This window comes from Myripristis murdjan, chromosome 8 (genome assembly GCF_902150065.1).
Source record: "Myripristis murdjan chromosome 8, fMyrMur1.1, whole genome shotgun sequence".
NCBI lineage: Eukaryota > Metazoa > Chordata > Actinopteri > Holocentriformes > Holocentridae > Myripristis > Myripristis murdjan.
In genome coordinates, this window is record NC_043987.1 from 23,656,402 (window position 1) to 23,717,349 (window position 60,948).

The window sequence follows — 60,948 nt, forward strand, 5'->3', positions numbered from 1 at the left end:
CCTTTTTAACACACACTGTGTTTGACCTCGAAAGGTAACTTAAAACAAAAAAACGTACTTAAAACGTACTCCTAGTGGTATGATGGAGAAAAAATGTTAATTTAAAAAAATGAATCGTGTATGATTCCTAAACCAATTAGCCTATGCTATAGTACGTTCAGTAAAAATGTAAATGTTAAGTTTCATAAACCACATTTTATATTTAATATACCATCCGGGTTTCCTGAAGGTGTCAAATGTGTGTGTTTGTGCTTTAAATCTGCTGCCGTGTTAATAAAGTTCGTACGTTTGTTCACTATGACCATGAAGCCAGAGAAAAATCAAGAAAATGGATATGTGGTTGAAATGTTGCAGCAGTACAGCTGAGAACAAGGAAAAAGAAGGGAAAAAGAGGCAAAAACAGACCCGACAAAATATTTTCAGTATCAGGTTGTTGCTTCAGACACTGTTTTGCACCTCTTTTTTTCTTTATATATATATTTTTTTGCACTGGTCAGGGGGAACGTGGCTGAAAAGAATATTTCAAAGGGGCTACATTATTGAAAACAATATGAGAACCACTGTCTTTCCTGTCAGTTACACACGCTGGCATGCAGACTGATATTATGAAGCAGGAAATGTCTCTTTTCTCTGAATATGTGGGCAGATCTGCTGTCCAGGAGCATGCAGCTATATGGACAATGGACTCTGCATTCAATCTGCATTCAGCTCTTGTGAGGCAAGTGTGGCTGTGTGAGTGGGTTGTCTGACTGACTGCCTATTTTGATTGATCGTTTTTATTCCTTTTTCATTTTGTTGGAGGTGATTTTTTTTTTTTTTTTTTGAACTCCTGCTTAATTAAAAAAAGTTCTGGCAGCCAGCATTCCAATTAAACTGCCAAGGTAATTACTGTCAAAGAGGATAATTGCTACTGTTATTCTCCTGATTAGAGAGAAATCAGCGCTTCTGCAACTGTCCTTGTCCTCCCACTACAGGTATACGGAGAGGAGAGACTCATCTTGTGAGCCCAACTTCTACTCCGAGGGAAGGAAATCTGCCCTGTAGCAGAGCGAAGAAAAACCGTGGTAAAACAGAGGTGTAAAGTTAATGTTTTGCCTCCAAACGCCGGGGCTTTTTCCGCGGCTTTCTACTCGTCATCCTTGCAGAATTTTTTCCGCCAAACTATCATCCCGATTTGTTCTCTCCAATTTAACCTTCACCGCTCTCCCCGAGGTCCTCATCCCTCACCTCGCTCCTATGGCCTCAGCTGGTGTTGCGTAGTTTGAAGTGCTAATCACCATGTGCCCCCGTGTACCTCGGCAGCCTGGCCTTCCTGTCACACCTGTCACCATTGGACAGCTCTCTGCCTTGCACCTGCTTCCCTGAAAGCCTCTTTTATATGCCTGTCAGTGCGTTCCAATACAGTATTGCCCTACAGAGGCACTTATTAGTAAGCACTCAGGGGTATTTTTGAAGGTCAAAGGTCATGAAATGGTGCTTAGATTTAGAATCAAGTTAAATTGCACCCAGAAATGCTGTAAATGCCGAGAGTACTTTGGTCACAGCAGGAGATAAACTTTGAAGTGGTTTCCCCCCTAGTTTCGCTACACATGCATTTGCCGCTGTTTGAGTGGGGGAGCAGATTTCTCTCTCGGTTCTGTTTAACATTCCCCTTGTCTTTCGGCGCCTCTCCATCACTCTCTCCTGCATCTGTTCTGATAAATCATTTAATGAGCTGATGTAAGGGATGAATTTTGCTATGTAATGTTATTCATCATTTTGACTGATAACTCATTGGCTGGAGCCTGGCTAATCTGGCAACAGATGTGATCCAGTGGGACAGTGCTTGTTAAGTTAGCCTGCTGGCTCTGTCTGGAATGAGAATGGCATCGCGCTAATGCTACAGGAGGCTTGGCAGCAGGTCAGCAGGGAGTGGAGTCAACCAACGGTATGTCAGAGCCAGCTCAGTAATCCTGCCCTGTAAGAGAAGTAGCCTAAGCATTGCTTCTCGCCCAGCAACTGAGATCCCGTTTGTTTAACAAGCAGTGATGACAAGATTTACCGGCCATTACACATCATTACATGATCATTAGGAAAAGCTCAGGCTCCCAGTCTTAACAGTGCGAATCAGGTCTCCGATTTCACTCCAGTCTTAGACTATTAGAAAAATAATGAGCTCATTAAAGGCATTTTTTTGCTGCTTAAGTGTTTAATAATTACATTAAAAAATATAAAGTGTACGCCATTTTCAGTTAGCTTCCACTCGAGTGCCGTGTTTGTGACTGTAGCAGTGCAACCTGCCTAGCTCACAGTGGCTGGTGAGTTGAATTCACAGGGGGTACAGTAGCCTGATTTTCGCAATGTCTGATGATAAAAAAACACAAGCCTTAATTGGGTCAGTTCTTCCATGTTGGCAGTCAGCTTCTAAACTTAAAGGGGTACATACAGCATCCATTTGTCTGACCTGGCAGACCTGACAAGCTTAGAGTTCACACTTGTCATTAGAGGAGGAGGAGGAGGAGGATGGAGAAAGCATTTCATCTTACGCACCTATTTACTTAAATCAATGTTTTGCTTTTTGTCTGTGACACCTTGGAACATTAATAGCATTTGCTTTTTTTTTACTGTTTAATATTTCAGTAACTGAATTTATTAGAAACCATGCCCTGTCACTGCAAGAAAATAGGATGATTTTTCTCTTTTGATATCTTTGAATGTACCTAAGTGATTTCTGCACCACACAGACAAAACTTTACACTTCCATTCTCTGTAGTCTTGACTTTTCAAGTTACAGTACATTCCCCTTTGTTTCACAACTCCTCTCATTATTTACCTGGTGGAGGATTTTGCCCCAGGCAGCATTTAAAGAGATTTAGGAGTGGGAAATTGTTCCTGCAATGTCATTAAAAACCCATTGTGGCTCTCACTGTCCTACATATATACCTAGAAGGCTTGACACCTCCAGTTTTCTATTGACAGACTCCGGCCTTGGCCGCATGCCTGCAGAAAGCCGTTGTGTAATCAGCCTGATGATGTCAGAACACTGGCCTCTGGGGCGACGGAGGAGAGAAACAGAACTTAAAGAGACCCTGGCCTGTCCAGAGTGAACTCAGCTTTAATGAACCCACAGTATGTATTTCAGGCCAGACGCACTTAGACACACACAGCAGGAGCGCATTTGAGAAGATTTATAGCCTATGCCTTCATCCTCTGGCTTTGCCACCTCCTTGATAATAACCCTGCTCATCTCATGAATATGCAGACACTCTTTGTATCAGCCTAGATATGGAAGGCTCCTTAAATCCTCCGTTTATGGAGTCTAGCTTAAGCTACTAGAGCAAAATTCAGCCCCTTTAGTCACATTTCAACTTACTGGGTGCTTTGTAAAGTTATGCACACCAACACACATCCAGATGTGTGTATCTGTGTGTGTGTGTGTGTGTGTGCACGTGAGTGACTGCTTCAGTGCCTGTGGGACAGGTAATGACCTATTACACCTGAGTGATTTAGTGTGGAGTCCTTGACAGCCGTCACGGGAGCATCTCTATTAACGGTGACCTCCACCTTTGTAGTTTTCTTCCTGCATTTAATTTCTCAGCAGCAATGGCAGTGACATTTCCTACTAACTGTGGCTCCCCCTGTCTGTCAGGCAAAGGGTAGTGCAGCTTGTTGGTCAGGATGCCTGCTGACACCTAATAGTACCATCACCTCTTTCCAGCAGAGGTGCTTTCTGAGGTGTAGCGGTGTTACGCTGTGATCTGAGGGAGACGTGCATCGATGTAGGAGCGAGATAACAACATCATAATCTTTGATTGTGAGAGTGTACAGCTGGCAGGTTGTGATTGGGCGGGTGTTTTCATCCACCTGCCTCAACCAGAGTTGGCCTGTTTGCATGATAAACAGTTGTGTTCAACCCCTCAGGAAATCCTGACTAGTCTATCCTTACTTTGCTTCTCACTCCCCCCTGCTTCTCTCGCTCTGCAACCAAATTAACTTGTTTGCTCATCCACGGTAATTATTTCATTATAATTAACAGCTGCTTGTCGGGTGTTTTTTCTGTTTTGTTTGGTCCGAATAAATTAATATTTTTATACTTGGTAAAGAGACTTTTAAGCTTTAAAGCCCCAATCTAGCACATTATTGAGAATATTATTTATTGATGCTGTGCATACAGAGTGGTTCTTATTTTAAGTGGAAGGACTTAATGGAAAACACATTCTTTCAATTTTCAATTGTGTTGCAATACAAAATAAATTCCAATAATGCTTACTTAAGATGTTGCAGCAAAACAGTATTTTTCACACACTGCCAGTCAATGGTGTCAAGAGTTCAGTGGATCCATTTGAGCGGGGAGACATGAGAAAAGCCACTTGGGATGCCTGTGGCGCCACAGGTTACACTATTCTCCAATTTGGAATAGGGCCTTCGATGCTTCATTTTGTTGCTGCTTTCATCGCTTGGCTCACTGGCTCGGCAGCGCACTGCGCCGTACTGCTCCGCTGAACCCATTGAAATTACCTTGAAAACACACAGTGTGCTCTTTCTGCTCCCCCACTGTCTGTATTTCTCTCTCTCTTGCTTGCACACGTGCTGAAACGCACACAACAAACCTGTCTGACAGGAGCAGCATTAATTTGATCTGTACAGATAAATATTATTAAGGCTGCTATCTTGCTTTCTTTGGGTGTGGATATTGTTGTTGTTGTGTGTTCAAATGTAAATACGTGCACAGATAGGAAGAAATCACCGGTCCAGAGTTCTGGGTTTATAGGGGCACTTGCAGCGTCTAGGAAACACAGTGTGAAATGAGGCAGAGATAAATGAATGCAGCTTCTCATCCATCCAACCAGGTAGACTCTACACAATTACCCTTCTGTCAACCCCTTTCAGACATGCTGTTTCTGTGTGCATAGAGGGGGCTTGGGTTGGTCAATACTGCAGACACCAGGAGGGTGGTGTGTAGGGAATAGTGAAACAGCCCTTTGTTGGCAAGGACCCATGCTGCTGACGTCTCCTTGAGCAAGATACTCAATCCCTACCATGGATGGGGTTTTGTTCTTGAACCCCTGTGGAAGAGAGACAGTTTCCCCACAGGGCTCAAAAAGCATAAGAACGTGACAAATAACATGGAATGGCCTTTCGGCACATAATTCTGTAGGTAGTTCAAAGAAAAATGGTCGAGGGATATTGCTAATTTCTACACTGTACCCCAGTTTGCCCCTCCTCTGTCTGTTTCAAGCTCTATATGTGAGTGAATTGTGAGACTGTGCGTAAGTGTGTGTCTGGGCTTTAGGTACACATGGCAATGGGCCAAGCATACTATTACAATGCCCTATACACGGTTTGTACTGTCAGCAACAGCAGTCATCTCACGGTTTTGTGATGACTCAGCCCTGGAGAGTCCAGCATCTTCGTGGGGTCATAGTCACAGCACTTAGCGCCCTGTGCTGTAATTCATGTTCACATTATGTTCAAAGCAAATGTTAGAGCCACGCACGGCGATGCAGCACTGACTGAGAGGGTAGTTAAACCCTGAGCTGCAACATAAAGATTCATATCGGCTTAAATAGGTGGGTAAACTGAGTTGAAGTTGATGTTTACACCTTGCTCAGTCCCTCGCCAAGCAGGCACTCAACTGAGTCATCTTCCATCTGTGACTGCCACTCAGTGACGCCGCCTGGGGAGATCAGAGGTCCAGGTCCTGCTGTCAACGGAGGTGGGGCTCTTTTGAAGTAGCGCCTCGGCTCCACGGTGCAGCTCTCTCTGTATTCAGATTGGCATGGAGCCCCATCGCTTACCAAACATCCTGTTTCCCCTGTACCCTCTCTTTAACTCTTATTACCGCAGTCTGTCTCCATCTAGCATCTTACTGGAGGTAGCATCCGCTTCCCCCTGTGTGGCAAACTGAGCAGCGCTGATGTAATGAGGTGTGGCTGGAGTGTCTAGCTCACACCCACCGGCAGCGTTGGGCTGACCGACCTACATCAGCAACAGGCTGTAATTAAGATGCTCTCCCGCCCGCTGTCGGACTGCTGTTATAGAAGAGAAAGACAGCCGGCTGTTACCAGGATGACAAGTGCAACAAGGAGATGCATTATGCTCACTGCCACCCTCCCCCTCTCTCTTTCTCTCTCTCCTCTTTCTCTTGTCTTCTTCTGTGTACATACAATTATACAGCATCTCTTACATTCATCCTCCAGTTGGGTACACACACATTTGTTGTTCTCAGCTACAGCAGGCCTCAGAGAGGGCGCTGAGGGAGTGTAGCTCGCTCTAATTGTCTGAGCGCAGGCCGATGAGTATTAACAGGTGCTTCAATGGATCCGCACTACTGCCACAATCTCAGTGTAGCTGCCTCCACTGATTTCCCCAGCGTTGCCTGGGGAGACAAAGTTTTGGATGTGGGAAGGCTGGCGGGTGAGGGAGATGGAGATGATGGATAAACTGCGTTAAGAGGAAAGGGTGAAAAGAGAGGGGCACCATTTCAGATTGTTCTTCTTTAATGAAAGAGGAGGCGTTCCCGTCTCCTTGTGCAACAGATTGCAGTTGTCGTTGTCAGTTTTAGGCGCGGTAGCCAGGAGCGTCCTGATTCTCTCAGCCTATTATCAAGTCCAGCAGCTCAGACACACGCAGTCTGACCTTCTGCTGATGGCCAGCTCTCCCTGCCCAGCCGTCAATTTCACCCCTTTTAACTCTCCTCTCCTAGCGCAGCAGTGCCTCGCAGCACTAAAAGATTACCTTAATGGAGAGAGAAAAGTAGAGTGCACATGCCTGCTGGGTTATGTCTTTTTACCCAGTGTCTCATCGTTGTAAGTACAGAGATATTACAAGTAGCACGCCAAGTGAGTGGACTGAAAGAGCGAGGGAAAAGAGATGGAAATAAACACATTTTTTTTTTCCACGCTGAAAGCACCGTCTATCAATAACACAAATTTGCTAGAATGCAAATGCCTGCTTAATACGTCTACAGCACTAAATTTCCAGGTCTGTGTGTCAGCTCTAATGGTGTGTAGAATGAGAGTCGTTGGCCAGGCACTTGTTCCTGTTGGAGGATTAGTAATTATGCAGCAGAGAAGCTCTTTGTGTCAGCGGTAACATAGAGAGTCAACAGTCAGCACACGAGCTGGGTTCAGCTTGTTAACCTAACAGGCTTTGTAACTATCCCCATATGCCTGCGGGAAATATGGCCCCTAGTTGTCAGCTTAAGGTTTAATACTGTATATGTGAAGCTGTGGGCCCCCTAGTTGATTTTTGTGTTATGACCCGCGCTGTTTTTGGAAGCTTGATTGCTGGATTTAGGATATATGTTGTTTTGCTGTGCCCCGTCTCTCCTTCTGGTTATTTGTTTCAACCTGTTCCCACAGGAGTGCAGAATAACAGTCGCCAGCAGCTGCACGCCAGGCCGATTGGCTTGTTTCCTGTTACCTGTAGACTTAATAGATGTGCCGGATTTGCAATTTGCCGTTTTCACTTACCTCTGCTTGCCTGCACCTCTTCCCTGCTTCCTCTCTGGTTAGTATTCAGCTAGTCTGCCCACACTGTGCTGTCACAGCCGACATACCACAAGGAGCCCTGCCAAGCCGGCAGTAAATTAGCCTGTGTGCTGGGAGAAGGTATCAGAGGAGAGAGCATCCCTGGCCTTCTCCACCCCATTTGCATAAAGACAGGCCTTCTGGGGAGGACACGACACCATCAGAGCAGCTTGGCAACAGGGGTAGTCCATGTCAAATCACAGAAGCCCCGACACCCACGGTCTCACATCTTTTTGACCTTGAATCAGAAGTTACCGACCGAGGGAGGGTTCCTGGCAAGTTTTTTGAAAGAGTATCGCTAGGTTCATGAAATAGTTAATTAATCTGGGCTGAGGTTGAGCATTTTGACTTCTGATGGTTCTTTTAAATGTCAAGAGCTAAAGCGGCCTATTACTTTGATGTAGACAAGCTTTGGCGAGGGAGTCCAGTGCAACAATGAGAAACCCCTTTTCATACCCTTGGACCCCACAGCTTACACGTTCAACAAAACCGTAAAAATCGATAAAAATTTCATTATGTCTGAAAAGATTTATCGACTTGAATTTCTCAAATTAAACTTTATACATTTATGGTTGAACATGTTTTTTTTTCCTCAGACCATATTAATTAATCTCTATTTAACCAAAACACACTATTCCAACATCTGTTTTCCATTTGCACTGTTTAATATGATGTAAAACTGAAAGAAGAAGAAAGAAGTTTCAAGAATAATGCACAATTCATCGCGACAAAACAAAGGATTTGACAACACAGAAAGATGATCAGAGAGGGATAGATGTTTGAATGCATATTGGTTCAATTACATATGCAATAACCAGTGAGATTTTATTGCCTACTACATGGTAATCTAATACAAATGAGCCATGGGAACAATGAAAAATACAAATGAATATAAATGTAGTGGAATAAACAACCGCAGCCATAAAACTACGCAGAGGTGCGGATCGAGTCAGCAGGCTTTGCAGTGGCATCCGAGACCATATGCCAGAAACATATGCCTGCTTTCCCTAAATATTCCCACAGTATTTGAAGTTTGTGACAGAGCAGAAGCTTTCCTTTCACTCACTGCGAGAGCAGACTTCAAGCCTCTCTGACACCCTCCACCCCCTCTGACCCACTTGTGTAATATCCCTAAAATGTAAAGCTGTACTTCCTGCCTCTGCCAAATCCTTCTGCAGTGTACGGCACACTCCATCCACTCTTCCCTGTCACTTCTCACTTCCCCATGTCTTCTGTCCATCTGCATGATGAGCATGACCTTCTCTTCCAGGTTGAAATCACAGCTCCAAAACTAGCTGGAGAGACGAGACCCCTCTCCGCTCTGGGATTCAGCAATGATGCTGCAGAATAAGAGGATTGTGTGCGTTGATAGTTCTCGTGGGTGGATTGGCAAATGCCTTGAGTCACTGACTGAATCTCATTTAACATAAATAACATACTGAAGCCAGGGGAGGGTGGTGACTCAAAAAGCAAGAAGTTGAGCAGAACAGTGTTTGGTAAAATGCAGGGCAGGGGTTACTGCGGTTAAATGGCACAATTAAAAACCATATGGCCGGGACGTCTATCATACATAGCATTAGACAGATCCATTGGTTTACTGATACATCAATTTCTGCCTTTTTTATATATATATATTGGATATGTGTGGATATATGTCTTTCCTTTCTGATATCAAAGATGCTATTGTTTATTCTAGTAATAGTTTCCTTACTTTGTTTTTTTTTGCACAGGAATTTTCAAATTGAAAGATATTGAATGTCACTCAAAATATTGGTTCAAGAAAAAAATACTGCATCGATTTGATTAGTATCGGTCTAAGAAAAAAAACAAAAAAAAAACAACGTATCGGTCAAACCTTACTGTACACCATACCAAAAACATCAAATTCAAAATGGTGTTGAGGAATATCTCCCTTATCTTCTCTCTGTGCACCAGCCTCCTCGCACTGAAGGGGCGTTAACTTTATGTAGTTATGTTCGGCAGTGGTTCAGTTCACTTATAGATGAAGACCAAATGGTCACACGGCGAGAGTTGAACTATTTTTTTCAGGCATGGATGCTAGAGGTTGTTGTTCTGTTTGTGTGTGTGTGTGTGTGTGTGTGTGTGTGTGTGTGTGTGCAGTAGCTATTGTTCTGAGCAGGTTATTTCTCTGCCTCCTGTATTTGTCTTGTCTTATCTCTCACTGCCTACCACAGCGGACCCTTTTTATTTAGGCACGTTAATGCTCTTGAATGTGCCCTCTATCTCGGTGGTGCAGCCCGGGCCGCATTGGCTGGGCTCAGAGATCGTATCGCTTCTGATTGCAGGCTCCTGCTGTCATTCAGGTCCTCTATTATTTAGCTGACCAACATGCTGCACCTTTTCCGGGGGGGGGGGGCTCTGCATCTTTGTAGTTACAATTCGGCTCGTTGCAGACCCAGACTTGCTGACAGACATTGCTTTCACATGATAAAGTATTCACCAGAAATCCGCCCCATCATGGGTCTTTTATGTAGGTTTAAATGGTGCTGGCGGTGCGTGGGCTAGCACAGATTGTTTTGGCTGTCAGGGTTATTGTCTGCCAGCTCATGTGGAAATATATTGGCTGTGAATGACAAGTAAAGATGAATAACCTGTTCCCATTTTCTATTCTTATTCTTCTGCCCACACAACTCTTACTCCTGCTGTGTTCAAGATGAGTGCTTTGTGTACAGCTTTGCAAAGTATATAAATCCACCAAGTGCAGTTTTGAAAGTTTTTAGGCTTTACTCCAAACCAGCGATACACAGACTTGAGAGATATAGCAAAATTCAATTCACAGCCTGTGCCAATTGTTAACAAACTATTAGCTTTTTTTTTTACCACTTTGGCCTCGGTTAGGCTTGGAATGCTTACGTTGAGCTCTGTGAATGCTAAAGGACTACAGCGGCGTTTTTTAATGTTTTGCCCATTTACTACAGTTTATCCACATTACACCTTGCAGCAAAACATTTTGCAAATCACGCAGGGTTACCATTGATTTCATGATATGCAACCACAATCCCTCAGTTTTCAAATTAGATTTTTTTGTGGAAAAACACACCTTATAATGTGCTCCCGTGGCGAGCAAAGTCGTTGCCATTCATAAACCACTGTGATAATTTGCTGTGTAAAGCAAACATTTCCTTTTTCCCCTTTTTAAACACTCAAGTTCCAGTCATCAAACAGCAGTGCTGCTGCTTTTAGGAAAAATAATGTGCACGACTTCATTACGGTGGTGGAATACTGGTGTGAAGAAAAAGTTCATTTTCATATCATACTGGAATGAATGGAAACCAATGGCTGGATAAAAGGGAGGAAAAAATGATATTGGAGTTATAAAATATGACCGTTTGCTTTGTGAAGAGATTTGCAGAAAGGTGAAGTTTATACATTTTGTAGATGTTACGCTCAGTATGCAAAATCACCGATACGGTCCTTTAAAGTGCAAGTAAATTGTCGTGGTTGTTTTGATGCACAGCGATTCATTTTTTGTCATATCATCTGGAGGCAGCATAGCCTACTCAGCTTTTCAGTGTTGTTTTGAATGCTCAGTCACAATAATAGACCATGGTACATAGGCCCAGCTTGGCCAGCTATTGTAATGGGGCCCTAGAGTCAGGTCCTTGTTAGCTGATGCACAATGAGCTCCCGTCTAATGAAGTGTAAATCGGAGATCTGGGAGGCTACAGAGGGGCCGGATGAGTGTGTCCAGCAGCCTTGGTTTGCAGCACAGTGTTCAATGCTAATGCTATTAGCCAGGAGGTCAGTGCACTTAGCCTCACCCCCGCTCTTCAGTATATCAGCACTTCATAACATGGTGCATGTAAGGGCAGGGTGTTTAAACAGCTAATCATGCTTGTGTGCGATATCTCTATGAGAATGAATAGAGAGAGGGAGAGAGAGAGATGGGTTCACAGCGCACACACAGAGTTTCATTGCTGCTACATTAGAATGATTGCGGACCTTCTGCCCCCGACAGCCCTCCTCTGCGTTGCGGCCTGTCCCGCGGATCGTGTTGGAGCTCTGGTCTTTGGGGGCTTCCATATGGCTTGCTTCCTCCTGTCTTCCTCAGTGTTCATTAACAATCCATTTGTTGCTCCTGCCCTGAGGAGCCTTCCTCTGCTGCTCACTCTCAGCTCTTCCTAATGATGCTGATGAGCCTTTAATGTACAGATGGTCCACTTCATTCAGCCCTATTAAGCCTCAGCACTTTATATGCTTTTAGTATAATCAGTGGGTTTTTTTTTCATATCTGAGTTCCTACCTGCTGAAATCTGAGGTAGACTGGCAGTTCATTTGCTGTTCGTTCAAATGGGATTAATAGATGTTCTGATTTTATTGAAATACGCAGGAATATTATCTGTGAACCATTTTGTTGTGTGTGAACTGTTTTGCTCTATCAAAAGCGCACTGACAAATATTCAAATAGCCTTTTGCCATTCAATAATGTGTTATAAGATAAACACACTATTAGTATTCACAGCAAACCGCTGCCCCATGTATCAGCCCTTATGAAAACATCATAATGCATATATAATGCATTAACCAACTGTGATTCACAGAAAGTGTTATCATTTAAAGATAGCTCTCCTCTGGTGAGCATGTAATGATGTTGTGGTGTGTCTGCTGGCACACGCCTGTGCACAAACACACAAATTAATCCTGGGAATGTTTCTCTTCTAGCCAACGCTGGGGCCTGTTTTCCTAAGCAAGGTAAACTCACCGGGCAAATGGGTCCCCTTCTGTGTTCTCACGCTTTAAGTTCATTTGTTTTTCTGTCACACATTTTTTTTTTTTCCGTGTAACCATACCGTCTCCTCCCGGCTGTCCCCCTCTCTGCTCCCTGTGTGCCCTCCTCCTCAGGCTATGTTGTCTGTGTCAGTTAGAGGGCTGATAAAGGCCAAGGGCTGTCAAAGTGACGCGCCTCCTCACGGCTGGTCAGCAGCATCAGTAACCTTCAGACGTGAGACAGAGGGAATATGTAGAGAGTAGCAGAGAGTGACTGGCGATGGAGGGAATGCCCAGAGAGAGATGGAAAAGAGTTGGAGAGGAAATAAGACAAAGCAGGGCAGGAATGACAAAGGTGTTTGTTCATGTTCCCACCTGACCCTCAATCACTTTGATTTTTCAGCTGTATTTTTTCTATCTGCTTCCTCAGAAAATAATGAAAGCCACTTTAGATGACAAACAGGCTCATAGCGATGGAATATCCAACAAGAGAGAATTCAGCTCGAGTCTTTTCTCTTGATCTATTGCAGAAGCGTTTTACTTTTCTCATTTTTCTTTCCCCCAGAACTTGAGATCAATAATCCTGCAGGGAACTACTTTTTTGTTCTTCTGTCCTGGTGGCAAATAGTCTAACATTCCATCGCATTTCTCTCTCCCTCTTTCTCGCTCTCTCTCCCTCTTGCTCTCTCTCCTGTCTCCTCCCTGCCTTATTTTTTTCTGCTCTCTCCTTTGCTGTGTTTGTTTCCACCACATTCGCCTACTCTGTGTGTGTGTCTGTCTCCACCGTGAATTTCTTTGTCTGTGCATCTGTGTGGGTGATGATTCACCTCCACCTTGTCCACTTTCCACCCCACCTCACCTTCCTCTTTCCCCTCGTTCTCCCTCCCCCTCTTCCATCCTCGTCCTGCAGATCCCGAGCGCAGTGGCGGTCACATGATCTCGACGGATGACCTGGAGTACCCGCGGGAGTACCGGACGCTGGGGAACGGCACGCGGCGCTTCTCCAACGTGGGGCTGGTGCACACGTCGGAGCACCGCCACACCGTCATTGCCGCGCAGAGCCTGGAGGCGCTGACCAACCTGCACAAGGCGGACATGGAGCGCAAGAGGGACGCCTTCATGGATCACCTGAAAAGCAAGTACCAGCAGCAACAGCAGCAGCTGCAGCACCCGCACCACAGCCCCCACCACAACCCACCGTCACCCTCACCCTCCCATGCCAGCATGAGGGGCACCTCGGAGCGATCTGCACGAGAACAGGTACATGCTGCACCACTTCATGCCGATTTCTTAACACTTAACTGTGTGCACTGGCAAAAAAAATGTTTTGTGTAACATTTCTAAACATAAATATGGTGACTTGGCAACCTGACCGATTGTTCATTGATGGTATTTATTATTTTTTCCACAGAAATTCAGAATAATTGTTTTCAGATAGATAGATAGATAGATAGATAGATAGATACTTTATTCATCCCGAAGGAAATTCACAGTTTTCAGCAGTATCCACAGATTACAAGATTAAATAAATAAAAAAATAAAGAATAAAAGATGACACCAGAGATCTAAGTATACAATGTGCAAAAAACAGTGTGCATAGATGTATACAATGTGCATAAATGTAGGAATTTACAGTATAAACAGATAATAAATAGCAGCAAGCAATATAAACACTATAAACAAGGAATGTAGAAAAAACAGAAATATGACAATTTAAACAGCAGAAGAAAATAACCTAAAGCTGAGGAACAACACGCTCCGACGGAGGTTCAGAGTTAGTGTGAAACCACTGTTAAGTCTCAAAATTTATGTGGTGATGATTCAGTGAAAATGTGACACATTAGACCGTTTAAGCTTAACTTGAACAGGTTAGTCCCACTAAGGTTAAGAATTGCTTTTTCAAAAGAGACTTGGCCGAAAAAGAAACATCAAGACAAAAATAAAAGTAATCAATGGCCCGCAGTGACGTCACGGTTTTATTGACAACCCTATTGATTCCCAAACTGACTCAAGCAAATGCTGCACATGACATTTGTAAGAAATGGAAAGATATTTTACAAAAGATTGAAGTCCATGGAGATTATGATCCGTTCTCTCTGTCACGAACAGGTTTATGATATATACAAGGCTCCTATTTTATTCACATCCCGACTCTGCACTCAGGGGAAACTCCGCAGGCATACAAAAGCACCAATGAATGACAGCATTTCACTTCACGGTTTGTGAAACAGGGCAAGAGTACTTCATCTTCCAGAGAAAAGAAGTGATTCCTGATTACCTGCCAGCCAAGACAGTGCTTTTTTAAGTTGTTGCTATTATGTCACCTCCATCTTCATCAAGGAACAAATTTCACACCCTCCATCCCAACACGATTATTTCGACCCTCAGCACAACACTCCGTATGACAGGCATTTTAATTGGTAGCCATTAAGTAAAGTGTGCTATTTAACAAAATAGTGATGGTAGGCATAATCTCTGACGAACTGTGAGCATTCGCTTTGGGAGTCAAAGTGGGAGTCAGTATGCTGACGTCAGCAGAGCGGTGACGTCAATGCAAGCCATACACAGACAGGAGGGTACACTGTATATGCACAGCTGTTTTTTTTTTTTTTTTTGCTGCATGGTGTTGGTAGAGTCTCCCATAGTCAGGCAAGAAACAAGCGTCTTGGTCAGGTAACGCTCCGTGGTGAACGCAGTATGTGAAGCTCATTCAGACAGCTGAGGGAGAGAGAATGCGTCGATGTCTGGCGGCAGGTTGTTAGAAGTTTCATTAAATTGTCCCCGTCTGGCATTTCTCCATTCCTCTGCTGACACTGTAGTCGCCATGCCTGCAGACCTTCAGACACAGGGGGCAAGGCTGGTACAAAGGAAAGCACGCGCACACATGCACGTGCACATGCCGGTGCAATTCCTGGAACTCTTGGGGATATTTCTTTTTCAGCCGCCTCTTTCTTTGAAATCTTTTGCATACTTCATCAGCTATTTTACTGTTTTCATCCCCATTTTGCCTTTTACCTTTTTCACAGCTGTGTGATCCCTCTCTCTCTCTCTCTCTCTCTCTTCCTATGGCTCACACACACACACACACACACACACACACACACACACACAGATGTTTTTTTTTTTTCCACATACTCTATCTCATCGTCTGTTTGTGTGAACACTCCTGCCGTGCGTGTGTAAGGGGTAAATCCAGTGTAATCACATGACAGAGAGGCACATCAGGGGAGATTTGAGAGAATGAAAGAGAGGGAGCGAGAGAAAAAGGGGGAGTGTGGGGGAGAGACAGGTGGAGTCCACAGTTGCCGTGGCAACCTCTCCCATATATGGCAAGTGGGGATATCACATTGCAAAGGTCAGGCTATTGAGAAGGAGGAATTGTGGAACAAGGAAGACAGGAGGGAGAGAGAAAGAACGTCATGAGGCAAACATAAAAAAAAAGAAGCAGCAGGGAAATACAAATCCTAAAGTGACAGGGCATTTTCATTGCACCGGGGAGGACGCAGCAACGCCAAGGATCCCTTGTCATCTCCCGGCTGTGCAGCCGGCTCAGTTAGAGCATGGACAGCGGGGAAGGAGGGGGATGGAGCTGGGGAGGAGCACAGCAGCAAGTCAAGCAGCCCGCTTGTCAATTAGCCAGCACCAGCAGGAGCCAGCCACCCATCTGCGAAGGAGTTAATCGGCTGGTGTTGTAATGAATTAAATAAAGAGTTTCCGCCGCATGTGCTACTGGAGAGCAAGAAAGAGAGAGAGCGAGGGAGAGAGGAACAGAGGGAGGGAGAGGTAGAGAAGCAGAGGGAGGGAGAGACTGGCTAAAACGCTATGAGGACTCGCTGCACCTGACGGACAGCCTGGGAAGACTGGAGTGGTGGACAGGCACAGGTGCACTGCAGGTGAGACGGGACTGGAGGCTGGAGGCTATTTAGAGAGTTGCGTGTGTGTGTGTGTGTGTGCTTGTGCGTGGGTTGTAGATGTGCCAGCTGGGATTAGATTTCACTTCTTGTGTATTTGTTGTGGTTGTGGTTGTTGTGGCGACCGTGTGCATATGCTCAGCGAGGCTAGACGAGGTTGAGTGGACGGTTCTGTGAGACCGGCTCCAGCGACGTGTTTGCGTGTGTCCGTCTGTGGGAGCGTGGATTCGCCGTGCAGGTCAGCGTGGGTGTCGAAGAGAGAAGCAGCAGTGAACGCGAAGATGTAAACTGCATGGGAGATAGATCGAGGGAAAGGAGTAAGAGTGATTGAGCTCGGGGGGGGGGTCGGGAGTGGGGGAAAGGGGGAGGGGGAGCAGAGAGGATGACGGCATGAGAGGGAGCAGGGAAGGGGATGCAGGAGGAGGGGAGTGGGAGGGGGAGAGTGCAGCCTGCTTTACATGCAGGTCAGGTAATGCAGCGCTCCACTGTGCGAGGCTCCGTCCTTCTGCTGGAGCCCTGCGGCCAACTCCTGCACAAGAGCAGAGGGAGTGGGTGCACGTATGCATGCATGGGTGCAAATATAAACATTCATGTAAATATATACACAGGTGGTTGTACTTAGCATCACTTCAGGTAGGCAGGCAGACATGCGTTTACCCCTGCAGCCCCATGCCTAATATGAAGCCTGAAACACACCAGCGACTCTCTCTCTCTCTCTTTCTCTCACTGGGGATTATTCACATATGCAAGTCAACAGGAGGGTTGGTTAAAAATGACAAAACGCCCATTCAGTTAAATACTAAAGCCTCAGCAGGAGTTTTCATGTGCCATCTGGTTATTATGGCTGAGTGGGTGGCTGTGATAAAGATTAGGCTTATGGACAACCTGTGGGTTTCTAGGGATAAAACTATGAATATGGATGCAGACCTGTGCTGCTCCAGTATGTCAAGGAATGTATCGACTGCATCGATTAAGGCCAGGATGGAGAATTGTTAAGGGTAGATAATGCACACTGTACAGTACAACAGTAAGGTGGTGATTCATGGCCAGAACAGGTCTAGATTGTTTACGTCTGTGCCAGGGTAAGCCGGTTTGTGTGTGTGCATGCGAAGGGTTAAGTTACCGTATTACCACACCGTTAGCGTCCTCTCCAGTTTGCTCTCTCAGCCTCCCAAGCGCAGTATTTGCAACTCAAAGTCCAAATCCGTAAATCTACATGTGTCAGTGGACGATCGGTTAAAAACAACGGGCGGCGGCGTAGAAAGAAATGTGTTTGCTTTACCTGAGAACTGTGAATGGGCCTCATTAAGGCAACACGCAGAAAAACACACACGCACACACACAGACAGACACGCAAGACCACAAATCCCTTCTGCACCATTAAAGTCAGCCCTCAGAGTCATTTTACTTGGTAGGAAAACAAAATCATTAACGTTGTCTGAACAAGCGAACAGCAATTATTTATGATGCGGCAATGATGCCCCTGAGCCGCTGTCAGTTTGGGCTCGTCAAGGACAAAAACCCACGGCCGCGGCCGCGCTGAACGGGTGGCTGTCACATGATCAGGCAGACGAGGCCGGCCTTATCCCCGCACTTCTTGAAAAGACCTCATACCTTATCTCAACCCTGGAGATGACCTACTTTACACATGGCCTCACACCCCCAAGTTGGACTGACATCACGCCTCTGGCTCGCTTCCCTTCAGAAGGCTGAGTTGCGGCGCGGTGTAACTCACTCCCGAAACATCCCAGTAAAACATCAAAACTAAAACATAGGAGTTACACTGTTGTCACATCAAAGGGCTGTGTTGCCGTCGTAATCACTCGGATGGTAGTACAAATAAATAAAGAAATAAATAAGAAGGGAGTGTGGGCTGAGCTTACTCTCTGTGTCACTTTAAGTTTCACTTGTCACAGTGCCAGTAAAAGCTATGCGCCTCCAGATACACACGCTTTTGTATCAATTAAGATTGCAGAAAGCACTACTCCTTCATCAGCCCAGTATTATTTAACCTGGGCAAATACGAAATCTAGTAGTAGTATGCTTCCCATGTCTGTGTTGTCACTGCCCCCATTCCTCACATGGACATATCAGCTCCTTGGATTAGGGTAATTATATAATAAAGGAGGTATCTATGCTGCTTTATACAACATCAAGACCAAGCCAGGGGTTACACCAAAGAGAGAGAGAGAGAAACAGAGAGAGAGAGGGGTGCCATGTGAAAAGACAATGGCATTAGGACCAAATGAGGGAACGTTAAGCGAAAGATTAGATTACAATACGGCAATAATCGAATCATAATGCTTTCGCTGATGCCCGTGTTTACTGAAATAATCTAGGCCTTTGTTGAGACGATATTGAAATGGAAGGCTGATAATGAAAAAGCAGCAACTATCATAAATCAAAACTTGCCTGTCACTTTTTTATTTTTTTTATTTTTTTTTTGTCCCTGTGCCAGGAGAATAATGTGGTTGCCGCAGAGGGGAGGGTGAATGGACTGAAAATTGCCTGCAGATAAGAATAAGAACTAGAATAAGAGTTTGGATTAGAATTAAAATTCATGAACTCTGCCCATTCTTTTTTTTTTTTTTTTTAATTTCCATGTCATTTTGAGGTATTTCTAGGCCATCAGTGGCTCGGCCTGGTTTTGACTGTGGTGTAATTATGGCTTATTTTAATAGAAAGCTCACTTCCCAAGGCCTCAACCAACATGTGAGCACCTTTTCATTCGTGGCAGAGCAGAGGGGGAGGGCAAACCAATAGAGATAGAGAAGAGATACGGCGCGGTGTGGAGAAAATAAGCAGGTGAGGCGGCAAATTTCAGATGAAAAGAGAGCGGCAGGTGGATCAAGAGCGAGAGCGACAGGCGAGAGAGGAGATGGGGAGACCGTTTGCCCGTGACGGAGAAGTCTGGGAGACGGGCCAACTTCAGAACAACAGAGTGGGCTGCTGTTTAATTCAATTTCACTCTTTTCAGTTCCTTCCCTCGTACGTTAGAGCCAACAGCTCGGTCTTGTTTCAGGTACGCCGTAACTTGACGCCTGCACAACACAGCCGCCCCATGCTGTAGCACAAATCAAACTTAACGATTATAGTTATGATTGTCACATTAGAGGAAGCCCTCAACAATATTAATGAGTTTCATAAATGGCCTGTCATAAAAGGAGCACATTACATCAAAATCATTTGGGTATTGTGGTTTGTAACGCTGAGGGCATGGCTGTATTTTTTTTTTTTTTTTTTTTTTTTTCAGGAGGTATTGTGAGAATGGAAAATGATTTGGTTCTTCATACATGGGAAAGCATTTGATTTTGTGTCTGCAGCCCACAGCTGCGTCAGTCTCCCCTGCGAGCCTGCTTTTTCACTTTTTCCCATTTGTCCCACTGCCTGTCAGCCACCGTCTTATTATAGTTTATTCATTATTTATTTAGTTAGTTAGTTGCAGTGGCTCCTTGTCAGTGCAGTTGATTTGCTGTTGTATTGGAAAGGTAAATGTCTAACATCTTTTTTTTTTCTGTCACCTTCCCTTCCCTCTTTTGTCCTTCATCTAACTCCACAGCAACAGCCCAACTACTGGAGCTTTAAGGTCAGTGCTGCATGTCAAAATGTCTGTGTGAGTTTGTCACTCTCCTGTCCACAGTGTGTGTGTGTGTGTGTGTGTGTGTGTGTGTGTGTGTGTTCGTTCCTGTCTATCACGTCAGAGTCCTCGGGCGTCATCAGCCTATACCTCCCTGGTCCCATGGCTCCTGCTGCCCGCTCCACCATGGGCACCCAGCTCAGTTGGCATCTCTAGGCTCCAGGGAGGGAAGGAAGGGGGGGCGACAGCTTAAACTGCTCAAGCTCCATTTAATCTGCAGGAGACGATTCTCTCAGGATTTATGATACCTCAGTCAGCGAGCGTTAATGGCTAGCACCCATGTGACCTTGCTGAAGTATTACTCAGACTGACTGAGACATTAAGAAGACATTTCAGTCGTGTCGCTGAGGCATTACTGAAATAATGCTTTGACATTAGCACAGAAGCTTGACTCATGGCAGGGCCGCTGAATGTGTATTATACGTAAGTTGTATGGAGAGAAAATATGGCTTGTGTGTATTGGAGGAGGCCAGCCGCAAGACATATTGGAAGCACACATCATTTGTGCCGAATTTAAATTGTGTTTGCAATATTTGTTATTTGGCATGCTGTGCAACGTGTGTGACTTCCTTTACACATTGTACTGGCTGGCTGGGAGATGAGTGATCTTTATAGGGCATGTTGATATGTGCTGAGGATGAGTATGGAGGAGCCCGGCGCTCATCTGTGCTGGAGTCTTCCCTCAATCCCTGCTCGCAGTATCATTTAGACAGGGTAGAAATGTCAGTGAACGTCAATTGCCACATCCCCTGACCCATGCTAGGCTGAGCAATTTATCTCACAGTTCTGTAATTGCTTTGCCATCAAACAAGAGTGAAATGAAACAGAACTTAGCGGCTCCCTCATCTACATTTGCATCTAATATAAAAAAAAAAATGTTAGATTTAGCGCTTGCACAAATACCTTTATCTTTCAGTGCTTTTTTACATTGAATTTATCTTGGACTATCAAGTGAGGTGAATATGAAAAATGAGGCTTTAAACATCAAACAAAGGCATTGCATAACACTTTATGTGTTCTTTTGATGTTTAAAGTGTGATTTGATTAAAAAAAACAAACAAACTGAACATTCTGCTGGTCTCTCCCAGGGCAGTAGCTGCAAAAATGTCTCTGATTATGATGAATTGCATCTATCAATCAGTTTACATGGCTGTGTAGCAACCAAACATATGAATTAAGCGAGGCAGCTTAATGATAGCGACTGCTGACTTATTGTCTACACATGGCCGTTTCAAGGAAACAAAATGTGGAATTAAACAACCAGTCTCCTTAAGTGACAACAGATTCACGGTGCCTGTCAGCTGTTTGCTTATAACAGACATTTCTGTCAACACACCCTTTTCGTTTGCGATGACACTTCATCATGAAGTCTAGCTGTAACTGTGAGATGTTGCTGATTTTCTTCATTTTGCACTTAAGTTCACATTGCTGTCTTCTCACCCCTTCCTCCAAACACCTCTGAGGTCTTTTTTTTTTTACCTGTGCTCCCCTCCCTGTTGAAATTTAATGCTCATGAGCATTGAGAGAATCTCACCAGTGAGAAAATATTTACCGCTTTCAAGATATGCTAATAAGTTTCACCGCCCATGTTATGCTAAATATGGTAATGGATATCGCTTCCTGAGGACAATTACCGACACTGGAGAAGGGCCCATGCACAGCTGAATAAAAGATGAGAATGTCTGACAAAAGAGTGGATGGTACATGCCATGTTTGGCGGTGCAGCTTCTTGTTGGTCTGCTTTTTTCTCCTCTTCATCAGAACGGATGGCCACTACCAGCGATGTCAGGGGAGATGATGGCTGAAACTCCATTTCCCTCCCTCTTCTAGCGAGCAAGTCGATCGCAACAGTGAACAATCCGCAGCAATTTGGCAGGGCATATCTTTCCATGCATTGATGACTCCCAGTATTATAAAGAGACAAGGCTCAAGGGGGGACGGTGCTTGCTGGGTGTTGTGGAAAAATACAGCACATTCTTGTACCACCTGTGTGAATCATAAAGTTGGGGTTAAACTAAGGACACAGAAGTTACCAGATGTCAAAGTGAGGACACAGACATGCCAGGAGTTCAACGTGGGGACACAGAGGTGCCGGCGTGGTCAGTTACGACCAATAATGTCGTTATGGGATGTCTACGTGCGAACAAGAATTTACACACATGGGATGTACATTAACCTGACAAGAAGGTCAATAGGATGAAAATGTCAGACGACGTGATGTATGTACTACAGATGTCCAAACAACATGCCATGACTCTGTATAAAAGCAGGCTGCACCAAACAGCAGTACGCTCTTGGTCCTCGGACATTGCTTGTCGTTGGCTAAGGCGTCCACTTGCAAGTGTTCCCCAATAAAAATCCAGAGTGTACTAGGCTCTTGCTGCGTGTCCTCTGTTCCCAGAAATTCCCACCACACTGGGCAAGGCAGAAGATTGGCCTGAGAGTTTGAAGGATGGAGAGAAATAATGATAGTCAGGAAGAGCAAGTGAGAGACAAACGGATGTCAGAGATGGATTGATTCGGGGAGCTATTTTCTCTCTCCATTTTCTGAAAAGGAGAGCTTTGTGTGCACTCTGTCTTTTGTGGAGAAAAAAAAAAGCAGCCAAGCTCTGCGAGCGAGAATGAGAATAAAGCTGCTCAAATGCAGACAGCAACAACAAGAGAGGCACCTGGGTACTGCTTTGACCACTGCCACCTGAGACTGAGGCAGGAACAGACGTGTTGACACAAAGCAGCTTAGCGAGAATCAGAAGCTAGTTTTGAGAGCGGTGGGAGGGGACATGTGAGTGACATGAGCGAGCAAGTGAGGAGAGAAAGACCGACAGCTGGAGGCGAAGATGGAGTCGAGGCTTTAAGGAAGGCAGAGGAATCTTGTAGGTGGAGAAATGAAGTGGAAAAGAGGGAGAAAGAAGGTGGAAGGTGAACGCCAAAAGATATGGAAGAAGTGTGAGGATTGTGATACTAACCACTTAACACCTGTCTGTCAAGTAATACCCTGCAGCAAATCACTCAATTCAGTTCATACACATCTAGCTGTCTATGAGATTTTCCCTCACTAATGAATACTTTCTCACTCAGCCCAGAGGAGCGCCATATAGCTTAAGAGTGTGACGAATACATTAACCGAGAGGCGGGGAAAGAAGAGCCCAGCGACAGTCATCATGTCAGCAAACACTAGTCTCCTTTAGGCTTTCACCTTTGATCCTGAACTTGCCTTACTATTACCCGATGCATGCCGTTTGCTTTGTGTATCAAAGTCCATGTTGAAATCCGGCAGCTCAAATTTGCCTTGCTTTTTGGGCAAACAAACATACCTCAAAGAGCTTTTTGAAATTGTTCCTTTATAAATAATAGCACTCTTGATTGATCTACCAAGCAGAATTCATATTTATGTCTGTCAATTTTTAAAACTAATTCTTCTGTTGCTTGTTTTCATCTTTCTCTATTGAAAATATACTGTTGGGTATATCAGAGAGGAGCATACATCAGTTTTGAAAGTTGACATTTATTGACTTAAGTGCCAAAGAAACTTGTGCCATGTATTCTGTGAGGTATGTGCTGTATGTTTGCCAACTAAGCGAGGCAACATTGAAGTGTCAGATGGAGTTTGATGTCATGTCCTCTCCCAGAAAGAGAGATCGCCATATACCACGGCTACCACTACCTGTATCCTGACCTTAATACAGAGCTACCCTCTCTCGGTGTGTGTGCTTGCGTGTGTGTGTGCACGCACACGCTCGTGCTTGTGTCTGTGACACACGAAACAAGAAAAGCCATAGTGGGTGGTTGTGTTGAGTTTAATGCAGTTTGTAGCCTAAGGTGTGTTTGCGGCTGCTGCGTCCTGCTTTTCTTTCCAGTCACTCCTTTTCCTCTTAAGATCATCTTGTCCCCCCCCCCCCCCCTTGTTCCCCTCTTCCGTCGTGCCCTAATAACAGTGTGGAGTTCTCACGGTAATTGAGCGCTGCTGAAAAAGTCTGGATTGATGGCTCCAGAAAAAAGAGAAAAAAACAAAAACAAAACAAAAAGAAGGAAGAGGTGGAGGAGGAGCAGGAGGTGGAGATGGAGCGGGGTGAGGGAGGACTGCGGAGGGAAGTGAATGAGGTGGAACCAGTTTCCCTCAAAAGGCACTGTGAACATTGCGACGTCTACCACTTCCCATGCCAAACACACTGCCTCACGAGCAGATGGTGTGTTCACATATATTTACACTGCAGAATGATTACAGAAAGATGTCCTCAGTTTTCATAGCACGGTCTTGGCATGCATGACAAAACTGAAGAACATGGAAGTCAATGTTGGGATTGAGCTTTTTTTCTTTTTTTTTGCAGCCTAGATATGGTTGCACACATTCATACATATGGGTTCAGTGTCTTGTTCAGCAGCACATCGATAGTAGCTGAGTGCGAAGAGCATTACTCATTCACTTCCCCCACATAGATTTCCTCAGCCGGTCCAGGGATTTGAACCTGCGTGTTTCCAGTCACAAACATGCTTCACTAACCCTCCAGGCTGCAGACAACCCCTACAGACTGTGCAGACGCTGTGAGAAGAGCTCAGATATGCTGCACCGTATTCTCAATTCCCTTTCCTTTTCTTAAAAAGCCCCAAACTGGGTAACTAGCCTTGAAATAATATTCTCAGATGCACCGGCAGAATGACTCATGATTTCTAAACAATAATAGAAAGAAAAAAAAAAAAGTTGCTCTCCGCTTCTTTCACAGCAGCACAGGAAAAAAAGACAGCTACTCTCAGGAAAAACCCAATTTTTTGACACAGCGGTCTATTCAGTCACTACCATTCATCTCATGCAGGCTGTCACTGAATTGTTTTGCTGAGTCAAAGTGTGGGTTTTGCTTTTTATCATAGTATGCGTGTTCTCAATGCGTTTACCCCCGATGCTTTGCATGTCCAGCCTCAAGCTGGCCAGGGTGTGACATGCTGCAATATGCGTTGCTTCTCTGTTGCTGTGCTCTCCTCTGTGGTGCCATTGGCTGTGTTGTTGTGCAGTGTGGTCATCGTGTAGATAAATGACCCCATTAGAAAACACAGAGGGGGTTATCTGTCAGTATCACCATCTCCCTGAGTGTGCAGACACTGTCGGCCACCTTTATCAGTGGACACCGCCACTATCATTCTGTGATTGCATGAGAGTGTGTGTATGTGTGACTGGGTTTTGTATGGTAGTGAAAAGTTGAATGTGCATCATAAAACAGATAGTTCTGGGCGCCCCGGTGGCTCACCTGGTAGAGCATGTGCCACAGCAGTGCCGCAGCAGCCTGGGTTTGATTCCAGACCAAGCTCTTTGCTGCGTGTCATCCCTCTCTCTCTCTCTCTCTCCCCTGCCTTTCCTGTTTCTCTGCTGTTGCTGTCAAATAAAGTAGAAATGCTAAATCAAAATCTTAAAAAATAAATAGAACAGTCAGTCATGTTCAAAGCTTAATAAAATACCCAATAAATGCACACCTGTAGCCGCATAACAGTCAAATATTAAGGCGCTAATCAAAAATCAACAGAAATATTGCTGCTGTGTGTTGCTTAGCAACTACGTAGTTTAGCAACTGTGCAACAAGCCTCCTGGCTTATTGCTTAATTAACAACATCATAAATGTCTCTGAATGTATGAGTATGTTTTGTGCAGCAGTGTGTGCGTTTATGAATGAACCCAAACAGTTCACTGCTGAGAGATGATGAGCACAGTGATCGCCCTCTGTGTGGCATCTGTGTAACATTAACTAAATATTACATTCATGAAAGCCATGGTAAAAAACGTGCTCATATTTGACTAAGGCAGAAAAAGAGGAAAGAGAAGAAAAAATAGGGAAACAGAGGGAAAAAAAAAAACGTGGTGCAGAGATGGAGGAGAAGATGTGCACAGCAACTGTACTGTGTGGCTACGGATGTGTCGGGCTCTGTCATCCAAACAGTCATCAGACAGCATTCTGGGAGCTCATTACAGTAGTGTTGGAGCTGGAGGAGGTGCTGCTGTAGTGGAGGAGCGGGGAGCCAGTTCACTGAGCTCAGCCCCAGCCGCAGCAACAGTCATCCAGGAAGAGATGCCTGGGCATAGGCCAGCGGGATAAGCCCGCAGTGACAGCCCGGGATTTACATGAGCTTCTCCTCCCTTCCCACAAGCACTCATTTAAAGTTTGGAGCAGCACCGGGACAAGAGTTTGGATCAGGGCATGTGGGAGGTGTGCAAAGTCAGGCAAACATGACACAACTTATGCTAAGCTGAAATACAGTCTCCTGCTTAATTTTTTCCTCCGTGAGCCAACCTTAGGTGATTCTAGAAGACTTATGCCCTGAGGTGCCATGCTATTTATACGACTGTACTTCGGGTCTCTTTGGCAGCATTCAGCTGATGTCAGATACTGTGACACTAGTAATTGTTAGTGAATCACTAGTAGCTAAACCATTGTGAAGGTCTCGTTAATCTTGTTACGCGGTTTCATTGTGTGGTGTCTCATTGTGTGTTCACTGTCTCTTCCACTCTGTCTTGCCTCATCGACCCCGTCCAATCCATTATCACTGCTTCCCTCTCACCTCTCAATGAAATGACTATGGTGTTTGCATGTGCCTACTTCTCCCGCAGAGCCGAAGTCCACGGCACTCCCAGTCTACCCAGTCTGGGCTGGCCGACCAGGCCGCCAAGCTCTCCTTTGCCTCCGCCGAATCCTTGGAGACCATGTCAGAAGCAGACATTCCCATCGGGTTCAATCGGATGAACCGATTTCGCCAGAGCCTGCCGCTATCCCGCTCTGCCAGCCAGAACAAGCTGCGGTCACCAGGTAAGGATAACTGTATAAGCCTGTTTTATGGTTATGGGAAAATAGCATTTCTGCACATACACTGATGCTATTTGATGCATATTTTGGGTTGAAAAGGGTCTCTGCAAAGGTGATGTGTACCTGGCCAAGAACCTCAACTTCTCATCAAGTGTTTTTGAGGTTGCACACTCTGATTGGTTGATTATGGTGGAATACCTGTGTGCAGGAAATCAATGACATGCACATCAATGCAGGAGTATTAATGTGAGCACTGCTGTGTTCTTTGTACTTGTGCCTTACCTTATGCCTAACTATAAAATGTGCTTTAGTCTGAAGCACTGCGGACAGACTCTAACACAACCTGCTGGCTGGAACCAGATTTTCAGCTTCCCATTTCATTACTCCTTGATGTGAAACGCTCTGCTTTTCGAGAAGAGGTGCAACGGGAGAAAGAAGATGAGAGAGGATGCCTTTATTGTTTGCCACAAAGTAACAGATTTTCCTTCAACAATAAATAACTAATGCACATTTAAAACACATTTTGGAGCACACACACACACACACACACACACCTGCCATCGCCCTGACAGCAGTAGCTGGAAGGCCTGGTGGAGGGGTTGAGTGGGGTCCTGCTTGATCAGAGAGGCTTTCCTGATTACTGGTGAACAGTTTAGATAGGGGAGCTTGGGGTGAACCAATTATTTTGCTGGCCTGATAAGTTATGCGGGAGAGTTTTCTTTTGTGTTTGAGGGTGAGTATGAAATGTTGAAGGTGAGTATAGACATTTTAACCAGGGTTAAAATGTCTTTGCTGACATTAAGTCCTGAACTTCCTTAGTCGGTGGAGGAGCTGCTTGTGCTTGGCAGTGCCTTTTTCTCGATTTAAAACAAAAGGTGACTGTGCATTTGCAGTTTTGGCCTCCACTGTCTGGAACAGCCTCCCATAAGCTCCTATATATTCTTACCTCATTCAGCAGTTTTAGTGCAGTATATAAATGACCCACTGGAGAGCTGGTAGTTAAGGCGAACAATAACTTGAGGTATTCCAGGTCTGAACGTCGGTGGTTTTCTGCCTCTCGAATCTTCAAATCAAGGCGTGTTGGCGGTGCCTTTCTCGGGATTTAAAACAATAGGTGGCTGTGAATTTGCGGTTTTGGCTTCCACTGTCTGGAACAGCCTCCCTTCATCTACTGGATCAGCATGAATTCCTTAAACGTTTCAAGTGGCCATTAGATATTCACTTTTTTGGGGTATTTTTTTTTTTTTTTTTAATAATTCCCTTTTGTTTTACTCTATGCCTTTGTTCATTTTACTTTTGTCCGAGGCACACACTGACATGTATGCATTTATATTTGTGATTTTTTTTTTCATATTCTTTGAAGCATTTTGTAACTCCATGTTCTGAAAAGTGCTACAAAAATAAAACTTGACTTACTCACTGCTTACGCACTAAACGTCAGGCCCAACACAGACAACACAGCTTGTCTTTCACGGTGTATGAATTCATAAGAGGGTTAATGTTTCACAGGTATGGACTCGGGTATCTTCAGCTATAATGCATCGGCAACCTTCCCTTCATGAAATCTGTTCCAGCTATCTAAGATATTGTGCAATTTTTGCTCTGACTGCTCAAGTGAAAGCCATTGTTTGTGCATGTTTAGAGTGGGAGTATTAAGGTGTAGATTGTGGGAAGTGTTTTATGTATTGGCGTGTCACAGAGCACAGGCCTCTGTTAGCACACAGGACTGAGGAAAGGTTTGGTATGGGACCGCGAGAGTAAACAGCACAGTTGAGGGCAAATCTAGTACTCAGGGGCCTTGGGAGTAGAGAGAGGATTAATGTGAGGCTGGTCTAGACTCATAAACACCAAGGTGCGGGGTTATGCCGGGCACGCCGGGATAAAAAGTTGGCTGTAAAACTGAAGTGGCAGTGACTGATGAGGGCTCTTTTGAATAGGGAGTTGGGAGAGAGCTAGAAAAGTGGAACTGCCAATCTCTCCACTCCTTGTCTAACCACCCCCCTTTGTTTTCTCCTCTCTTCATCTCTCTCCCTACAATGTTCTCACTCATTTTGTCTGATTCTTGTTCACTTGTCTATTTGCTCTATTTGTTTTCTTTTCATTTTTTCCCCCACGGTGTATCAAGATGCAAATTCAGGTTAGTTAGTCAGACACTTCACACTTCTGCACCTGCATGCTCTGAAGTTCATTAGGTGTTCCAGCACTTGAGGAAGTAATTTGCTGCAAATTAAATCCCCTCAATACTGAGGAATTTCTTTTTTTTTTTTTTTTTTTTTTAAATTTTGCATTTCTAATAAATATTGTATTGTCAGAGATAGGGCTGTCACTTTTTTTTCGAATATCAAACTATCAATCAAACCTGGAAAATTGTAACTGCTTGTACTGTGATGATGTGTTTGAATTCAAAATTGACATTAATTAATATTCAGGTATCTTGCTCGCTGTGCTCTCGCTGCACGTCTGTATATCCGTCTCGTCTCTGCTGTGCTGCTTGACTGAGCGCTGAGCTCCTGGACTCTGGACTGGGGCTGCACGAGTCATCCAAATTGATCCAAATGGGTACAATACCTGCTGCAGGAGCTATATCCACCATTATGAATAAAAGGATGGCTGTCATCTTATCAAACGCAATGTTCTTTCACCAGGAATGAGTGCATTCCGTAGACTGTAAAAATAACTGCATTCATAATGGTCCCAGTAGCTCTCGTTCTCTCTCTCTCTCTCTCTCTCTCTCTCTTTCTCGTTCTCTCTCTCTCTCTTTCTCTCTCCTCTTGGCTATATCCACACCAATACATATTCGTTTTAAAATGCATAACTTACATTTGCACCTGATGTCCACACTTATCCGGCATATTTGAACTCCTAAAAAAAAAAAAAAAAAAACACTTTTGGATACACTGCCTACCGTGTATTATTTTGAATATTCTGGGATTGCGTCGTAATCTGAACACGCGGATAGAAAGGCGTTTTAATATGATGACGCAGACAGAGCAATGACAAGCATTAACAAAGCATGACAAGCTAAAAACATCATCATTGTCGTAGCTTCCTCCGGCAATAATAATGATAGTAATGATATAATAATGGTCTTGTGATGTTAACTGTCACACATCCGCAGTTACATCTGATGTTTAGAAACAGTGCAAGTCCCTCAGCTTTGCCTTTGCCACATAACATTAGTTTAGCATCCCTATCAGCTCTAATGATGGTGAATCTGGGGATGTCTATGTTAGTGGCAGTGCTGCTGGTTAGCCGTGTTTCTGTGAGACGTCGCTGACTGCAGTCCTCTGATTTCTAACCAAAGCCTGCAGCTCTGCAGCCCGCAGCGGAGATCTGCTTCCAATCTGTTTACAACGGCACACGCACGCCCAGTGTACGTGAACAATCATATGATAGTGGTTTTCAGGCGTGTTAGTATGGATGGAGATTATTTGTGATACGGTGCTGAAACACTAGTGTGGAAAAAGATTGTTTTATTTTTGAAATGAATTGCTGATTGCGACTGCGAGGCTGGGTGGGTGGGTGGGGTTGGAGGGGTACACTGGAGAATTTTGATTACATAAGAGTTCAAACTAGTTCGAACGAACTCTTTTACTTTGGGTGCGTTTGTTTGACTTTGGGAAAAAGTGACAGCCTTAGTAAGAGAAAGTTCTGTTAAAGTGAAAAAGTCTTCGCACCTTAGCTGTGAATTTCACACAACTCCCACGACCCTCTTCTCACGTTCAGAAAAATGCATTGCCTAATCTTTCTTTGATTATTCATACCAACATCTCAGCTAGAAAATGGATGTTATGTGCCAAAAGGTAGAAATGTTTGGTCACCATTCCGATCGTGCTAGCTGGCGAAACCACAAGTGCGCAATGGTAGTTACATTCTTAAGTTGTTCCTCTCCATCCATTTCTTCTGTCCGACCATCTTGTTCTGACTTCACTGCCCCCTCTTTCTCACCACCCTCTTTTCAGGCGTGCTGTTCCTACAGTATGGCGACGAGACACGACGGGTGCACATCACCCATGAGCTAAGCAGCCTGGACACGCTGCACGCGCTCATCGTGCACATGTTCCCTCAGAAGTTAACGGCAGGCATGCTGAAGTCGCCGAACACGGCCATCTTGATTAAGGACGAGGCGCGCAATGTCTTCTACGAGCTGGAGGACGTCCGGGACATTCAGGACCGTAGCATCATCAAGATTTACCGCAAAGAGCCCATCTATGCCTCCTACCCTGCTGCTGCACATCTGGCTAATGGAGACTTGAGGGTGAGGAAAGGGGGAGCGGGGAGGCGGGGGAAATGGGGCAAGTTATTTTAGAAGAAAAAGGCTCAGTGATCTTCTGTTAGTCTGATTCTTACAACGTAGACCTCGGTGGTTATTACAGTAATTCTGTTTTTTCCAAGTTGAGCGGAGCCATTTGTTTGCTTGACGGGGTAATAGTGATTTTTACATTTCAGCAGTAACTTTGACAGGCTGTTGCGGTGTATGTAGGTTAGTAATTTAACAGGTATTCCTCCTGGAAATGTATTTTCTTATCTTCAACTAGGCCATCTGTTGCTGTGCAGACACCAGAAAGGCAGTGTTCCTCTGTGCAATAAGCATATTTTAACATCCCAAGCTATTTCCGCTTTAGTGGAGATCAAGGAACCCTGAAATTCCTGTTTTTTTCCCCACAAACTATTGCGTACCATCTGCATTATTTGCATAACACTGAGAGTTTACCTGCCATTAACCATGCAAATATGTAGTGAATGAGGACTGTGTGTATGTGTGAAAGCACATGGGTGTGTGTGCACATGCATGTTTGTGTCTCTGCATTTTAGAGACAAAAATAGAAGAATGTGGCAGACAGAGAGCTGACCAAGCCCCTTCATACCTGCAAACAGGTCTCACAGTTCTCAGGCATCATGCTTGATTTCAAGCATTCAGCCATTTCACATCCATAAAATATTTACTTGAATACAATGTACACATTTCCCCCGCGGGAGCAGGCTCACAAGTTTTTCTTGTTTTAAAACCTGAAAGTTTGATAACAGATGTCAGATATGCCCGATTTCAAGGAGACCTCAGATAGTGAAAATCCAGGAAACATCAAAGTTACCTGCCAGCTTTGGTCACAGTGAGTGTGGACTGCACAGTCCCCTTGGCAGAGTGGGAGACTACACACACGCTGTCCTGCATGTTAACAAGCATCCTGATATCATTGTGCTCATGTGCACTTGTGTGTGTGTGTGTGTGTGTGTGTCTCCTGGAGGAACTTTATGGTTTGGTCTGTGGCTTTCCTGTGATGTTTGTTTGCTCAAGTTTGTGTTCATTTGTATGATAGAGTCAGTTAGGATGTAGAAAAATAAATTAGAATAAAGACTAAGGATAACTTAAGGGACAAGAGTGGCTATAAGAAGCAGAGAGAATAAATTGGAGTAAATCCTGAGGAGGATAAAAGAGGCAGCTATGGGTTGAAAAATACCAGGGCACAATATTTAACGATTTTTCCTCAGTCTTCACAAAGCACAGCAATTGGAGTGGAAAAAAAAAAAAAAAAAAGCATCATGAAATATGGTGGGCACGGGTGTTGTTCAGATGTCCTCCCTCTTAATAAGGAATGGCTTTGTCGGCTGCATGCTGTCATTGCTGTGGAAAGCAGAGGTTATGGATATGTTCAGATAGGAGGTCATCCTAAATACCATCTCATAGTAATCACATTTTAAGCCAAATGCTTTATGTCAAGCTTAAGAGGGAAGAAACAAAAAAAAAAGAATAGCAGACAGCAGAGTTGCCGCTGGACACGATTTTCTGAAATCTTTCCCAATTTCATCATTAGCTTCTAGTAGCCAGAAGGAATCACTGGCAAGCAGTGCTGGGGGTAATGAGCATTACACCCCACCCTTAGGCAGGCCTGTGGGGCCAACAACACTCCAGCATTGACCCAAAGTAAATCTCTAAGAACACCTTAAAAAAAAAAACTGTTATAGGGATTTATTAACATAAAGACGCACAACACTAAACGAAAGGCACAAAATCCCCGGCTTAGAGGCAGCAAGACCAGCAGTCCCCATGCTAGAAGCCTCTCCTCTCTACTGCAGACTGCAGAGCTTTTAAGCGCCTCATTCCCAGGGCCAGGTGCACCTCCTTGAGGAGTTAGACGCTCACACATGGGTGGAGCTACAGAGAGGCCAGGAGAGATAAAGGGACAAACAGCACAGGGAACACATACAGCCAAAACACAAGTTATATTATTCTCCTTTATTCGATAATGACAGTAGAGAGTGATAGTTACATAATATTGTTTTTACTTATATGTACTTATATAGTAATAAGTTTTTATAGTATAGTAATAGTAGCAAAGTAATGTATCTCTGTCAATGGTTGACAGAGAAGCATTTCAAAAAGCGTCTGTTAATTAGATAAAGTGATACTTCTGTATTAGTGAGGATCAGAAAGCAGTGAAGTTATTCAGCGTTAAGGTAGGTTATTAAGAGTTTCTTTTCCATTCATTATTTCTGATCACTGCAGCCTCTTCATTATGTTGGTGAAGTGCTGCCTGCAAGATGTTTTGGCTTAAGTGATGGTCAGGATTTAATTCCATTGTTATTATCGTTTTAATAAGCCGCTCTTAATTATTTAGCTTACACGTAAATGATTTGTTTTGTGTTTCAAGAATTTTCACTGTAGGCTTGTCAGCACTAGACCTGATTTGGGTAATTACTTTATTTGTATGTATGCTTGTTGATTTTTGTTAATATTTACTGCTAGTTTTTCAATCCTTCTGTGGACTGTTTTTAAGAGCGCAGTTGGACTTCTCAGCAAACAATTATCAATCAGTGAAAGTAATAGTAAAGTAATATTATGAGTTACACTACTTTTAACAAGGAGTAATAAGTAATCCATTACATTTTGAAAGTAATGCCCCCAACATGGCTGGCAAATATGTAAATTATTGGTGTACTTCTTTTCTTCAATTCTGTCATTTCTGCCATTGTCCTGCTCAGAAATGAAATAGACGTCACGCTTTTTACACACTAAATTGCGCTGGTTGACAATTAATTGGTCTTTGGAGAAATTCCTTCTCTAGTATTGGCATCCACAGACTGTGACAGGCTGTCCAGTGCAACAGGGATCTGTGTCATCCTCATGGCAGCTTGACACATAGGGAACACAGCGCTCCCATCCACAGGTCGCCATGGTAACTCTCATCCCTGTTCGTTTCAGAGGGAGATGGTGTACTCCTCTCGTGACTCCTCCCCCACTCGCCGCCTCAACACGCTCCCCTCCTCCTCAGCCTCACCGCCCTCTGGCTCTCCATCCCGCTCGCGCCTCTCCTACAGCGGGGGCCGTCCTCCATCCTTTGCCGGGCCGGGGTCCCATCCCCAGCACCAGCAGCCACAGCACACCCACCATCCCGCAGCTGGCCACGGCCCCAACGCCGGCCTGTCACCCTCACCCAGTGCCATCCTGGAGCGCCGCGACGTCAAGCCCGACGAAGAGGTGTCTGGGAAAAACATGGTGCTGATGAAGAATGAGGGGCTGTATGCGGATCCCTACAGTTTGATGCACGAGGGCCGCCTTAGCATCGCCTCCACCCAGTCGTTAGCCACCATCGGAGACCCGTTCAGCTTCCCTGTTTCCAGTGGCCTGTACCGCCGAGGCTCGGTGCGCTCCCTCAGCACATACTCCGCTGCTGCTCTTCAGGGGGACCTCGAGGACTCCCTCTACAAGCCTGGGGGTTCGCTCTACTCCGACACATATTCCTCAGCCACGCTGGGCATGGGCTTCCGCATGCCTCCCTCTTCCCCACAGAAGATCCCTGATATGCAGATGAGGGACAGGGACTCGTACTCCAGCTCGCCCAGCAGAGCCTCACCTGTCAGGCAGAGCTTCCGTAAGGACTCAGCCTCTTCCTCCGTGTTTGTGGAGAGCCCGAAGTCGAGACCCAGCTCCAGTTCAGAGCCTCTGTGTCTGACAGCCGGGCCTGGAGAGACCGGCAGGGCCACGCCTGGTTTTGGCTCCTCAATGCCTGGACAGGACTCTGACAACAGCAGGTCAGTATGAGTGTGTGCGGAGAATCTTATTAAGATATCTTGTGCTGCTAAAAAACTGCTCTGCATACACTTGATCATGAACTGTGATTTTAACACCTATTGATGTAACACATTTAGACCCAAAACTAAAACGCTGTGATTCGTTTTTTCTCTCCACAGTTCTTACAAGTCGTTTTGTGTGAGAAAAAAAAAAAAAAAAAAACGTCAAACATTCAGCACAGCTTTTGACAAAAAATAATGTCAAGCCAAATAACTGACTTTAACTTTCCACAAAGGCATTATGTCACTATGTTGCACAACCTGTACAGAGCTCCAGCAAAAGCACATTCAGCATTTTGGGTTGAATCGTTTGTGTGTGTTCAAATTAAAAAGAAGGAGCTTTATTTCTGTGTCAGTTCAGGTTAGTCAAGCCAAACTGTTATACAAACTAGACTGTAGCTTAAAAACCGAGGTGCAAACTGAATATAGTTAAGGGTTAGACATCTATACACACAGCAGAAAATTACTCTGCTTATAGGCTCATCTTGCTAGGAGTTCTTGCATCTCTGCGGAAGTGAGTAACATATTGTTTGAGCTAGGTATGATGCATATTGATGCTGCACCTTTACAGGGATCACCGACTGGAGCGTATGGAGGCCATGGAGAAGCAGATAGCCAGCCTGACTGGCCTGGTCCAGAGTGTGCTGACCAGAGCACCAGACAGCGACAGCACGTAAGACTCTCCATTACTCCCCATTAACCCACCAAAACACACAGCTGCAGCTGAGACACATAGGCAGCATTATCGACAGGTACCGTAGCAGGCTATTATCACAAGCATTATCAGCCCCGTAACAGTCAAGTGGTGCATTAGTTGTACACTAGCACAGTGCAAGCTCAGAGCACTCAACATTCGCTGCAGGGCACGGCGCTGTCGATCAATGCATCGATGCAAGTAATGTAAGATAGCTGTAAGATGGTTATTCTGCAAATTTTGAGTTTCTCCTTTGCATGGCACGTTGTTATCATGGCCGCTCATCCACACTTACACCATAGGAGTGCATAACTCTGATCAGTGAATAGTGCACGCTGAAGCAATTTTGGGTTAAAATGGCCTGCCTATCCAGCACACGTGGGTTGCATGAATGGCATGTATCTGTTATATCCAAAAAGCGTCGTTATTTTGTCCCAAAAGAGGCCTTTCTTTGTAATTCCTATTCTGGGTTCCTGTCATCTGCATCTCCCCTCCCTTTTTTATTAATATTTTTTCTTTTAAATCCAGCGTTTTCCCCCCAAGTCATCCATTCCATGTATAATAAATATAACAATGTAAATTATCAAAATGCACAAACAGCTAAAGCAGAACAAATGAATGAAATGTCAAAACTGTTTGCTCTGACTTCTATCAGTGCTTCTTCAAAGAGGTGCCTCAGTGAGATCCATCAGCACGGCAAGCCCAGTCAGCTTTTTGAAATCAAAAAATCAGAACTCGTATGAGGCAGACACGGTTGTGTAATTTCCATAAATAAAACATAAGTGTTCCAGTAAGTTTGGTCCAAACTCTTAGTGCAAATAGGGATGCTAAACTGAAATTAGAAAAAGCCTGGCAGCCTACAGGATGAGGGTCAGAGATATGTGATTTAGATTTATCTGTGGTGATACCATATTTTTTAATGGAATTTGTTTTTTTAAGCCTGATGAGGAAATTCATTCACACAACCTAGACTTTGTGGTTGTGGGGTCGACAATACCTAGCGCAATGTCAAGCAGGGGCTATAGTGACCCACACTAAGGGGTCAGTACAGCAGGGTCAGTTGTAGTGCTGGGCGGTATGACCAAAAATGTATATCACGGTATTTTCTTCTTTCATGCACAACTGCGTGTTAACCACATTTTCTAATGATTTAGAGAAGAATTACTGCAGTAAATTAACTTAGAATGACCTATTTTACTGTCATGAGAAATGAATACTGGACATTAATGTCCAGTTGTCCACCCTAGTATTAATACAGGTTTACATGGCAACACAAAATGATGCAAAGAGGTGGCACTCATGATTCTAATGAAGTGAAGGAATCAGAATGTATGACAGTTGCAGTCAAAATACAGAACCTTTTTATTATGCAAATTTAAGGCCACTTGCATTAATATGCAGAATGGTTTGACTGATTTAACAATATGTTAAAATATTATTATTATTTTAAAAATGTGAATTTCTTATCAAATAGACCTAACAATTCAGCTACCAATGAATGAGCAGTAGTATGCATGTGATAACATAGATTGAAAAATAAGCCGAAGTGATACCTCTTCTCTGAATAGACAAGCTAGGCCAGTGTGCCGCTGTTAGCCAGTGAAAATAGAGCGGAGTGGCAACTCTTCACTTTGTTATATAATCTATGTCAGTGTGCTGTGGTAGCCTGGAAAGTTTGTTTGCCTTTGCCAGACGGATTTTTTGAAGATGAAGAACTTCCAAACAGCCGACACAGCTCCTCTTTTTGGTAAAAGTTCTTCAGCTTCATTTTCTGAGTCCCCCCCCCAACGATGTCCCGCGGCGCTACGTTCCGCGTGCTGTTCCAAACGTTATGTGCGCTACAGACATACACACACCTGTATTGGGTTATCTGAAAAAAATCATATCATAAAAAAAATAACACTGGTATTCGGTATGAACCGGTATACCGCCCAGCACTAGTCAGTTGTAACCCAACAATATGTCATCAGTCTGTTAGTGTCTAGTGGTAGAGCTGTTAGCATTAGCACTGTAATTGCCTTGCCCTGTGGCCGTTGATCCTCAGATGCGGCCTGCTGCGTCTCTGCATGATGGCGGGCTGCCCTCCGGACCAAGGGACGGAGTTCTCACGGCCATTACCTTTCTCTTCCAGCGAGAAGACTGAATCCAACAGCGATGGCTCCGCCACCGGAAGTGAGTACAGCAGTGAAACCGTAACGTTTACCGAGCCGCTGTTGAGTACTAGTGTATTAACCACTAACACCACTGACCCTCTCCTTCTTCTCTTTGCGCTGTTACTATACTTACCATTTCATTTTCCCGCTAATTATTATTTATTTGCCTGGAGTGTAATGATGGCAGCCTCCTGGTTTGACCCAGAGCACAGTGTATCCAAGTGTTGATGTTGCACCCACTGTGGGACAAGTGTGTTGGACAAAATGTCAAACCAGGAAGCTGCCATGGTTTTTTGTGGTCGTTTATTTCACAGCTGTAAAGTTGTATCAGCCTCTTACTGAGGGATCAGGTGAGGTTATTCATCAAAAGCGATATGTCCTCCTGATAAACTTTTACAGCTCTATCTATCTATCTATCTATCTATCTATCTATCTATCTGTCTATCTCACCCTGTTTATCCCTGTTTCCTCCCACTTCCCACTGAAGTGCAGTTTTGGCACATACGAGTCCTCTCTGTGGTTGTACCTTCACAGGGCGAGCACAAGGGCACAGATGCCTTTGAAGCCTTCTCACATATTGAAACACCTCCAAAACACTAAGCTGTCAACTGAGTCTTTTTTCTCGGCTTTAGCCACAAAAATAAAAAAAAAAAAAAGGTTTCCAGGATCGTCTTTCTGTAAAGTTGACCTTCTTCTCCCTGTCTCCCTCTCGTTAATTTCTCTGTAACTGGATCACTCCTTTAACATTCCAGCTGGACGGCAGAAGCAGAAAGGTAGTTGCCATCTCCTACTCTATCGCCCTTTTTCTTTATTTTTTACAGTCAGACATCTTTTAAGGCTCTCTGCCCTCTGTTTGGGTGTGTGTTGTTGCTGGGTATCTGGCGGTGTCTCTCCTCCTGTCTCCTCCCTGGTTTGATTTCCCAAATAACGGCCTCCTTCTGGTCCTGTCTCCAACTTAAAATTTCTGCTTGGTTGTGTATTTGTGAATTTCAGAGGGATGTTTTGTCTAAAGACTGGGCACTCCTGTGTCTGTGTGTATATGTGTGTGTGTGTGTGTGCGTGCTTTTATGTGTGCGTGCGTGCATGTGAGTGAGTGTGTGTGCTGGTTGGATGTGGGTGCGTGGGTAATTGGCCATAATCACAAAGCCCCATGTTGAAATAAGAGCATGGTTATCCCCCTGTGTGTATGCCACACTACTGAATAGACTGATTGCAATTCTCTGTGGAATACTAATAGCATGGGTTCACCTTTATACTCCCTGGGGCTGTTATGGATTTGTGAATATGGCCTTTTTGCATTCCTACACTTTATATGTTGCAGTATGTATGTATGTGTGTGAGCGTGTATGCGTACATGCGAGGGTTTCATGTGTTTCAATGGGCGTGCAGACCCCTTCTACGCTGCTGTGTGTGTGTGTGTGTGTCTCTGTCTGCACTGTTTGTCAGCCTGGCTGACTGCAAATATCACCGTGTCAACGCCCAGCAAAGTAACCAATTTGTTTCCCTTTGACCTCCTGGTTACCCCTGTGTCCTGCTCTGTGATTGGCAGCTCTTACACCGTCGGCACCTCTAGCTCTGATGCCGCCGCCACCTTCTAACACAAGCCAGGCAAACAGTGTCAGCCGGATGCAGATGCAGCTCCACCTGCACGACCTGCAGCAAAATGCCACCGACCTGCGCAAACAACTGACCCAGCTGCGAAAGATGCAGGTGAGCTTTCCCGCCCACATACAATCAGATTATGGCTAGAACTTGGCCTATTCTGGATTAGTCTGGGGCTGTCAACAATATCAATATTTGGGAGTGAAAAAACCAACATCCACCTGTGATTTATTTGCCAAGATGTTTGTCAAATGGAAGAAAAACAGCAACGTGTAGTGAAGAATTCTCACAATTTGGTGAACTAGTAGTTGTAATAAAGATATGTGTGCTTAACTTCTTGTAACAGTTGTCACCACCATCTGCTCAGCTGTAACACTGAATCCACCCAAAGAACTGAAAATCATATATTCTGCTGGAACAAACTAATAAATGATACCAAATTATAACTGTAATCTTACTGTTATTGGTGGGCTGGTATATCGGTCCGCCTGTCTGCTGTCACAAGTAATTTGTCTTTCGCTTCTTCAAAACAAGTGAAACAAGAGGCACTTGAACTGCCTGATGTCCCACCATAATCACCGTGCTATTTTTGAACAAAACAAATTATGCTAATTAGGTGTTTTTAAGCTAATTAATGCATTAATTAGCAAATGCTTATATGTCAGCGTAATGTCTTCACGTAACACATGGCGGTAGTATGACCTCTGCATCTTAAAGCATCAAGAAGTTACAGCAGTTTCGAGAAACTTTGTTTTTAGTCATTAGTATGCAAATTTATGCAGCAAGGTGTTCCAAATCTAATCAGATAAATTGCTTTGCTGGGTGTACCTGTGGTGTAAGTATTACATTTCTTTGTGTATTATTCTTGAGTTATTGCGTGTACATATATACAGATAGACAGGAAGAAGCCACCATGGTGACATTATGTCCGTACCATTAACAGTGCTGGTGGGACATCGTAATTTACCAGTTTGTTCACATGAATTAATTTCCCATGTAAATCAACTTTTGCAGTGTTTTCTTCAATCACGTAGCATTATCTTGATTGTAGTGGAGTCATCTGCCTGAACTTTAGCTCCTGTTTCAAGAAATAATCAAAACAAACGATAAAGCGTTGGAAACAAGTGAAATTATCTCACCACATAGTCAGACAATTATTTTAATGAAATCAAGATCTCCAGACTCAGTAGTGGACTAAATGACTTGTTGAGAGGCATTTTTTGCAGCAGGTGTCTCATCTTGCTGTTGATATGTTTCAAGAGTCTGTCAACGTAAGGATATTTTTAGTTGTATTTATTAGACAGTATAAGTACAATGATAAGTACATTATGGCAGACAGCGTCATGTTGCACCTCAGCCCACTCATTCACAGAATGGCCCAAAGCTTTGGAAAGTAGTTTCACTCTTCTAAGAGGCTCCACAATTTTTTTTTTCCCCTTACATGCAATTATTAGGTGGGTTGTAATACTTTTATGATGTACAGTGTAAATAATTCAACATATTCTGCGTGGAAGCATTGGCTCTGCTGTTTGTTTTGGTCTCCACTTTGATACCTGAAATAAAACCTGCGGGTTCATAAAGCTGATGCATTTAGCCCATTGTATGCTTTGAGGTTTAATAATGAAAGATACTTTAGAGAAAGATAAAAGCTGAATTTCAGATGATATCAGATGGGTTTTCAGAAGATACACAGTGTCTTTGTGAAGATCGTCAGATAAAACACAGGAAAAGGAGTGTAAAAAAAAAAAAAAAAAAAAAAGGGTAGCTGAAGCCTACCCTTGTTTATCCCTGCTGTGTGCGGTACCCATGGTAACCGGAGGAGGCATTAGGAAGGGATGATGAGTTAAAGGCTTCCAGTGGTAGAGGAGATGATTCAAGCCATTTGTAGAGGGAGAGAAATAAACAGAGAAAGATGGATTGGCATGGAGTGCATTTATTCGTTCTGTAACAGGGACGGGGAGATGGAGGGAAAATTGTAACAGTCAACAGGGCTTCTTGAGAGGCAAAGCGGCCAGATGGAGAGCCAAATAACCTCTGCAATGCTGTGCTTTGAGAGGACCAATTGCTATTTACCTGCCTGTTTGCCCAAGCGTGACCCCTACCCTCTGACCCACACTGTTGCCCATGGAGATGGCCACCAGTTTAAATTATACATATGACTCATGAATTATGCAGGAGGATGTGCAGGAGAGACATGCAACCAGGAGAGAAAGAGACGGAGAGAGGGACAGCACAGTGTTTTGAGGAAACAATGATTCCTGTGTTGGGACTGCTGCACCAGCATCACTATTAATGGCCTTTTAATGTAGCAGCTGAACAGTGCCGGGACAAATACTACCCAATTTTGAATGTTACTGGTATTGTTATCTTGTTTCATTTCCTGGAACATAAGGCTGATCAATTATTAATTTTTTTCTTGCTGAGCAGGTGCTTTCATCTCAGGGAGCTTGCATTACATGCATCAGGCCTTTAGAATATTCCATTCATAATTCTGGGAGGAGGCTGGGTTCACGCTCGGTGCTTCTGTCACGGGGCACAGCAGCAGCAGCAGCATTCAGCACTCTCCTCAGGGCAGCACAGCATGGGATCCCCACTTTGTGTGTGACGGTCAGCATTATAGGTGCGTGCAAACATCAGCACACGTACACACAAGCACGCGGCAGACAGTTCCAGACGGCAAACTGCTCGCTGCATCACGCCACAACTCTTCCAAGGACAGAGTGATTGAGGTGAACACACAGAAACGATCATTGAAATCCACGTAACTAGCCAAGGACAGGACAGAGCATTCTGTTCACGTAATGAGACAGAGAAGGTCGTACAGTGATACAAAAGAGAGTGCACATCTCGCCCTTTCAAGGACATGACAGGGGAAGCTCTACAATTGCTGTAAATCAGTGCTGTCTGTTTGAAAAGCCTGAGGAGGATGTAATTCTTTTCAGTTTCCTGTTATGCTGCCATGGCAGTGATAGCAAAGGTTTTAAAACTTGAACAAGCTATTTTCCTGAGGCCAGTGAGGCTGACACTGATAGTTGGCGTGTCTGTCTGTGTCTGTCTGTGTGTGTGTGTGTGTGTGTGTGTGTGTGTGTCTGCATGCAGCTCCAGAACCAGGATTCGGTGCGAACTCTGCTGAAGAGGACAGAGGCGGAGCTGAACGTGCGCGTCGCCGACGCCCTTCGGAAGCAGGAGGATCCTCTGCAGAGACAGCGCCTCCTAGTGGAGGAGGAGAGACTCAAGTACCTCAACGAGGAGGAGCTCATCATCCAGCAGCTCCAGTCAGTAAACTGCACAAGACGTGGAGTGACTTGCTTAGAGGTTTTCAAAATGGGAGGCGGGCCTACCTAAGGGGGCGCCCAGCACTGTCAGGTTGAGGCTTAAAGGATAAGAATTTAATGAACAATTTCTAAATAAACAGATTTTTTATTAGTTATCAAAAGGAACCATGCTGTAGAAAAGCCTAAATATCTACCATTTGGTTAAAGAGAGTTCAGAAATAGTTTTGGGGAATTTTATGTACCAAAAATCAGCCTTTTTCACGTGTTTGTCTGCAGTTTGAAGGTATGTCACACAGCAGTATTAGGCTCTCTTAGCTCAGTTGCTGGATGTCGATGGGATCAAACAGTAGCTACATGATCCCATCGACATAAGTCAGTGGTTCTCAGTCTTTTTGCCTGATGACCCCTTAAAACAAGCCAGCGCCTATTCCCAACCCCCCAAAAAGAGAACCACTGAGCTAAGCTAAATGGGGCATCATTTTCTAAGCTTTCTCTGATTGGAGATTTGACAAGCTCTGGACTAGCATAATTACGCAATAAGCCATGACAGGCAGTGCTTCACAGTGATTGCAGAGCGGCTCATAGATGTTGAAAATGCACAAATTTTCAATCCATTCTTCTGCGTTTCAATCAATAATAATTGCATTTTATTCCTCTGGCAGGCAAAACCGCTGTTCAGCAGCGCCAGCATAAGTGGTGATATTTGGTTGGTGTACTGATATTTAAACTGACAGTTATGTGATTAAGTGTGTGTGTGTTTTGGGTGTTTTACAACGGCTCCACACGTGATTCCGTTTTATAGCGTGTATTCATATCATAATGTGTGTTTTGGGTCTTTTACAGCAGCTTCAGACGTGACTCAGTTTTACAGCGTACATTCGTCTCATAATTAGCTGACTTGCCAGATGATGTCGTGATGGAATGAAATCATAATTGCAATTAGCCGTGGCATAAAGCAAGATGCTTATTAAGATCTGAGGTATGAGATGGTCCAGCAGCTAATTGAAGTGACTACACAACCAGAGTGTTACCTGGAGATTTAATGATTAGATAACTTGGCTCACTTTCATTAATGGAAATGCTCACTGTGGTAATAGTTGCTGAATTGAACTCTGTTTGAGTGGCGTTTTTATCGGAGCCTAATTGGTTGGCTTGTTAGATGATCTCTGCTAATCGATGTCTGTTATTCGCTGTTGCTAATAGCCACTTTATTTCAGTTAATTATTCATATAACTTTGATTCACCACATGACTTGAGGCAGATTTATTTGACGTTAAGTATGACTCTCATTTTGAGGTCTTGCTCAGTCTGGTCTGACGCACACACACACACACACACACACACACACACACACACACACACAGACTACTTTTGGATTACAATGAGCAAGTCCTTATATAAATTCACTGTTACTGTAATGGATGTGTTTCATTTAACTTGAATAACTGAATTGAAAAACTGAATCCAAATAGCTTAATTTGAAATTGAATTTATTAGTTTGGATCTGAATTCCAAACTGGATTCAGTTCTCATAATTGACTTTAGTAATCCGTGTATCATTCGTTCTTTCTATTTGGATTTTGGTGTTAGATTAGAAAACAAATAACAAAATAACCAGTCACTTTTTCATTTTTTAATTTTTGATTGGCAATTGAAAATAGAAAGAACGAATGATACACGGATTTTAGTTTTTCAATTCAATTGTTCAGTTAAACAATACAAATTCAAATCATGTGATTGAAGTTCAGTTTTTTTTCAAATTCCTTTTGTAGTTGCACATATTTCTGACCATAGATTTGCAACAGCCTTAAGATTTCCACTTTTTACATCAGTTGCTGTGTGCAACAATGAAATATACCTCGCACTAAATAATTTTATGTTTATTAAAAATAGGTAAATGTCTCTAGATGTCTCGGCTAAAAAAATTTGCTGCATGGAGTTTAAAAGTGACAGTCTAGTTTAATTTAGTTGAGTCTTTCTCTTCTGAGATATAGGTCATAAAGCATTGCCTTGTACATTTGAACTGGGTGCATATCCTTGATATTAACTGCTGTTTATGCTTCACAGAACTAGAAATATGTAATGCTTTGCTCATTGTTTGGTTTAAAACTGGGACGTGCATATCCAAAAGAGTGTTCATATATTTACAGTAACAGGTATTTTGTTACACTATGAACGGCGTAACTTAGCAAGTGGCTTCCTTGTCATTCAAGACTGGGCTAGTGTTATGTTACATTAATTAAAATTCGCCTGAAACACTCCTTTATTTATGCACATATACACACACAAAACAGCGCAATACATACCTTTAACAGCTGAAATGCAGGTGATGATAATCTTGATTTTTTTCCTATTGGATGCAACTCCAGATTTTATTTATTAAACGATTTACACATTACTAGTTATCACATTTCTTAAGTTTTGAGTGGTGAAACCAACTTAGTTATTTAGTTTATCAGCTGAAAACAAACTAGCTCTCAAGAACTTCATATGGGCTTTATACACAAAGTAATTATACACGATGTAATAGAAAATTTATGAACTGCTGGTGCAACATCTAGTGCACAGTGGGCTCCACAACAGCAGTTTCAACAGCATGAATTCTTTGCAAATTTCATATTTTGTTCTCTATACAGCTGTTCATAATTCACTATATGTAGACCATATTGAGATCTGTCTGCCTTGCTGGAAGTTATGATGACGTGTCTGATAGCACGTAACTCATGGTATCTAATAGCGCGTTATTCTGGCGCAGATTATCCAGTAAAATATGAATTTAGCATAAACATCTGTGGTGTTCGGTCCTCCTCTGTCTCTTCCATCTCAGCGACCTGGAGAAGTCAGTGGAGGAGATTCAGAAGGAGTCGTCTGTCAACCACAAGCTGGTGACGGTGCAGGAGCTGGAGGAGAAGGCCACTGTTCTGAGGAAGCTGGGAGAAACACTCACAGAGCTGAAAAGTGAGTCATTCTTTCTCACAGGCACAAACACACACACACACAAACACACACACACACAAATGCTCTCTTTTACTCCAGCAGACAGCCTCTAATGGACTAATTACTCACCAAAGCACTGATTATCTGTCAGTCACTTGCAGCCGGTCTGTCAAACATTTAATCAGTCTCAGATCGCTCAAACACTCAATGACTCATTATGATCTGCCTGACCAATCATTTACAGTAGTTTAAAAAATACTCTTAATTGTAACCACAAAAAGCTATCAGTTTCTATGGGAAGATGAAATGCCATGTTTGGGTAGAAATGTCTTTGCTTCTTGTGTTTTTTTTTTCTTTTTTTTTTTTTTTTTTTCCCTTTTCTCCTGCAGACCAGTTCCCAGGCCTGCAGAGTAAGATGCGCGTGGTGCTCCGGGTGGAGGTGGAGGCTGTCAAGTTCCTGAAAGAAGAGCCCCACAGGCTTGATGCCCTGTTAAAACGCTGCAAGACCATCACCGACACCCTCGCCACCTTGCGCAAGTACGCACCAGATGACCTGCTCCCACTGAGAGCAACAGTACATCAGTGCCAATATTGACTTTGCTCTGCGCAGTTAAAGAAAACTAAAGTGAATGTAGCTCAGATTCCCTCCAAGTATTTTTTTATGCAAATGATGATGTGCTGAATTAAAAAGCAGAATTGAAAAAGCAAATTTAAATGAAAAGTAATATCACAGAAAATTAGCTTACAACACACTTGCTAGAGGAAAAACATATTTTAATGTTAATAAAGATGCACATCATGGTTATATTGTCATTAGTTATTGTCAATAATAACACACTGAATCTGTTCTTGAAAGCCTTTAAACTTTTGTCTTGGTCACAGTACTTATGCTTTCATCCTGTTACTTAGTTATTTTCGGATGTTTTTCGGATATCTCGAAAAAACATGTCAATTGATATTCATGAAATTTGGGAGACAGGTCACCTGTATCTGTGATTTCCACTATTAGACAAATATCCATAGGTGTGACAATGAAACTGATGGGATGAGAGCTTATTTGAAGAAAGTCTTGGTGTCTTTGCAAGCTCAAGAAACCATTTTATTGTACAATTGTACAAAAAGTGATGTGAATGTTTTTGAGCTGTGTTTTCTAAAGCTCGGCAAGCCTGTATATTTGCTATTGGTGCTTTTGCCAGATTCAAATTTCAGTCTTTGCTTTTTGCTTTTCAAGTTTGCTAAAAAAAACAAACAAAGTGATTTATGTCTTTGCTTGTGTGTGTGTGTGTGTGTGTGTGTGTGTGTGTGTTATCAGGCAAGCGAATGAGGGAGTGTGGAAGAAGCAAGAGGACTACTCCAGTCCTTCAGCTAAACACGCAGAGGACTTCCGAAAGACTGCGGACTTCGACATCCCCACCAGCCCTCCACTCACTATCAATGACCTGGGGGGAGGCAACAGCCTGTCCAACTGGAGCCCCCACTCCAGCCACAGCCACGGGAACCCCTCTGGTCCTCACCGGGACAATCACCCTCCTGTTCCCCACAAGGGTAGAGCCATTGAAGAGCTAGAACGTCGCACCGCTGCTGACAAAGCGTCGTCGGTGGAAGTCCGACTGGTAGGAAACGCTTCAGCCGTCCTTCACCTTCATCCAATTTGGCCACTACCGACATGCTCTGCAACGCCTTTTCTCCAGCACTATTCCCGTGTAGTCACGTGCCAATGTGGGAGGATGGGTCAATTAATTGATTAGTTAATCTACAGAGAATTAATTATAATTTTGGTAACAGATTAGATTAGATAGATTAATCGGTTTTGTCATACATCAAGTACAAAATCCCAAATCTTTGCTGATTACAGCTTCATCAAAATCTTCATATATTCACAAAATTAATATTGTGGGCTTGCTTTGGGCCCCTTTGTCATCATATTGAACACTTTTTAGATTAAATGATTAACTGGTTAATTGACAAAATGATGATGTTGAGTTGACAATGAAAATAATAATTAGATGCAGCCCTAAAGTATTCATACAACCCATACAGAATACAGAAGTATATGGGTCTCTCCACTTTCCAGGCAGCAGAGCGGGACTGGGAGGAGAAGCGGGCCAGTCTCACCCAGTACAGCGCCCAGGACATCAACCGGCTGCTGGAGGAGACCCAGGCCGAGCTCATGAAGGCCATCCCAGACCTGGACTTTGCTGCTAAGCAGATCAAACCCTCGTCCAACACACCGTCCTCCCAGACTAACCAGATCCAGCAGGGCGGGTCTGGGACCCCGGAGCACCGTCCTAACAAGCCTCAGCACAAACTCTCTGGGAAAGAGGGTGGATCAAGGCGCGGCTCAGGTAACATTGACTACCAGTCTAGTCTGTTGAACAGCATTGACTGATGCAACCACTTGGATAAGGGGCGAAACGTCCTCTAGACATATTACTGAGTCGAGTTGACCTGATTCAATTTCCTTGAGGCATTGAGAGTTCAGGACTTTAATCCTCATGTTGTCTTTGCCAGTTTCTGCCTGATTACTTTGAATGATTACTATATAAATATATTTTTTTAATTTTCTGTTTCAAAGACAGCAAAAAATCTCTGGTAAACACATTGTTTGAAAAAAATATTCAAAATACAGCAAGACATACAAACAGTAATATATTTTTTTTAAATCACCAGGCACTCGCTGACTATATAATACTACTGTTTGTGTAATACAATCCATTATGAAACTGATCTTGCCCTCATTTCAGACTGACAACCTCACATCTCCCAAATATCAGATTTTTAAGAGCTAAGAAAAACTACCTTGTTTTCAACTTCACCACCATACATTTTTTGAGTTTATCCAAGGGGTTTTGAAAGGGTTTCATAAACTCAGGAGGTTGTTGAATTTTCTCAGCCCAGTCCTGAAGTTAAAATGGAACTTATCAAAGTTCACAGGGTCACAGGGTTTTCACATGACTGTGCTGCATAATTTTTCCCAATTAAAAATCACAGATTTGGCTCACAGTAGTTCAACCAGTGGAGCATGTAAATTAAGTTGAGTCCTTGTCAACATGGTTCAGCTGTGATTCAGGCTCGGGCCCTTTGCTGGTCTCAGCCCTGTCTTTCCAACTCCCTCCACGGAAACTGTCCAATAAAGCAGAAATGCCAAAAAAAAAAATCTTTAAAAAAAATTTGCAGATTTATTGGACATTTATGTTCTTCATACTGCGGTTTTATGAAAGCTATAAGCCACTTGACACAGTACTTTACAGTGATTTTCGAACACCTAAGTGGGTTTTAAACAATCCATTTCACATTGAGCCCATCAAGGCCTCTTAGCTGGTCTAGACTAAATTTAAAGCAAGTTGTTTTATTATTATTCCTTTGTGAAAATCCCCGTCTTGCTTCCTTCTGACCTTGGTTCCTTTCTTTTTCAAGATGAGCTGACGGTGGCTCGGTATCGCACGGAGAAGCCCTCCAAGTCTCCTCCTCCTCCGCCACCTCGCCGCAGTTTTCCTTCCTCTCCCGGCTTGACTACCCGCAGCGGGGAAACCCTCATTCCTGGAAAGAGTGTAAAGGTGACAGGAAAATATACACACAAACACACACACCACACATTAGATACTAAGAGACTTTCTCTCTGCTGCCACATGGCGCCCTTCTCAAATAACTCTCATCTTGGTGTTTGTCATGATAGAAGTGCGAGTCTGAAGAGGCAGAGGTCCAGAAGCCTCACGTAAAGCTGAGGAGGACCGTGTCTGAAAACCCTCGACCTGCATCTACACCCCCCACCCTGGCCTCTGGGGAGAAGGAGGAAGGAGAGGAGGAGAAAATTGCTGCCGAATTGGAGGTACTAGAACTGCGCGACAAAACTCAAACAGAAATTGTGATTTATGTTGATTATATCCTTCCGAGGAGCATGGTCAGTGAGTGGGAAAATGGCACCACTTTTACTATTTATGCTATCTCCAAAACCCTGCTCCTGGCTGGATTTTGCTTGTTGTTTGCTTGTCAGTCCCCCACGTGGATACATGAATCAGTGTTTCATCCACCTTGCCATGAACCCACTTAGTTTACATCTTAGCAGTGAACATTTATAATGACAGAGAAAAAAACAATATTTATGATAGATCGCCACAACCCACACACACTTACGCACACACACACACACAAACCCACACATGCAGTTACACACAGTTATGCTCACCATCATTACCACATGTTCAAGCAGCAGGTGCCATATGTCCTCCTGCCCCTAGCACTGGGAGAGCCCAGAGATCACACACAGCTCACTCACACACATCATCACCCAGGGCTTACAGATCACAAACAGACAGATGGACCCTGATGGCTGCCTGGGCTGGGTTTGAGTTGGCCTGCCTGAAATCTGATGGCAAACTGAGTTATCTAAAAAAGATTTAGCCCGTCTCCCTCCCAGCTTGTTCGAACCAATATTGATGATTTTTTCACTGTGATTCTGTTATCCTCCCGTTGATGACAGTTTTTGAACCTCCCTTGTTCCTCCCCAGCTGTTTGAAAGAGCCCCAGTCAGGCTCTCTCTGCCCCATTCCCTTTCCCTGCCCGGTAGCCCTCGCAGCAGGACCAGCATCCCTCCCTGCAGCCTGGACCTGTGGCCCCCTGAGGCCCCAGGCACCGAGGTAACAAGCTGGCCAACACAGCCTGCTGTGGATTGCTGCCCTCTTCGGCCACTGTCCCGCTCCTCCTAACACCCGTCTGTAGCACTCCGACCACCTCAATGAGCTCCAGCCACATTCACACACATGATCCCCCCTCACCGTGAAACTAACTCACAGTACAAATCTCCTCTCTCCAAGCAGGAAGTCACCTAAATTTGCTGCTCACTACTTCTCTTCTTTGTTGTTGTTGATGTGCATGCATGCTGTATCTAACCGAATCCCATCCAAAAAGATATAAAACCAGTGAAATTAATGGAAAAAGAAGGATCTCATTTACACGTATGGCTGTTATCACCATTGTAACAGCCGCATCATTACTTTGTAATTGTAATTGAGTTGTTCAAACTGGTTTGGAGACTGTGCAGTCAACCGTATAACAACATAATTATGTGATAGTGTTCTTACTATTGTGATCATTTTGACACACATAAGATGAACTTAAGATTGCACAAAGTAATGTAGTGTGGAAAGTAAGTATCAGTGAGCGACAGCCCATCGTGTTTGCCTCAAGAAACAACTGAAACTCGTCTCCCATCCATCCTGTGTGCACAGGTGTTACACTCTGAACACAAACATGTTTTAAATTCCCTTCATATGTACGCATCAGCCCTTCACACAGAGTTTTCTGCAGTGGGTTTGCAGTTGATGGTGTAAAAGTGTGCATTTGTGTGTGTTGGCATGCGTGACCAGCTGTTGAAAGCTCACATACAGTATCAATCAGCAGTCTGTGTGTGCTTTACAGGGCTGCTCCGGCCTTGAGAGGGAGCAGCATCACACAGCCAGCCGTCTGGCATCAGATGCAACAGTAAGAGGACGGCACACATTTACTCAGCGCTGCTTAACCGAAGTTGAAGTTAATCATTGATACAGCACGCGCTGGAAACATGACAAAATGTTATTGGATTTCTCAGTGGTGCTTTTTTATCTCTTTTTGCATTAATAGGTAACCTCACACAGGCAGTTGTTTGATTGTCCCAAAGCTATGGCCAGTTGAATGTGTTTAAATTCAAATTTCAAGTGCTCTCCTCGTATTACAGGGTAGACGTACGTCTCTCCCTCCCATCCCTCACATCGTCTTGACAGAGTGCATGCCAGCTTCGCCTGCGCCCTCAGACGATCCTGTCCGAGATTTACCAAAGAGCTCCGCGAAAGATTCGACCGGCCGTCCTGCAGCATTCCACAGTCAGGTCTGTAAGGAGCGGGATCCTGCTAGACAGTCTCAGAGGAGCCCTCTTCAGCAGCTAAAGACCCAGCGGTGTTTTGAGGAGCACACGGAGCTTAGAGAGGAGCTGACTCTGGTGTTGACTGAGCTGGAGGTGAGGGTCGTGTCTCCCATGGAGGCACAGGAGATCTGTAGGACTAGAGGAGGGGTTCTGCCGACTTTGACAATTCCACCGCAGACTGAGGAACCCTCTGAGGTCCATTTGAGTGGCCAGCCTCTCCTCATGCTCTTCAGGAAGGAGCTGACCGTCAGAGAGGCTTACCAGCTGCTACTCTCACATCTGGAGTCATCTAAGCCGGTGCCCAAACCCAGGGCAGGGTCCTCCACCAGTGGCCCCAGCCTTGTGAGCCCCAGGATTTGTATTCCCCCGGTGCAGCAGGGTTTCTTGGTCGAGGCTCTGAGGAGAGGAATGGAGACCGGGGAGAGGACATTAAAATTTCAGCACAACACTGAATTTGAGATTGTTCTCGAGGCCCAGTGCACCTCAGCAGACTCTGTTCCTGATCCCAGTGGGCCAGCTAGTTCTGTGGACAGTCGTGGGAAACTTAGCCAGCGCCCCTGGAAAAGGGGAGAGGATATCCGGAGCAGCACGTACAGGAGGCTGGACAGTCTGGAGGAGACGATCCGCGAGCTGGAGACCACCCTGATGGAGATCAGTGGCCATTCCACCACTGAGGTCTTCTATTCTGAGAAATCCACCAAAAGCACACCTGCACAGATGACAAGTACCCCGGCCTCGGACACCAAGAAGCCACCCGTCCCACCCAAGCCGACCTCGTTCAGCCTGACATCGATCCAGGTTCATTACTTGCCCCCTCTGTGTCGATTTCTATCCTCAAAGGGCCCGCTTTATTTTCTTTCTTTACTTCTCTGGGTGGCTGAATGTTGGACTTTCACTTTCAAGCAAGCTTCATCTTCTGCTGTCTGCTCCTTCATGAATTGGCATCTAATTGTATTTCAGATTGAAACTGTGCAGAGCCTACCATTAACCTGTATTGAAGAGGACAGACAACAGACTCGCTCCGTGTTTATCTGTTCTGTGATTAGTGCTGGAGCTGCTGGGCCCAGAGTTGTTACCTGTCTTTTCATCAGCCTGTCCCGTTCTCCATCTTCTTTCTGTAAATGTGGCCGATTTCACTCTTTGTTATTCTCAAGAGAAAATAAAAAAATATATGTCCTACAAATACTGTAATTTCTTCACCTTTTCTTTCTTCTCCCTGCTTTTCAACCTTATCAATTTTTTTTATTTTTTTTTTGTCGCCTTGTCTGTGCCCTCCGCTTTTTGAAATAATTCCGCTTTTCCTTGAAAATGGTGTTGGGCAGTAATTGTAAAAGACTTGCAGTATTATTACACTCTGGGAGAACATTTTAATTTTTTAATATGCCTGCTTAGTGTCACATCGTAATTGCACTGCATGTAAAATTACCTGGTGAAACTGTGATCCCCGAACGCAGAAAGAAATATCATTTGAGTCAGTCCATTGGACTTGACCGCTGTATGTTTTAGGAGACTGAGACCGCTTAAAGGAAAACGAAAGTCATTACTGAACTTGGATCCAATATTGGTAGCTGACATTTCAGAAACTCAGGAGGACAGTTATTGAAAATGATCTCTCACACCAGTGAAATATTACTTTTAATACACACCGTGCTATTATCTAAGAAATGTGTATTGAACTGACTCACCAGACACTGCGAGTAGCCTTTTTTTTTTTTTTTTCCTCCCAGCTCACCTCCTGCTGACCTCAGGGTAAATGATAACTCAAAGCACAAATCAAATGCTACAAAGATTTGTGATTATCAAAAGACGTCTTGCGTTCCTGTGTCAGCAACAATTTCTGTTAGGTGTCTTGACAGGTTACAGTGAAAGGGAAGGTGTTGCATGTTGCTCTGTGTGTAGCCTCCCACTCAGGGCAGGGCTGCAATACTTGACAGTCACACTTTCATGGTGAGCTTCAGCACTCTGATGTAGAGCCAGGGATCATTCCCGTGGGCATGGCAGAGGATTACAGAGTCTTCACACATTATTTCATCAGTCTGACTCCAACCACGTTCATCATTCCAATATGATCCTATTTCCTATCCTTGTCCTGAGTTTGCATATCTTACTGACCAAATTCACATTGACAAATTATGTACTTTGGAGCCCCATTACATTTTCGTTCCAGTCATTAGAGTAGGATAACGACTTATTCATCAAACGCCAATATGCTGTATATTTTATGTCTATATTTCAAACCTCTTTCACATAAAGGGATGGGGGTAAGTGCTGGAGGATGCAGCATTTTCTAGGCTGTTTTTTTTTTATTTTTTATTTTTTTCATTGATTTAGCTTGGCAGTGAACGTCAGGCTATTTAAAGCTGTTTTACCAGTCCTCCTTTCAGCTAATCTCTGTGTGTGCAGAGGAGGCACAGTTGGATCAAGATATGAGTGAATGCATGTTTGTTTTTTTTTTTGTTTTTTTTGTGCATATTAGAAACTCGACAGAGGCACCCAACAGGAAAGATCATTAAGCACACGGCCTCGTGGATCCTGCTGGGAGGCTAGGCCACGCAACGTCAGTTTTGATGTTGCATTTCTATATTCTCCTCTTTGTCATTTCCACTGATAGATGGCGAGGCTCTGTGAAGTGGATAGTGCAGCTATATGAGCTACAAGCCCTGATCTTATAAACCTCATTGGTCTCAAGGGATAGACTTGCTCAGTGGAATCAGAGTCCGTATTCAGTCTGTATTGAGTGGATGTCTATCTGATTCATACTCTAAAGGCACTGAGGAAGAGAAATGAAATATATAACATGTCAGTGGTGCGATTTACACTCTCTCTGTCTGCTCCTCTTTTCTCCCCCTCTCCCTCCTCTTCCCTATCCTGTCCCTCCACTCACACCCCATCCTCCCTCCATCATCTTCTTTCCCAGGGAGGAAATAGCTCCAGTGTGGGTAAGGTCCTCCACTCCTCAGCCGCCTCCAGACTGAAGCACCTGCAGCAGAACAGCACAGACAAGACCAAGAATGGCAAAAGAGAGGACTTCCTGAAGAGCCATGGCCAGCAGCAGGTATTGCCTTTATCATCACTGCTACCACTCACCAACACTGAGCCCCCACAGCACCTTTGCATCTCCTCACCACACCCCACTCAGAAGATCCCCAGGTTACAGCATCCACAGTGTAGCATCTCTGGTATTGTACAATCTATTGATAGTTTACTGAAACAGCCTTGTAGGTATAGAATATGCAGTACAAATATCTAGTGCTTGAGGGTCTGGACGAAGGGTCTTAGGGTGTCTTAAATTCAGTCTCAATGGAAGGCCGCCAAGGACATTTAAAATATCTTTTAATGTGACATTTAAAATTGAGTTAATTTGTCTTAAAAATGTTGAGGATGGTTGTTGACTTGTTTGTTTTCCATATATAAAGCAAACACATGCTGCAGACTTCTTCACTTTTGTTGCATTTCAGACGCTGGGCTTATATTCACTGTACCTGGCATTTAAAAAATCTTAACTTTAACTTTACACCTTTTGCAGACACCCTGCTACACGTTATCCTGCAGGGACAGTATACATTGTCTGAAAGGGAGTATCTTGTGAGGCAATATCTGGTGTTTTTCTCCTATACATGTACAGACTGTACTACTGGAAAATGTTATATATTCCCCTGATTGTAGATTGTATACCCTCTTTTTGTCTTTTATTGGTAAGCATTGTAGTGTTTTGTAATAAAGTAGGGACTTCTAGGGACGCGACTCAGGGATGCTTGATGGCCTCAGGAGGCTAGGAAATTGAACTGTTGAAGCATGTCAGTCCAGTAAAGCCAAGAGAGAAGTGTTGCCCCTTTTTATCCTGTGCATAAGCATGGGGGCAAAAAAAAAAAAAAAAAAAAAAGCTTGATGTCATTCTAATTTGAGAAATAACAGGAGCACTGAAGTGCACCTAAACCTTCATACCCCGAAGAATTTGACAGAGAGTTCACAGACAAATTCAGTTTTGAAGATTGCACAGGAGTGAAAGAGTGAGTGAGGGGAGGGACCGATTGGAGAGACGGGGAGAGTAATGAGGCTTAGGTCGCCTCGGAGTGAGAGAAGATTGGGACGAATCTCTTCAGTGCCATCTAATAACGGGCCTGTTGAGTCACTTGCAATCACTGATTATTCAGGATGAAGAGGACAGTTTTTCAGCTCTCCCTGTCTCCCTGTCTATCTCCTTTCCCCCATTTAGTCTTTGACTTTTTCGCTTTCCTTCTTCCGCTCTCTGTACCATCCAATTTACCTCCTCTGCCCTCTTTTCTCTTTTTTACTCCCTCCTCCTTTCTCTACCCATCTCTTGCTCCTTTTCTCTCTCTGTCTCTCACCCTCTCTCTCTCGCTCCTCGTGCTGTGGAAGCTGAGTGGCTTCCCTTGCTTGTCTAATGAAAGCAAAATTAATCCCATTATTTCAGTATGACACTCAGACACAGCATGCTCTCTTTATCCACAAACTGTTCCAAACAATTATTGTAAAAAAGAAGCTGCATGTGTGAAAGCGCTATCCTCACAAGGACAGAAGACATTCAGAACAAACTGTCTGTCACCATGGGCAGTTTGTGCCAAGCCATTTAGGATGGCAACACACCACAACTGCATGACAAATAACAAAAAGACATTAAGAGCCATTACAGATTGGGCTGAATTGAACAAAAAGAAAGAACAACCCACTGTGTCAATCTTCATAATTGCTAATAAGCTAATCTTGCAGAATTGTGAATGAGGGAGTGCACCCAATGATTGAGAGGTGAGGGATTTGATTAGTGGAGGTGGTAGTCATCCATTAACAGGCACAGGAAATGTGTTTAGAGAGCTGAGCACTGTACATTGTTGTATTGTGATATGTGAGGATGTTTGTACTGGGGATCTAAATAACTACAAATTGCTGGAGATGAAACCTCAACCCTCCTGTTATGTTCAAATTTACTAACATCTTTCATGTTTGGGCTCAATTTGACCCCAGCAGTTTAAACCTCCACAAAATTATTATAATTAAAATTGTCACCAAACTTTATGTGTCAGGTACTTTATGTTTCTTTGTTGACCACCTAAGTAGCCCTTTAAATAAAACATAATCCCCCCCACGCCCCACTTATACATCCAGTATTCCTATTATGCGACTATGGAAAAATATGCAAATCACCATACAATCTCACTGATTGAACTAAAATCGGAAAGAAATATCTTTTTGGTGTTTTAATGGCTTTATATTATTTCTAAGTACAGATTTTTGTTATTTATAACCGATGCATACAAAGTGTGTACAGGATATTGAAAACATATCATGTGAATTTCATGTTTACCCGGTAGTATTCATTAAATTAGGAAAAGTCATTAAATATGAAGCAAAAAAAAAAAAAAAAATGATGTTAATCATTTATTTAGAGACGTTAAACATTGAATGGGGTCAAATTGACCCCAAACATAACAGGAGGGTTCAACGCCATTCAGAGCATTTCCTGCCAAAATGCCAAGTTAAGAAACTATTGATCTTAATTGTGTAACATATTTTTTTACCTCAGAAACTAATCAAAATAAATCCACTGCTGAGTGCCTATTGCCATTTGCCTATGCCATTTGTCTGACATCTTGGTCCTGCTGTTAGATTTGTAAACCGATCGAGCGATGGAAGCAGTTGAGACGAGTGTTATGAAATCTTTATGCTAAAAATAAACTGTAACGACATTTCCTGGAACCGCAGTGGCGACAGGACCAGATACAGACTTACAGCTGTGCAGAGCCAATACAGTCACATCGGTCGCAATGTGTTCCCAGTGGCTGAATGGACAGCATTTGAAATGTATTTTGAACCCAGTGCACTAGATGCTTTTTGGGGCATTTTTGTTTTGTTTTGTTTTGTTTTGTTTTTTTGTATTTCAGTCTCTAATAAAGCAAACGGTCTTAGTTTATTTCCAGGATCTTTGCCTTGACATTATTCAGTTGAGACACAATCTTAATATTAGGCATGAAATCTGTTGCACCATGCAGCGCAACAGAAATATCTACACAATAACTTCAGCATAGTGTTCAAACCATAATGAAGCCCAAATGCAGTGACACAACATTGTTAGTGGGATTTATCTGATTTATACTGAGTCAAACTTGGGAAACAGCACTGCATCCTGACTTTTTTAGCATACAGGCGAATGGGGGAAAATCTGTCTACTGCATCATTTTTAAACTCGGCGTAATGAAACAGCTGAGCATGGACTGCACAGTTATCACAAACACGCTGATTATCTGCATCTCATCTCACCAAATTATCAAGGTTGTTGGCTAATTTGCATACAGCCTTTAAGAGGCAATTAAGGACGTTTGCCTACTCAGTGTTCACCCCTCCCTGTGGTTTTTAACCCATTACTGACACAGGGCTTGTGATCTTTCTAAGGAGAAGTCCTAATTATAACCCCTTACAATCTGAGTGTGATGCATCCTGATACTGATAGTAACCTGAAAACATTTTTGGGCTTGTTTTGAACATTTGGCAGAAGTCATATAAAACCCAAAGTGCAGAACAATCATCCAGCATAATCTTCCCAGAATCCCCACATTGAAGACAGAATTAGCAGATGCCTTATTCTTGTGTTGTAACCTACTAATTACCGCCAAACTGTTTGAGGTAATCCTCCATGATGCCCTATACCCTTCAATTCTCCCTGCAACAACCACTCATGCCACTCTGAACTGATGCTGTTGTTCTGACAATCAGACGTGCCCACCTTGGGTGACCTCTCTGCTTGGGGCACAGCTAAAGGTAAAGTCATCTCTTCTCTAATCCTTTTCCTGGAAATAACCCCTAACTGTGACCCTAAACGTTTGACCCCCCTCGCCAGCTCCTGTCGCTGTTTTAGATCATCCTCCTACTTTTTCTCTTTCGTTTCGTCTGGCTAAACGATGCCCTTAATGGACTCGATCCCAGGTGCAAAAACAAAAGTTAATGCTCATGTTAATGTTTTGCACCAAGCCTGGGGCTGTTTGCAGGGTCCAGCGACATGATATTATCTATTTGTGTGTGTGTGTGTGTGTGTGTGTGTGTGTGTGTGTGTGTGTTGATTGTAAGATAAACCTAACCTTTTCCCAGAGATGTTAGAGCGCTCTAGGTGTGAGGATCCTTCAAATCAAAGTCCTGGATAAGAACAGACAGTTCAAAGCCGCAATTTCACTCCGTTTGCTTCGGCACAGAGCAAGGACGGCGTGACAATGTGAATCACTTTCATGCCGCAAAACTATTTCCATTTCTTATTTGGTCTCCTATTACTGCTGGCTGTAAAACAGGCTAGTTATAGGTGTGGGGCATAAGGTAGGGAGGTTTGGTTGTGAAGACCTATCCTACGAGGCTGTCTTTTGGCAAGCATCTCAGAGCCCGTGAGATGAAGAGAAGCTGCTTTGCCGCACTAACAGACCAGAATAAATGTGTCGGCCAGGCTTGAGAGGACTTCCTCAAGCAGAAGGAACAGCCCTGCTCTCTGGGGATGCTTGGTAGCACAGGCACTGGCACCGCAACAGAGCAGGTTAAAGCCTCCCAGCAGCCCAGAGCCGAACAGCACACACCTGCTCTCCCACCGTACAGAGCTAAACCGCGTAATCCCCTCACTAATGCTTTTTAAAACTTGCAGGGCGGCAGAAAAAAAAACATCTGTTGCTTCTTTTTTAAAATTGTGAGCAAAACCTCACCCAGATTAAGATCGGCATTGAGATTTATCAGTATTTTCTCGGCCTGTATTCACTCATCCTGACTCGGTTTCGTGAACACACATATGATTTGAAGGTTATATCACCCCCTGACCATGGCATGAAGTCACACATGCCCGGACTGGTGTGATCAGCCAGCGATTCCAACCCGAAAACTGATCAGAAGATAACAGATTCTCACTCCGGTCTCACCCTGTCATCACTTCCGGAGCGTTTTGCACTGTCTGTCTCCTGTTCATACACGTTACTGTGTCTCTCAGCTGCCTTCACCCTGTCTCCGGCCGCGAAAGAGAGACAATTACCTGTTGTGAACGTGTTGCCAAGAAGTCTCATGCTGTTAGAACAGTGCCATCTACTGACTCACTCCAGCATCACACGGAGGGACCGAGGCTGTGATGCTGTCCATTGAAATATTTTGCATTTTTTAATGAGCGACAGTCATTAAAACAAGTGTCAAAATAGAGTGGCCGCCAACAGTGTAACTCACATTTTCACTTCTCCTGTTGTGCCATATTACAGAAAGTGTGTTTATCGACAGTTTGGTCACCATGTGTCGATGGCAGCCCGTCTCACGGCTCGTCATCACACATGCTGATATCGACCTGAATAACGGTCTCCTGTGTTTGTCTCTTGTTCTCATTTCACCCTTCCCTCACCCCCCCCCCCTCCCCACCTCTCACCCTTCCACCTTCGGCTGCCTGTTTTCTCCCAACACTTGTTCCCGTGGCGCAACCTCACCCACCCTGTCTCCCCGTGTGAACCCGTGACACCCTGCGCCTCCCGGCCTGCCCATCCACCTGCGCCTCTGTGACCCCCGCAGCAGTGAGAGACCCATCCATGCCTGATCTCTTCAACCTCTTTCTCCTCCTATTCAGCACCACCTGGCGACAGAGCTGCACGCATCCCTCCGCCTCTTAGTTAATCAGTCCCCTATTCCGCTCCTCTGAGGATTCTCGGACCTTCACTTCTCCAATGATTACTCACACTGCAAAAAAATCTACACTGCTCCCTAGCTTGTGTGTGTGTGTGTGCGTGTGTGTGTCTGTGTGTGCTTGTGTGCGCGCTCTATGTGAAAGGGAACGTGCTGTGGGACGGTCCTTAGCCACTACCACTACCAACTGTAAGACTGTACTCTCTTCTATCATTCTCCCTTTATCCCCTGAACACCTCTCATCTCTTCATGTTCCTCCCCTCCCCCCTTCTCTCCTCCCGCCCCTCATCTGTCCCGGGACCCCACTGCACCCCGAAGGCCTTGGGGACGAACAGCACCGGTTGCAGCATTGAGCCATACCTCTCTGGCATCAGAGCTGGCAGTTTGTCAGGTCAGGTGCCCTCCAGTTCGGCGCCGTTCACCCCCGGCCTTAGGAAGTATCCCCAGGAGGGGGCGCTGTCCTCCCTGACGGCCTCCTCCGGCCAAGCTAAGGCCCTGCTGGCGAGCCTGTCGGCCTCCAGCCTGAGCGCCGAGGCCCTGCTCCTCTCCTCCACCTTCCGGCATCACCGCCTCCTCCGTGAGCAGCGAGCGTCCTCCCTGCCCCTGCCCAGCGGCCGCGCCTCCTCCGCCACAACCGCTGCTACCTCCTCCTCCTCCTCCTCTTCCTCGTCCACTTCTCCGACCTCCACCACGCCCACCCCCTCCCCGTCCCCCTCCCCGCCCACCCCTCTGAGTTCGATCACCCTCTCCTCCCTGGGGCTGAAGCCCAGCGGCCGTAGCCTCGAGGTCTCCAGCCTCAGCAGCAGCAGCAAGGTTCCGCCCAAGGACCTCTCCGCCGGCAAATCTCAGTGAGAAAGAGGAAGATGAGGACGAGGACGTGGACGAAGAACGTAATTCAAGCACCATCGCATTATAAAACGTGACCAAGAACCAAGTGCAGTGGGTTCAAGTAGATTATAAAAAAAATAAAAATAAAAAATTGGGGGGTGAAGCACTGAAATTCCAGCATTCTTATCATATTTCCTTTCAGGACATTCTCGCTTTTTTTCTTAGCTGTTTTTTTTGTTTGTTTGTTTGTTTGTTTTTTTGTTTTTCTCTGCTTT

The 60,948-nt window shown here is 44.2% G+C and overlaps 1 protein-coding gene across 1 annotated transcript; it reads left to right on the forward strand.

Annotated features, from left to right (window-relative positions):
• The first annotated feature begins 13,157 nt into the window (after positions 1-13,157).
• Positions 13,158-60,697, forward strand: srcin1a (SRC kinase signaling inhibitor 1a). The gene is made up of 21 exons (XM_030057279.1): positions 13,158-13,499; positions 19,710-19,736; positions 26,380-26,575; positions 30,535-30,830; positions 33,774-34,607; positions 35,230-35,315; positions 37,381-37,508; positions 38,242-38,262; positions 39,039-39,199; positions 42,191-42,366; positions 45,194-45,324; positions 45,693-45,840; positions 46,616-46,916; positions 47,378-47,648; positions 48,721-48,860; positions 48,980-49,132; positions 49,812-49,940; positions 51,017-51,722; positions 51,774-52,000; positions 54,120-54,257; positions 60,164-60,697. The coding sequence occupies exons 1-21, from the start codon at positions 13,173-13,175 to the stop codon at positions 60,695-60,697; spliced, it is 5,130 nt and encodes a 1,709-aa protein (XP_029913139.1). The 5' UTR covers positions 13,158-13,172.
• The last annotated feature ends 251 nt before the right edge of the window (positions 60,698-60,948 follow it).

What these genes read in the sequence shown, in the direction of transcription:
- srcin1a (XM_030057279.1), top strand. Translation starts at nt 13,173, where the DNA reads ATGATCTCGACGGATGACCTGGAGTACCCGCGGGAGTACCGGACGCTG. An exon ending in AACACTCACAGAGCTGAAAA is followed by an intron (nt 45,325 to 45,692) that starts GTGAGTCATTCT and finishes TTTCTCCTGCAG; the next exon opens with ACCAGTTCCCAGGCCTGCAG. An exon ending in TCAGCCTGACATCGATCCAG is followed by an intron (nt 52,001 to 54,119) that starts GTTCATTACTTG and finishes CTTCTTTCCCAG; the next exon opens with GGAGGAAATAGCTCCAGTGT.